Here is a 72089-nt window from a genome sequence, read left to right on the forward strand (position 1 = left end):
CAACCATTGCCCTCTGACCCCGCCTTAAGGGTTCATGCAATGTGTTTTTTTAATGCAATCCTTCAAAATCCACCTTTGTATCCCATTTAATGTGATTTTCAATTTTCCGTTTTGCCGTATTTACAAGGTTCATGTATTTTGGTGCCTTTTTGGATCTTATGCTAATGTGGGGAACCACTGAGTCCCAGAGGACGCCCCTATTATTCATACATTGCATGCATTGCGCGCACAGCAATCTTGAGCTGGAAGCAGGATGTTGCTCGGATATTCAAAAACAGTGACCACTGCACTATTATTATTATTATTATTATTATTATTTATTCGGCCAACAAATGAACAAAAGTACAATGACAAAGCAAATATGAATTAAAAAGTAAACAAACATTGGAAATTGAAAAGTATGACCAGACAAGACTGAAGAATGCGAGTAGGAATGGGTCGGGGAGAGGGGGGGGGGGGAGGGGAGGGAGGATGGACAGTTTGACAGGGGAGAGGAGATAGAGGGACAGAAAACAAAAACAATAAAACATTCCAAACCGGCCAGGGTAAACAAAAGTGTACTAAAACACTGTAGCCCTAAGGCCTGCCAACCCATGCTCGAAATGTCTACACAAAAATTAAATAGAAGCAGAGGAGCTGTTCTTAATACCTGGCATTGGGGGCTTGTTATTTCCTTCATATTTATGGGAGTATGGAGACTCCCATTAATTAAACCAAGTGCTGAAGTAGAAGGAATTCTAAGTGGAGAGAGTGTCATTTATACTGGTCAGTCTCAAGAAGAAGAAATTCTCCACACATGGTGACGAGCAACTATAATCACCAACCCAAGGCTCGCACATCGCAGTACAGTTCCTTACACTAATGTAATTCATGAGCAAACTGTGATGTCATTTCAGGCAGAAATCTCAGTCTTACATGTTTTCAGTAGTACAAAACCGTTGACGGAATTTTGGATATTTTCGCAGTCCTAGGTTTTAAATTCAATACAATTGATAGACGTTGATTTCAGTCAAGCATTTTTTTATCCGTGGTGACAAAAATGCTTTGTGGTGGTGACCACTATTTGTGTGGCGCGCCCTCTGTTGAAAGAAAATTAAAGCTGAACGAAAATTAAAGTGACCGTTGTGCAGGTTTGTCGGCCATGTGCAAGACCACGTTTTTGTTTCTCGCGCCCTTTTTTTGACAGTTAACAAAAGTGTACGGGTGATATTTCCCTTGCAAACTATAGTGAGACGAACTGAAATTTCAATTGAATGAATCAGGTACTTCTTTCTCTGCACAACGAATGTGTTGCTTTTGGTTCCATGAAAGTTGGCTTTCTTTCGGATTGTATTTTTCGCGTTTAAAACACTAGGCCTATATTGCTTGTTTTGTTTGACGATTTTATGGTCATAGGTCAACTGTAATAACAGGATATACACGTCACTTTCAAGTTATATAGGTATTTAGACAAGTGATTTGAATTTGGGGTGTGAGGTTTGTGTTTGTATGTACCTCCGGTACCCGCAATTTGATAGGGTACGCGGTTACACGTAATTCCAAATTTTAAACGGGGCCACCCTGGGACGCCGACTTGGGGGGGGGGGGGGGGGGCATGTGCCCCCATCGATCCCCACCCCTCGTTACGTCAATCATTCTTTAAATCATTTTAGCAAACCAGTGAAATGAAAGTCTTTGTAACGTTCGAAAAGAACAAAATATATACCTCCATTTAGGCCAAAAAACAAAAAAATACTCGGTCTCTGGTCAGCGCACGCGTCGATTTTAATCATGCGCGTCAACCTTTTTTCTTCTTCTTCAAATTAACACGGAAGCTACAACAGCGCCCTCTATTGCCGCGCCTCCTCAAATTTGTGTACCAAGGAGCACCAAGGAATGGGGAAATTGCACCAAGGCAAATGATAAAGGGCACCAAGGCAAATTATGAAGGACATCAATGTATAATGAGGACACAAAAAAAACAAAATAGTACCCACCTTGTCTGTACAATACAAGCTTGAAAAAAAAACCCAGCCACCCCCCCCCCCCAAAAAAAAACACCGCATCGCCGCATCAATTCCGGAACTTCGGTCTGACCAGAGACCGACTATTTTTTTTGGCCTTATATACACGGAAGAATTTTTTTTCCAGTTTCGTTTAAATGGTAATATTTTTCGAACGTGTAGGGGGTGATGTGCTATTTTGTGTTTCTTCGTGTAGATGGTGATATGAGGCGATTACGATCAGGTGGCTACGACCCAATTGTTGACAAGATCATGACCAACTGGTCCAAAGCCCCATAGCTCTATATTAGAAGGGGTGACACGTGAAACTCTTTTATGAAGGGTTCCTACTTCGCATAAATCGTAAATACCTACCGTGTAATTGTTCTTAAAATAATGTGGGTATATATATATTTTTTGAAAAGTATATTTTGGTGATTCTACTTACACATCGTTACTTCAATAACATTTTCTAAAGCAAGTGACTGGATAATTATTTAAGGACATAGTAACGATTGAAAACGGTTACTGTTATACCCTAAAGTTGCGCACATGTCTCCGATATCATCAAGTAGTCTTGCCAAACCTTAGTATTTCGGAGAGCTTAAAATTCGCTAAGTTGCTTACTGGCAAATTTATCCTATTAAAAATCTATGGAAACTCATGTGAACATGATAACATCGTGCTATTTAGCCCAGAAAACAGGGATGGTGGGGGGGGGGGGGACGAGGGTCCGTAAATTGGGCTCAAAATAGGTGAAGGGTTGCCTAACGGGGAGACTTGAACAAGTTCAAGGAAATTCCCGAAAAAATATGGGGAAAAAACGTTTTGACTTAGACACAATTATTTTAAACAACAATAATCTCTTGAACTTGATCAAGTCCCCCAGGCAACCCTCAGCTTAAGTTTTATCTCAATTTATGGACACCTCATTTTCCCCTCTCTTTTTCTGGGCTTAATATCAAAATGTAATAATTTTCCAATGATTTCCCATTTATTTTTGTTAGGGTTACTTTGCCAGGAAGCAACTTTGTGAATTCGAAGCTGAACAATGCTGAGGTTTTGGCAAGAGTAGACCATACTTCAAGATATCTGAGGAAATGCGCGCAACTTTAGGGTCAGGCCTAATGGTAACCATTTAAAAAAATCTTTATTATGTCCTCATATTCATCAAGTCTCTGATATGCTTCAGAAAATGCTATTTAATCAGGATATTTAAGTAGAATCCCCAAAATATACATGTACTTATAAAAAAATATTTAAATAAAAATATATACCTAAATATGGGAAATATATTATTAACTTACACAGCAGGTATTAACGATTTATGCAAATTAAGGCACCCTTCCCAAAAGAATTCAGATTTCACCCCTTCTATAATATCTTTTTTAGGACTATCAGAATCTATCTGCCAAGTTTGGTGTGGTCACGATTCCGACCATATTCCACCTGACTTTATTAGCAGGTTGTTAATTAATTGCACAGTCATAACAAGTTGGTTCAGCCATAGGGCTAGGACCCATTTTCAGCCATGGTGCAGCGCAGTGTCACAGTGAAAAAAAGTCTTGTGACCTATTATTTACGTCATCATACAACGTTGGCGTAATACATAATACGTACGAAATACACAATGTGCACATTGGATTTGAGACGATGAGGCAGGAGCCAGACTTGTCGTTGATCGATTCATTTTAGTATCGATTCTTTTGGACCATGAAACCTACTTGTTTGTACGTGCTTGTACATGTTATGTACCACGCACTTTATTCGATTCCTAAAAAATACTGAAAAGAAAAGCTGTTTCGATGTATTTGTAGTATCGACATAAGCTGCTATGACTGTACAAATTACGAAGTTTGTGTTGACTGCTGACGGATGACGGAACTCGGCTTCGAAGGAAAGAAATGTTCACTTTGTGTCAAGATAAACGACCAATCTGCAGGTAATAAAAGAGGCGCCTTTGGTAAAGATGAAGGTAATTGTTCACGGCCATTTAGTGTGAATTGATCATTAACAGGGAAATATTTTTTTTCTCACAACCAAAATGCCCTGCAACATAAAGTGCAAGTGCTACTGCATAGACATAGTGCATGCTTAGCTGGAGTTAACCAGCCCTGAGTTTTATCATTGGGTTGTCATCTAGGGCTGGAGCAAGTTTTTCTCGTAACTTGTAGTAAAGGCAAATATTTTTGGAAAATGTTCAATTTTGTCCCCGTTACACACTAATTGTAACTGCAACTCACCCCAAACTTGCCTGGAATAACCATTACATTTACACAGGTCCTTGAACATGTTGAAGTAAAAAACGATCCACGATGAAGATTCAGCCTACAATTGCAGTGAAAACAGGAGGAATAAACCGCTAACCTGACAACCTTTCAGGCATGGCCAGGACCGCAATTGGTTTGTGCACAAAAAAAAATTGTGTACAATGAATGGCGGTCGATTAACAGGCACAGAGAGCGATCGCTGTCAACTACTCGTTTTTGCCGGCTGCGCTGGCTGTTGGCGCATGACGTCACGCGAAAGCGTAACACCCGATGACTGTTTCATGCACTAATATAAGGTTTACCACTCGCATCACAGCTTTGGTACTGGAACCGCAACCAATAGTGCATGAAACAGTCATCGGGTGTTACGCTTCCGCGTGACGTCATGCGCCTACAGCCAGCGCAGCCGGCAAAACGAGTAGTTGACAGCGATCGCTCTCTGTGCCTGTTAATCGACCGCCATTCATTGTACACAATTTTTTGTGTGCACAAACCAATTGCCGTCCTGGCCATGCCTGAAAGGTTGTCAGGTTAGCGGTTAGGCCTATTCCTCCTGTTTTCACTGCAATTGTAGGCTGAATCTTCATCGTGGATCGTTTTTTACTTCAAGGACCTGTGTAATGGTTATTCCAGGCAAGTTTGGGGTGAGTTGCAGTTGCAATTAATGTGTAACGGGGACAAAATTGAACATTTTCCAAAATTTTTTGCCTATACTACAAGTTACGAGAAAAACTCGCTCCAGCCCTAGATGACAACCCAATGATAAAACTCAGGGCTGGGTAACTCCAGCTAGTGCATGCTACAGTCATGACAGTCGTTTTCCTAGTTCCGGATTTTTCCTAGTTCCGGATCGCTTCAAATAAACACCTACCTCTTTTTGATTAGTCTCCAATAAAAAAAATTCTGCCGGAGTGCATTTTGAAAAGGAAAATGTAAGCTTCTTGATACCCACAGATCTTTTCGATAAAATCTTTAGAAAAAGAATTTTGGCCAGATTTCCGACTCGCACTCCGACATGTTTGGACGGTTTAAAGAAAATCAGGGGAGCTGCGAATCGATGATAAATTTTCTCCTCGGTATATCTCTTGTACCGTGTAGTTTCGAATATTTTTTTCAATCACTACAATCGTATAAACTCTTCCATCGAATGTTTGTTCAATCAAATAAGTTGTAACGTCTCTAATATTTGAAAATTCGCCAACGAATGACCGTATGCTTTTGCCTAGTTCCGGATCGCGCGTGCACATACGACCCAACTACATGCGCGTTAATCAATTTTGTGTGACGTACTTCTGTGCCGCAAGGTTCTCGGTCTGTGCGGAGTTCATGCCGTTGCGCTGCAGACAAAAGTTTCAAAATTATTTACGTTAGGCCTAATTCTCTTTTGAAAATTTGCTGGAATTCTCTTGAATGAACTTTTTGGAAAATTAAATAATACTTTATCAGAAAATGTGTTTGTTTCTGGGTGGTTCTGGCCGAAAAATAGATTTTCTCGCGTGATTTTTTTTTTTCGCGCGAATCAGTTTTTGATCGATCCGGAACTGATTGAACCGATCCGGAACTAGGAAAAGCGTTGTATACACGATACAACGCCACGCTCTTGTATCATTTCGAACCTAGCGAAATTGATCTGCGGTACATCGTTTCGTATGCAGGTTGAGTACTTACTTAGAAGTCTATATATTTGCCTTCACGTGCGTTCAGGATGTGTCATTTGGAAGAAATTTGCCAAAAATGAAGACCCATACGAACCTGTAGAAATCAGATTTTAACGTTAATTGGACAAGTACCCAGGGTCACTTGCGTGCCAAATTGTTGGAACCCTCCGAGCTACCCGTCTGCTTCATGTGACGCATGAGCTCTACTGAGTGGAGGGTTGAACTACGGTACCCTCCGTACTAAACGCTCCACCGATTTGGCATACTTTGGTGACATGTACACGCCCGGTATGCATTTTGTGGGTAATCCTTACCTTTAGGACCCCGTTCCTATATAAGGTTAAAAGACTCACCAAAACAGCTGACTAAATGACACTCGAGAGTGACATTCTGATATTTCTTGACACATTTGATTTTGAACAGTTGGCAATGACACCTTCTTGAATATCAGCAGGTTTAATTTTGTAGAAAGAGGGCAGGGATTTGATTTATGAGGGGTTAAAGACGATGATGACAAACAGAAAATATATTAAAAAAGCAAGATGGCAAACTGCAAAATAAGGTAGAAAAGTCACATTTTCTTTGAAAGTGCTTTCAAAATTATAACTAACATGAGTTTATCTGAGAAAAAAAGACTGCTTTAGCCTGCAAAAGTCACTTTGGTACTGGACAGTCATCTGCAAAAGTCAGTTTTGAACAGAACTCATAAAAATAGAGGTGTCCTAAAGATAAGTATTACCATTTTGTGCATTCCCTCGCGAGGACAAAAGGCCAAAAAAAACTGGTAAATTAGAGAATACAAATGAGAAAGACAGTAACCCTGGATAGATCCACCACATTCATGACATTCCATAAGACCCCTTAAATTGTTCCAAACAACCGGTAATTTTGAAAAAAGAACAAAATATTCTGAACTTACCGCTCACAATTAAATGTGTCTGCCGAGTTGTGCAGTCCATTTCACTGACATGACTGAAATCGATCATCGAGCGCGTGTGTGACGTCACTATTGAAGAAAAACAAGTCGCGCTTAATCAACGGCTGTTTCATGTAGTCGTAGTGTCCCACGCCATCTGACAGTATGGGCTTTTGGCGCCGAGCTCATATCAGTATACAAAACAGTCGTTGATTAAGTGAGACTTTGGATTTTCTTCAATAGTGACGTCACACATGCGCTAGATGATCGATTTCAGTCATGTCAGTGAAGTGGACTGCACAATTCGGCAGACACATTTAATTGTGAGCAGTAAGTTCAGAATATTTTTTTTTTTTTTAAATTACCGGTTGTTTGGAACAATTTAAGGGGTCTTATGGAATGTCATGAATGTGTGGATCTATCTTTCTCATTTGTATGCTCTTTACCAGTATTTTTTGGGGCCTTTTGTCCTCGCGAGGGTATGCACAAAATGCATACTGTGTACCTGTCACCAAAGAATGCCAAATCGGTGGAGCCTTAGTACGGAGGGTACCGTAGTTCAACGCTCCACTCAGTAGAGCTAGTGACGCACATGATTATGGTTGTTGCTTGGACAGATTGACGGCTGTTTCATTTCGCATCCTAGATCCTGTGGGGAGGACGGCTTCTACATCCTTTTTGTCCATAAGAAGACCTCTGGATTGGGCCAAAAAAAAATACTTCTGCTTCTGGTTACCCGACCGACCTTATTTTTAGGCTGCAACCCTAAAAAAAATTTAGGCTGCGACACTTAAAAATTTTAGCGGCAATTCCAAAAAAAAAAAAATTAATAATGATTAAATAAATACAAATAAAAGCTTCTTGTCTTTTTTGTCTTCACAAAATACCTCTCAACAACCCTTTTCCAACAAAAAATGCTTGTATTTATTTGTTTTCTTATTTACATTAGCTATTTAAAAAAAAAAGAAACCTCCCTTATTTTTATAACTTCGCTTTGCGATGTAACTACTTCACGGTGACTATAATCACGTTCGTAAACCTAGCTCAATGCAGCCACGACTGGTTCCCGCCGCGCCGTGCAGGGGCCAATCTAGAAGACGTGATGAAAATGCGGCTGTACATGTACAAGTTTCGGACAGTGTCCTGCATGTATACATTGTACATGATGTACTTGCAGGGTGGATCTATTTGTGTGGAAAAGCCACCCAAAATGAAAAGCTTTTTTTAAAGGGTTGGAGATGCCCAAAATAAGTTTGCGGTGTTTGCGGTTGCACCATGTGATTAAAGGAAATTTCTTTAGTTTGGTTCTTAACCAGTTCTCGCCGGACGACGTGTATACACGCAATGGTTTGCAGTATTTGGAACAGATGACGGATAAACACGCAGGGAGTGAGGCCGGAAATACATACATCAGCACCCCGCTCGCACTCGCAGCGATCGAGGCCAGAAATATCATGAGTGTGCTTCCTGAGGGTGATGGCTTCAACCCGCCTGGCATGAGGTCTAGTGAAAGTAATCCCGCGCCTCGTTCCGTTCTTGTCAAAATAGTCCCTGCGTGAACTGGTTAAAAGATATGTAAGCTATATATGATGTATATTAATTTGTTAATCATGTATGTACTTTTTGTTTGTTCTTTCCCTTGCAGACAAGAATGAAGGAAACGCAGCACGGATGTACTTGCGGCATAGACCGAAATTTTACATGTTGGAGAATATTTTCAGGTAAAATCTGTTTTAAATACTTTTAAAGTGTTTGGATATTAACCAGTTCATGTCGGATGACGTGTATACATACAGGCAAAGGTTTGGCGGTATTCAGAACGGATGACGGATCAACACACAATGAGTGAGGCTGGAAATATCTGTCAGCGACCGGCTCGCAGCGAGCGAGGCCGGAAATATCTGGGTGTGCTACCCACAGATGACGGCCTGAACCCGTCTGACATCGAGGTTCGTGAAAAACTTTCATGTGCCTGGGTCCAGTCGATGTCAAAATAATCCCGGCGCGAACTAGTTAATGTTTGTTTTTTTCTGGTTATTTTTAGGCCTGCAAATATATGTTATTTGTCATACATGTACCGGTACATTAATCCTAACTCCCTAGCGTCTTTTACTAGGAACTGGACCAAGTCTATCAAAATCCATCAATCACTGTGCATCCAATACAAAACTGTATATGACATAATGGAATCCACCACTGACACACTGGTTGACATTCATGGACTTGCTACACATGGCTTTTATGCCAATAGCACAGGAAGCTAGGCAAAATCAATCGGATACCCCTAGCACTGCTTCAGGCCATTAGGCCCAAGTCCATCATACTCCATCAATATTTAGTCACGCCAGGCCTTCTGGACCAAGTCCCCCAAAATCCACCAAAATGGGGGGGGGGGGGGGGGGGGGATTTTGATGTAGTTTGGGTGGTTAGGGTTAAGCAGTGATTCTCTTTTGATAACAATTTCAGTCACTCTAAAAGCTTGTGTACACATGTACCTGTACCAGTACATACATGTACATGTGTATTTAAAAATACTACTAGTAGTAAACTGTAGTATGCAGTACTTTAGCATATAAGTGAGCACAGCACTCATAGTACTTTCTAGTATTTGGGTACCTGCATACATAATTTTTGTAGTACTTTGTAGTATGTGGTACTGTACTCCAAATGAACTCTTAGGGGGTTAGGGTTAAAGGGAATATACAACATTTGCAAACATTGGAAAACAAAACTACCAAATTTTTACGAAATAGCTTACTAGGATGTTGGTAAATGACAGTCTAAAGCATCCTGTAAAATTATGGCACCTGGTGTGAAGTCATTTTCAAGAAAAGTGGTATTTTGTATAAATTTCCAATGGTGGTCGTCCGACCACCGTTGGGAAAACCTAACTATTTTTCAACTACTGCTCCAAATTTACCATTTTTTTTCAATCCAAATTTTGTTTGCTATTGATTACATGTTCATGAACAGGTGCAGGCCAGCTAGACTGGTTTCCTTACCTTACAAGTTTCCGGCGTCTGTAAATGATTCATTTCATCTTAAGTGGAGTCAGAGAACCAGACTACTTGAACATTTTCTTGGTTTTTCCAGCATTTTCGAACACAAAACTTCAAACTTGTCAGTGTAACAATATTTGATATATTATACTAACCCCTCAAATAGTTCATTTCTGAAAATTACAGCAAAAGCCAATGATGTACATTCCCTTTAATAATCTGTGACATTTAGGTAATTGATGCCAAATTACTGACAACAGATGTTTCAAGTTCCCAATAATTTGCTCTCCTTTCAGAACATTGGTCTTGACTTTTTTAACTGAGTACATGTAGCTTTTGTCTGGTCTTCATCCCATTTCTTTTTGAGTTTTGAGAGTTTCATGCATGGAATTTCTGAGGTTTATGGCTCAAGAATTTTTTGTCACTTCTTGTGTCTTCAAAAAGGAAGGCTTCATTGTCACCATTATAGTTCCTCCTACTGTTGTCTTCAAAATTTCCAATTTTTCAATACCCCATGGAGCTAAAAAAAAAAACTGTGTTGCATCGACTAGAAGGCAGGGTGAGATTTGTCAAGCTTTTTTTCCTGATATTTCCTGATTTGTGGCTCTGAATTTTGTCACGATTTGTCCTAATTTCAGGATTTTTAACAATCCCCAGATAAATTCCTCAGGTACAAAGGACAGATACTCATAGCCCTCGGTGACCCTCAAACTTTCTGCCAATTATTTTGTGGATTTTTTTCATGTTTCCTCCCCCCCATGTATCTAAACCAATTACAACAAGAGGGTTAATTGAACTGGAATTTTGGTAACCAAATTAAAAATTTAAACGGAATAGCTGACACACAATGATCAGTTCACCCTTCAAATGTTTGATCGGTCACAGACAGCCAAAAAATGCTTCCAGGATACTAAAAAACAGTCAGATCACATTTGTGTAAACACTGTGAGTGACTGGTCAAATTCTATCAACAGACAAAACAGGTAACTGGTACAAAAAGGTGCTGCAGGCATCAATCACCTCCAAGCATGGCATACATACATGTATGTACATGTACATGTACATGTACATGGCGAAGCAAGTGGATCATGCTATAATTGGTTCTTTTCCACAGGCGCTACAAATTGACAGTACTGCATACATACACAGAGCTCCATTACACAGCATTAGATGTCACACGACTACTGAATTCGTGGAACTGTCTAACAGTCTAACTTTGTGTCTGTTTTACTTAGCCTAGCAATAAGCATGCTTACTGTGCAACAAATACATGTTTTGTAAGTTTGTTAAAAATATCAGTTATCACTGTGCAATACATACATGTACATGTACGTGTGCATGTAAATTTATAGATTTACTGCCACCCGGAAAATAGCCAACATAGTCAAAACGTATGTGAAATAGGCCGTTTCCCAAAACTTGAACTTCAACCAGTTTAACATAACAAAGCCACAGAAACTGCCTACCACTGCATGTCACAGCATTGTAGGGGGTGGTGCTATTGTCAATAGGAGGTGTGTCTAGCACAAATACAGTACAAGCATAGTATGAGTGTGAATAAAGTCAGGGTGCTTTGCCGTACCAAGTACATTGTATGACACACATTGTCCTTTGCACAACTTACCATAGCAAAGCTGATGAAGCTAAGGAAAAGAAAGTTTTGTTTCCTATTACGTACATGTACGTGTACAATAAGAATCTGTGTTTTTTTTTACTCTAAATTTGTTATAGCCAGAAAAAGTGTGTGGGATGATGGTCGATTAAATTGTACTTTATTGAACAAAGATATTGACGAATCGGGAACTGCCATTATATACGGCTTGATAGTTCATATGGTAGACCACCGGAACGGCAATTCAGAGGTCACAGGTTCAAACCCCGCTCCAGTCAATTTCTTTGTTTCACTTTGAAAAGATTATGAAAATGTGGTTAGGAACTAATATTTTTTGTACTGAGAATCAAAATATTTTCCGAGATAAATTTACTTCCTGTTGTATTGTTGGTACATTTCACCCACATCGACATGTACAATGCTCCAATATACAAGGCCATTGTTGGTCTATTCTGTTCATGACCTTTTGCTTGGAATGATTCAGATTTTCCGAAAAATTGAACTCGTTAAGATCGTACAAATTTCCTTAAAAATTCCAAAAGTGCATTTTCAGGGGGAAATTCAGGCAGCATACATTTCTGTACCCATCATGGATACATTTTCTGTTGCCTTGCATAAAAAAAATGAAATTACCTTTTTTTTTCTGTAATAGGGATGGGAGGGATTTTTAAAAATTATGTTCATGTTCATACATGCTGTACATTGTAGTGGTACATGTACGTACAGTACAACCATGTACATGTACATGTACACTATTCCAGTACACGGTGAGTAAAAAAAAGCGGAACCCAAACACCAAAAAATGTATTTCATATTTAAAAAATATGAAGCACCAAAAATAATAATGAATGGAAAGCCAATTTCAAAAGCTACTTTTAGATGAAAAAATTACTGAAATTGTTCAATCCGTTCAAAGAATACGACCATTTAAACGCAATGACCCTAAAACCTGTCTCGTCCAAAAAATCAATTTATTGTGTGTTTTGACTGTTTGGAACAACAAAGAAAATGACACAGAATACTTGTTTCAACAACTGTCACCAACTGTAGCACACAATTTTTTGATTAACAACCCTGGTTAGGCAAACAATATGATTTATAAAATCTACTTTTTTAAAAGACAGGCCTTTAAAAGGACTTACATGTAGTTGCATATTGTTAACGTTTAAACTAAGATTTCATCGCTGGTGATGTTTGAAGACAATTGTGTCGACGATTGTTGAAATCGCATTTTTGGGACGAGACAGGTTTTAGGGTCATTGTGTTTGAATGGTGATATTTTTTTAACCCTAACCGCCCTGAATCCTCCAAAATCCTTTTTGCAAATTGGAGGAATTTGCAGGATTGAGGTTACATGGCAAAAGTGCGTTGCTGATTTCGGAGTACGCACTGTGTCAAGGTCTTGGGCCGGACCTTGTGTTGTTTATGCTCAGTCGTGCATAAATCTAGTCCTTGATTATACTTAACATCCTCCGCACTGCTCCAGGATGTCACTGCCTCTGCCTCAGCCTATTGACAGACATAGCTGGAGGATTTTGCAGGATTCAGGCAGTGGTCATCCCCCCATGGACCATATTCAAGAAATAACGGAGGAATTTGCAGGATTGAGGTTATATGCTATTTTTCCATGAGGCCAATTGGAGGATTTTGCAGGATTGAGGCTACATCCTAGCAAAAAGGCCTAGGGAGTTAGGGTTAATTAACGGATTGACCAATTAATTATTTTTTCATCCAAAAGTTGCTTATGAAATTGGCTTTCCAGTCATTATTTTTTTGGTGCTACATATTTTTATGCCCCGCGGCGAAGCCGAAGGGGCATACTGTTTCCGCCTTGTCCTTCCGTGGGTGGGTGGGTGGGTGGGTGGGTGGGTGGGTGTGTGGTGTGTGTGTGTGTGGGTGGGTGTGTGGGTGTGTGTGTCCGGACAAATCTTGTCAGCGCGATAACTTGAGAAATACTTAACATATGAACTTCAAATTTGGTTTGTGGATTGTTCTTGGTAATCCTAAGAAGCCTTTCGCATTTGGGGCCAAAAGGCCAAAGGTCAAGTTCACAGTGGCTAAAACAATAGAAATCTTGTCAGCGCGATAACTTGAGAAATACTTTACATGTGAACTTCAAATTTGGTTTGTGGATTGTTTTTGACAATCCTAAGAAGCCTTTCGCATTTGGGGCCAAAAGGCCAAAGGTCAAGTTCACAGTGGCTAAAACAATAGAAATCTTGTCAGCGCGATAACTTGAGAAAAACTTTACATGTGAACTTCAATTTGGTTTGTGGATTGTTTTTGGCAATCCTAAGAAGCCTTTTGCATTTGGGGCCAAAAGGCCAAAGGTCAAGTTCACAGTGGCTAAAACAATAGAAATCTTGTCATCGCAATAACTTGAGAAATACTTAACATGTGAACTTCAAATTTGGTTTGTGGATTGTTCTTGGCAATCCTAAGAAGCCTATTGCATTTGGGGTCAAAAGGTCAAGTGTCAAGTTCACAGTGGCTAAAACAATAGAAAGCTTGTCAGCGCGATAACTTGAGAAATACTTAACATATGAACTTCAAATTTGGTTTGTGGATTGTTCTTGGTAATCCTAAGAAGCCTATTGAATTTGGGGCCAAAAGGTCAAGGGTCAAGTTCACAGTGGCTAAAACAATAGAAATCTTTTTTTTATTCTGAGATTATAGGGATTAGGGATTAATTCATATAAAACCTACAGAAGACACTAATGCTGTCAATGAATGTTCCATGTGACCAAGGTACATGTAAGTTGATGTTAAAAGAGTGGTGTTATGTCATGGGAACAGTCACGGTTGCGGGGCATTTGTGTTTGTAAACACACCTGACTTGTTTTAAATATGAAATAAAAAATTTTGGGTTTGGGTTCCACTTTTTTTGACTCACCCTGTATGTTCATTTGGTTTTTGTTCGGGATACATACTTACCGGTATGTACATATGTACATACATGTACCATGTGTGCCCAGCCCCTTCAACTTCACTTACAATATTAACCCTAACCGCCCTGAATCCTTCAAAATCCTCTTTGCCGAAGTGGAGGAATTTGGAGGATTGAGTTTATCTGGCAAAAGTGCGCTACTGATTTCGTAGTCATGCACTTTGTCAAGGTTTTGGGCCAGACCTTGTGTTGTTTTTGCTCAGCCGTACATAAATATAGGGCTGGATCATGCTTGAAATCCTCCGTACTGCTCCAGGATGTCACTGGCCAAGCCCCAACATATTGACAGTCACTGCCGCAGGATTTTGAAGGATTCAGGCAGTGGTCACCTCTCCACGGACCTCTGGGAGCTACATGTAGGCCTCTAGAAGGCCTACATGTAGGCCTCTAGAGGCCTACATGTAGGCCTCTAGAAGTTAGGGTTTTAAACCCTCCAAGTTTGAATTTTGTAAAAATCCAGCTTTTAAACACCAATTTGCAAAATTTTCTTGGTGGTTTTGCTAGACATTTTCATATTGAGGACTACAAATCAGCGCCATATATTTTACATGGGGATTGTGTCCGAAAATGTGTTAAAGATACATGTATAGTCCATCATTTGTAATTTGTGCATTTTGTTCGTTTGAAGCAACAAAAGTGTTCAAAAATCTAATGAAGGATACTGAACAACTAACCTGATGAAGTTTCAGCTCAGCTTCAGCTGTATATTCCGGAGAAAAACAGCATTCTAGGATCTCAATTTCAAATCAAATGTTGCTGAATCATGTTTTGAATTGGGCCTGAATTCAGCGTCCGAGACGCGTTCTCACTGAGCCGATTGCAGCTATACGCGATGTCGCGCACTGATCCAACGAATTATAGCAACCGCGCGCACATGTGTGTCGTGCCAATGCTTGCGCGCGCTTCGCCGAATAACAAAACGAACTACTAATTTAAATTTTCCTACGGTGCGTCTTAAGACGCACCGTTGGAAAGGCCTTCTTTCGTTGATTACTTCAAAATGACAGCTTGCCAGAAAGAATAATTTCACAGGGAGTTTAGTCCCCTTACTATCTTTCAACCAAGTATGTTTTTCAACAATAATTACGCCAGTTACTTTTCGGATGGCTGCAAATGATGGACTATAGCTTTAATTCATGTATGTATGTACAATACATTTTGCATTTTGTAGTGCTTAGTGTGCAGCATGCCGGTATGTACATGTACATGTATGGTTACTGCTAAAATAGTTCCTTGCCCAATAATTCCTTGGTACCGGTACATTGTACATGTACTGGTACATGTATGGAGGACTAAGCATCTTATTTGGCATGTTTGGTACATGTAACAAAACCGCAGCGGGGTTTGTGATGAAAATTGCCACGTTGTGCTCTATTATTTGCCATAATTTTTTTATGCCCCTGACTCATTGTCAACTATCGTATGAGAATTTGTCACACAGGATTGTGGAAAGAAATCTCAGATGTGAATATTGATTGTGTACACTTCAAAGAAGTCTAACCTGATGTCAACATACACAATGTACCTGGATTGTCATGATTGTATTCAGGGTATGTAGGAATGCATGAAACTTTCATGCAAGTAGAAGAAACTTCTTTCCAGAATAAATTGATTGCACTTCAAAAATGATGTACCAGTGCAATGTAAAGTACATGTACTGGGTACCATTTCTAAAAAAAAAAACTTTTCTGGAATGCCCAGAGTTGGTTTAAATGTACATTGTAAGCAGAACATCCCAAGTTGGAGCCCTGAGTATATGCATACATGTACGACATTCGAACATGTACCGGGTATACTAAATAGGCCAAGAAAAAAATGACATGTACACGTACATGTATGTACATGGGTATGTTTCAAAAGTCCCTAAATCATGTCGGACGGAATTTGATAGAACAAAATGTAACAATTTTTGTTTTAGAATACCGTAATTTTTGGAATATAAGCCGCGCGGCGTATAAGCCGCAGCACGCAAAAATCTGCAAATTAAGATTTGAAGTCGGCGTATAAGCCGCACCGGCGTATAAGCCGCACCAACCGCTGCGGTTTCAATTTTGTAAGGCCTCAAAATTCTAGTCAAAATGCTCTGAACCAGTTCCATTTACACTACAGATGCTATTAAAAGGGCCACAAAAGTTATATCAAATCATTTACAATCGATACTTTTACAAACAAATATGGGAATTGTTGAGAAATAAACACCGGGAACTGCTGCCGGCTGCCCGTCATAGCCCGGCAGCCTGCGCCACGCACGCCGGTGAATGACAACATTTTCCCACAGCACGTGAGAGATTATGAAACCCACCGTGTGTTGTCGGACTGGAGCGCTACAAATCTTGCTTTGTGGCAACAGATGCTGATTTGTTTTGTCTTAAGAATAAACAGGTCCGTTTTTACCTCAAAACTTATCAAATTGTTGCGATTACTAACGAGTAGTTGCGATAACAATTCAAGTTTCGATCGTAACTTTCTTCGGAAATAGTCGAAACGAAGCGGACATTTTAATAGACGAATCCATTAATTTTGTAAGGGGTGATTTAGTCCCTCTTTTGAGTTTTACATCGTTTCTTGAATACATTTAAAAAAAACAAAATATATTGTGACGTTGAACAACTGATTATGTAATAAAAAATGTTTCGAACGCCATAAACATTTTAGTCGTCTTTTTTTCTTTTTTTTTAAACAGCGGAAATATTGGTAATTATTGTTCCCAAGAAAGAACACCCCTTTATTACTACAAATGGTGTGGTCCGCTGGGGGAAAGCATGCTGCATATCGATCGCTGCTGCACTGTACCAGTATCACGTACGGCCGGCTGGTCGCAAGTATTGAAGACAGCTTTCATCACCGTACTTTTTACCGCTCGGTACCTTTACGTGAGACGTGGTTTCGATTTGTTAATGACTTTCTTAATGTATAATTCATTTCAGCAACACATCTCTTCTTGTACCAGTACATTAAATACACGTGAATCTTATTTTTTATTCTTCAAGGCTCGGCGTATAAGCCGCCCTGTGTATAAGCCGCAGTAAACATTTTCATGGGCAAATTCAACGTATAAGCCGCGGCTTATATTCCGAAAATTACGGTACATTAACCCTAACCCACCTCACTCCTCCAAAATCCTCCTGGCGGTTTTGGAGGATTCTAAAGGATTGAGGATGAATGGTGATTGAATCAAATGAGGATTCTGGAGGATTGAGGATGAATGGTGATTGAAGCACATGAGGATTTTGGAGGATTGAGGATGAATGGTGATTGAAGCACAAGAGGATTTTGGAGGATTGAGGATGAATGCATTTTGAGGCAGGACTGTCTGATGATTTTGAAGGATTTGGCGTTGGTTATCCTTCATTTAAACACGAGTGCAAAATTTTGGGATGAGGAGGATTTTGGAGGATTGAGGATGAATGCATTTTGAGGCAGGAGTGTCTGACAATTTTGAAAAATTTAGGCGGAGTTGCAAAATTTTGGAGGATTTTGGAGGATTGAGGATGGTTGTAAGCAACAAGGGCCTAGGGGGTTAGGGTTAAAATGTTATTCTGATTTCAAACAACACCAAAGACTTTAACCCTAACCGCCCTGAATCCTTCAAAATCCTCTTTGCCAAAGTGGAGGAATTTGAAGGATTGAGGTTACATGGCAAAAGTGTGTTACTGATTTCGTGGGATGCACTTTGTCAAGGTCTTGGGCCGGACCTATTGTTGTGTTTACTCAGCCATGCATAACTATAGGCCTGGATTATGCTTGAAATCCTCCGTACTGCTCCAGGATGTCACTGGCCAAGCCTCAATATATTGACAGTCACTGCCGCAGGATTTTGTAGGATTCAGGCAGTGGTGACCCCTCCACAGACCATATTCAAGAAATAATGGAGGAATTTGCAGGATTGAGGCTATATGCTATTTTTCCATGAGGCCAATTGGAGGATTTTGCAGGATTGAGGCTACATCCCAGCAAAAAGGCCTAGGGAGTTAGGGTTAAGTAATGACACATAACATTATTTCCAAATTCCACACTTTTCTTTGTCTGTTATTATGAAAAATGTGTACATGTTGGACGGAATCGATAGAAATGAGCCTCCTCAGAATTTCAGAAACAAAATCAAATTTTATCCAAACTTCAGGAAGAATTTTTTTTCTATGTTTTATCTCAAGAGAAGGGTAACAATCACTTCTAATGCTGAGATAAAATTTTTCTCCACAACACTTTGTCATATTCAGTGAAGCTCAGTTGAAGTCACACCATGTCAGACGGAACAAATCATGTCACCAACCACTCACCCTATTTTTCTTTCAGTTTACAGTATGTGTAAATTGAAAACACAACTTTTTTTCTTGGCATTAGGCCCAACTTATAGTGGAATACGGGGACCAGAATTAGAAGCTTTTACTGCGGTGGTGTCACACTCACGCACATATGCTGCACGCGCAAAGACAAGGGTCGCGTGCATTATGGTATTCTATTGGTCGAAGGAGCCCGAAGCGTGTGCGTATTAGCTGAGCGCGACTCACCTGGTGCCACTGCAGAAAATGGCTGCCGCCAGAATTGTCTATACATTCATTGACATTCCGGAAGAATATAGACTACGGTAGATTTGCAACCATTTGTAACCTTTTTTTATGTTATTGATTTCTTGCAGTTCTCCTGATGTTCCTGTACACAGTAACTGAATGTGCAGAGACAGGTACGTGCATGCTCAGAAACATTAACGTGATTGAAAATTACAAAGAAAGGAGACATAACCTTTATGTTGGCAAGCATACATTTTTTCCGCCTTAGAAGCAACATTTGTCATTGTATATTTTGACAGACTGGCTACATGTACATTGTAAATGCAGTGACTTCCTTCTTGTGAACCATACAAGTGAGATTGAAAAAAAAACCCCAAACATTGAAACACTCAAGATTCCTTCTCAGAAGAGAGGGTAAAAAAAAAGCAAATGAATTTAGTGAGCTAGAATAGACAACACAATCAAGAAAGAAAGTTTTGTCCTTGTAATGTACTGTTCAAAACTCAATGCTTTCGAAGGTCCAAAAAGCTTGTCACTCAATGTTCCATTTTGTTCCCGAAGACGTGGTTTTAAATCCATAGATCTACAGTCATGTTCCCTTTGTTCTTTACATGCCAAAGTCTGTGCGATTAAAAAAAAAACCCATCTGTACTTAAAATTTATAGGTTTGTTCTGACATAAATAACAGAGAAAATGAAATTGTGTGTACATTTTATGATGCCAGTTAAGAGATTGCATTTCTCCGGATGACTCCAAATAAAAAACAGCTTCAGTCAATTTCCCTCAAATTTTCTTTTAGCTCCAAAAATCCCAGTCACTTTTTCGTAAAAGTCAAATTTTGAATTTGGCCTGAATTCAGCGTCCGAGACGCGTTCTCACTGAGCCGACAAATTATAGCAACCGCGCGTGTGTGCGTCTTGCCAATGCCTGCGCGCTTGGCCGAATAACAAAACGTAACGCCAGTTACTTTTCGGATGGCTGCAAATGATTACAGCTTTAAATTGTACTGGAGGACACAGGTTCAAATAAACAAGTCAGGTTTCCTATCTTTTTTTTATACCGAAATTCATGCCTTCACCAAGTCTCCATCAAGATTTTGTCCGAAAACCTCCTTTTATTTGAAGCAGTAATATGTTTTTTTGTGCTGACCGTGTCCAAATAGTTGACAGTTTTGTCCTCATTGTATTTTTCTGACAGACTGCGGACAGACGTACCTACAAAGATCAAGCGGTAATATTACGAGCCCCAACTACCCCCGCAACTACCCTGACGATGCTGCCTGCAAGTGGCACATCTCGCTGGCCAGTACGGAGATCATCACCGTCAGGTGAGAGCAAGAGGGTACATGAAGAGAGACGACATTGGGCGTGGGAACAATTCCATGGAGCTGTTAAACACAGACAAAAAATGTGCTTCTAGGTTACCAGCCAAAACGTCGTGCAGTGTGTATGGACTCCGAACAAGAGGGGGCAGTTTTTGTGTCGCCTGAACAAAGTTCTAAATTCTGTGTGACCCTAAACACCAGAGCTACATGTGGGGTACTGCACACAAAGGGAACAAAAGTGCCGACTTGTACCCCACAATTTTTCCTTTGAAAAATGGTACCCCAGAAGTGAATTATAAAGAAAATGGATAAAAGGACAACAATGCAAGTACCCCAGAACTCCCATCTGCTGGAATGTCAGGACATGTTAGACCGTATCCCGGTATGTAGATTTGTACATGTACCGGTATGTTAAAGTTTAGGTTAAGTTTTTGAGAAAAAAAAGGTATAACTGCTATGTACATGCTTTCATGGATTTTAATGAAACTTGGATGCAGTGACCCTCGGGTGGGAAGACACAATTCTTTATCGGATCACTGAGGTCAAAGGTCATGTAGGGGTCATTAGAGGTCATTGTTCAAATTCGCTTCAAATGTTTCTTTGTCTACAAAACTTGGTGGATTTTGATGAATCTTGGCGGGAGTGATCCTTGGGTGGGGGTCTTCACAAATCTGCCGGAAATGGAGGTCAAAGGTCATCTAGGAGTCATAGGATTTTCAACTTCATACAGTGCCCGGTTCTGGAGATAATTGACGTACAGACAGACAGACAGAGATTCCAGGAATTATAGTATAGATAGAAAGTTTATACTGATATCGTGTATTTGGTTTTTGTTCCAAACAGATTCATCTCTTTTAACACCATTGCGACTAAGAACTGCAATATTGGGGGCAAGTTGACAATTGATGTAGGTGACATCGAAGTGCCTTACTGCGGTTCAACGTTACCCGATCCTTACATCTCAGTGCCAGGGCCCACGCAGGCCATCATCAAGTTCACGAGCACCACCATGGTCTCCTCAAGCGGCTTCATGATCGAATATTTTAAAGGTATGTAAACATAGGGATTCACAGTGGACTGTGTGCACAAGAACCCCCTCAACAGCGATAAAGAGAAAGTTGGGGGAGACCGCTGGAACAGACATTGGAACGCATTACCATTGGCGCTTGACGCTCACGTAAAGACGCTGCAGGTTCGAGAATGCTCAGGATAAAATGAGTCGTGTGTACTTTGCCAACCAGCAGGCGCATGCTGTTTGTGCACCCACTTGGGCTCTCCAAAATGGTCAAAAAGCACCATTTACTGTTGTTGCATGGAGCCCAAACAGTACATAAACCAGCAGTTATCTGTGGAGAATACCGTGTTTTTCGCAGTGTTTTTCACAAGGCTGATTTTTTTTCTTTTCTTCTTCTTTTACCTCTTCCTTGTTCTTCTAAATAAATCCCATTGACTTTGTACAAAAAAGAAATGAATTCGATCGTAAAAAAAATCCTCCAAAGCCTGAGATTAGAAAAAAAAAAAGTCTGGGTACGAAACGGAGATACAAACTCGTACCGCGAGAACCCCTGGTGATACAAAATCACGACTCTACCGACTGAGCTGTCGCACTGCTCGATAAATCGTGGAAAAAATTTGCGGCCAGTCTACCTTGCGAGAAATGAATTTGTAAAGTAATTACCCATACACTAAACATGGGCTGATATTTCTTTGGTTAGTTTTGTGTGTCATTCAGAAGTGAATAACTATCGTTTTGCTTGAAAAACTCAAAATCTCTTCAGATCTCAAAAAAATCATGAAGCATGACCGTGTTTCCTTTAACACGAATCTTAGATTTGAACTTTCTTCCATTCTTCGTGCCTACAGGAGAGAGTTCGACCAGCTCTTGCCCCCGCAACCAGTTTCGCTGTGGAGTCGGCAATTGCATACCGCAATGGTGGGTCTGTGATGACATGTATGAATGCAGCGACAACTCGGATGAGGCCAACTGCATAAACGGTAATAACCAAAGGAGAGAAGTCCAGAGTTCAATGGCTTGTCAGGATAGTAGGATGCATTGGGAGACGTGAGCTGAAGCCACAGTATCTAATGTGGATGGCTCGTGGGCACGTGTGGTCTTGCGGTGGGGCACAGGATTCATGATCGAGAGGTTGTGAGTTCAAGCCCCATTATGGCCATGCGTGTTGTACCCTTGAGTAAGGTGCTTTACCTCAATTACTCCTCTCAACCCAGGTGTTAAATGCGTACCGGCATTATTTAATGCTGGGAAGGTAACAGACTCGCTGTGGAGGAGGTGTGGCGATCCCCCCACAGCAGCATATGAGTCTGGCCCAATCGCTAAACGAAAGAGAGATGGGCACTTGTCAGAATATGACAATTTCCTTGTGAAACCTTAGCAAAAATGTCATGAGATTCCGGGGTTTGCATATTTCACAGCACAGCCAGAAATAACAGGTTTCTCAATTGGAAATAAAACTGACAAAATAACTTTGTTTGTTTTATGGTCAACCCAGTGCATACGACACCATCGCTGCAGTGTCCTTCCCACACGTTTCTCTGCCATCAACTATCAGACAACATGCAAGCTTGCCTGCCAGAGTCGCTCAAGTGTGATGGCCACCAAGACTGCGTGAATAACGATGACGAAACGGCCTGCCAGTCGGTCTGCAATCATGTCCTGAAAGGTGAGAGGTCAAGTTTGGGTTAAGGGTTAACAAGACGGGTTTCGTGAGAGCAGTTACAGGTAGAGGTAGTGCTGTGCAACTAGTAAAATTCACCAGCTGGGTAGAGGTGTGAAAACACGTGACATTTTCTGTACATGCAATAAAAAAAAAAGATGTACTGCTTGCCCAAATTTTCGAAATTTTGTATTGCAGAGCAAGAACTTTGTTGAATTTTGGTGGCACCTTCCATAAAGATTTGTAAACCCTTTTACTTTCCATCTTTGGTTTGGTTGTTAGTAATTGTACCTTTTTTATTTATTTTATTTTTTTTAACTATAGGAACCAATGGTAATTTTGAATCGCCCAATTTCCCCGACGGGTATGACCCAAATCTGGACTGTCTCTGGCTCCTGACGGTTGATGAGGGCGCAATTATCCAACTTCGCTTTTACGAGTTTGATCTGGAGACAAAGGTCAACACAGATTATGTCAAGGTGTACGACGGTTTGGAGGCAACGGTACGTCCATGTTTTGAACATGAATTTGGTGTCAATGCCTGCAAATGAATAGCTGAACCGCTGCAAATAAACAGCCCTTTCATTTGGCAAGTCCAAGCCCTAAGAAAGAGTGCATGTACATGAACAGTAACAAAGGAATGCCTAAATTGTTGTGGTTCAAATGAATAGCTTGTGGAGTGCTGTGGCCTTGTGGTTAAGGGCATCGGATTTGTGGTCTGTGGGTAATTCTGCAGGTGGTGGGTTTGAGTCCAGCTGGGGTCACGGTGCGTGTGCCCTTGAGCAAGGCACTTTGTCACTCATTGCTTACCCAGGAGTAAATGGGGTACCTGTGAGGGCAGAGATGGTTGTTGTGATTGAATTAGCTTCTTTGCGCCTAACAGGTCCAGTGGTTAACAGGTCCAGAACACCATGGCCAAGTGGTCACGGTGTTTGACTCGTGTACGAAGGTGCATGGGTTCGAACCCGGCCAGGAACATGGTGTTTGTGTCCTTGGGCAAGACATTTAACTACAATACCTACAATTGCCTCTCTCCACCTGGGAGTATAAATTGATCGCTGATATCAGCTGCAGCGTGGTCCCATGGCCTGATGAATGGGGTTATAATTGTAAAGCGCTTTGAGATTGTTGATACGAATTATTATTATTATTATTAGGCTGCGTCAAGCTATATACTCCCCAGGGAACTGAGATAGTATTTGGAATGTTTCATGGGCCCAATGAGCAGGGGTAATAATGATGTAGCATCTTGAGCACCAGTCCTGATGGAGACGTGCACTTTATGAATATCCACTATTATTATTGTTATTATCATAGCTTGTGACGTGACTTTGGACTATCCCGTCCTAAAAGATTGTTGATACTATGGAAAGCGCTATATAAGCACAATTATTAATATTATTATTAGGCTGTATCGAGCTTGTAATGGATTTGTGACGGACTCGACTCGAGAATTTAATTTTTTTGTCTGGTTTCTATTTCTTGTGATGTTAACAGCAGGATAATTATATAGACACCTATTACGGCGCCAAAGGTGTAAAAGACAACAAGGATACCCACATTCCACCTACGGTGATAGAGGGCACAGGGAACACGCTAAGAGTTAGCCTGGTAACCGATGCCAAGGTGTCTGCGAGCGGATTTAATGCCACCTACCAGATTAAAGGTATATTATTGACCTTGCAACAACTTTGGTTCACACATGTACACTTATGATGTATGCACAGGGTCACTTGCATTAAACCCAAAAGTACCCTGCCAAATTGAAAAAACAAGGGCCCTTGTTGCTTACAACCATCCTCAATCCTCCAAAATCCTCCAAAATTTTCCAAAATTTTGCAACTCCGCCTAAATTTTTCAAATTTGTCAGACAGTCCTGCCTCAAAATGCATTCATCCTCAATCCTCCAAAATCCTCCTCATCCCAAAACTTTGCACTCGTGTTTAAATGAAGGATAACCAACGCCAAATCCTTCAAAATCATCAGACAGTCCTGCCTCAAAATGCATTCATCCTCAATCCTCCAAAATCCTCTTGTGCTTCAATCACCATTCATCCTCAATCCTCCAAAATCCTCATGTGCTTCAATCACCATTAATCCTCAATCCTCCAGAATCCTCATTTGATTCAATCACCATTCATCCTCAATCCTCTAGAATCCTCCAAAACCGCCAGGAGGATTTTGGAGGAGTGAGGTGGGTTAGGGTTAAAGATCCTACTGGTACTATACACCCTGTAAAATGTGTGTCTGGCTTGCTTTCATGTAAAAGAAATCAAGAAATGTACATGTAGGTGATTTTCACTGATCAGTCAGTTGACTGAGTTTTGGAATAAAGAGTGCTATTGAGGAAATTAGGTTTCATGATCAAAAGCTTGTGCATGGGTTTTCACTGTTTTTGTGAAAAGTGTAATATCCATTGAGCTGAATCGTATTAGGTTTTGAACATTCTTCTTCAGATTTGAGTGGTGTTATTATTGGAGACAAACAAAATTCATGAAATGCACATGATCCCACAAGTGCCTTTAAGGTTTTGTGGGGACGTAAAACACTGTTGGAACACTCCATCTTTTCTGTCCGAATTTTCCTAAAAATCAAGAATCATCTCTCAATGCTTCATCTCAGGACACTTGGCGTGTGTACATACAATGTACTGACAAGTTGTATTTATGTTGTGCGATATGCCATTTCAATGTGAAAAGGTATTTGTTGTGTGGTGGAAATGGTTAGAATATTCCACCTCAATTCAGATTCATATTGTGCAAACTACATTTTCTTTTCCCCCACCAACTAGTAGTTTTTAGGCATGTAACTCATTCTCCTCGGACCAGCTGATATCCATGATTTTTTTGGTACTTCCCATATGTGCCATTAAAATTGAAAAAAAGAAAAAGTGTACAATGTCTTCTGTAGTGTTGAAATGTCCACTTTTTAGTGTGTGTGAGATCTGAGTCAGTTCTGACGTCTCTGGAATATGAGCACAGGTTTTATTTGATTCATTTTGTGTTGCATGGTCCTTCAGGTCGATGCTTAGAAGGCCAAACGTCGTGCGGGCCTGGTGACAATAACTGCTACGATGACAAGCTGGAGCGTTGCGATAACCACCTTACCTGCATGAGAGGCCAAGACGAGCTTAACTGCCATGGTAAGTTAACATGTCAGTGACCACACCTCTCTCAATGAGTGACAGTGCATATCCAGACCAGTGCCTCGTTGAGACGCCATTCTGTGATCTATATATATAAGAGAGAAGTTTACTCGCCCCTGAGACGATGTTTGCTCCTGAAAGGATCCGAGACCGCGGGCTCCCGCAGCGCCAAAATCGCTCCACGTCCGTGGAAAAATGCGGAGGGTGTCTTCCGCCGGGTCGGACGCTTCGGGTCGTCCTGATTTTCCTGTACGGACCGGCGATCCGTTTCGTCGATTTTTCGTGACTGCATTTTGCACAGGAATTTGCCGTCGTGTGTGCTTTCACGTTGACTGCCTGGCCGCCCCCCGTGCTGGCTTTTCTGCGTGTCTAGACTGTGCGAGGTCAACGAGGTCAACGTAGGGGTTTCGTTTACGTGTTCTACTCGGCCGTTCTGCAAAAGTGTTCACCAAACGTTAGTATGGGGTGACCTTGGTAAAATATTTTTTGTCCATGGTGCGTGGCCACCAAGTGTCCCAATTCTTTCATATGTTTCGCTTGCCGCCCCTGTGCCGAGTGCAACGAATACTCAGAAGGACTACACATTAGTATGCCTAGCGCGGTCTGACCAATCGAAAGTCTACACTGCGTGGTACTTCCCGGCGATGCGTAAAACCGTCACTGGCAACGCGTACTGCAGCCTGCTCCACACCCTGGAAATGAGGTTGAGTCTACAGTGCTCGCTATTTGAAGCACAAGCATGTGACGTCGCGTGATAGAGTGCTGTTGCTTCCATAATGTGTTTACAGCTCCATGCTTCCATGCGATGTCGCGCAGAACGCACCTGGTGCGTTGCGTTTTGAATTTAGAACTACAAAATTCTGACTCCCTGGTAGTGTTGCGCATGCCTACGTGAGGATTGTGAACGTTCAACCAATGAAACGATAAGAGGCACTGGGTTTTTAGGAGTCCACATTTTATGTGACACTGGAAAGTGTTTAAGACCAGCTAGCCATGTCTTTATCATCCATTTAAGACTGGCCACGTGACGGGCTCTCGACCAATAGGAATGCGTAAACTGTCTTAGGTATTTATGAATGGGACATATTGAGTGCGGTTTAAAGGTAATGTACAACATTTGCAAAGATCAAAAAACGACCTACCAAATTATTGTGAAAAACCAATACTTGACTTAAGTGGAGAATTGTCTCAAGCATCCTGTGAAGTCATGGCACCTGGTGTGCTGTTATTTTAAGAAAAGTTGAGTTTTGGTATCAAACGACCGAGTTATGGGGACATTCTGCTGTACCCACAGCCTTTTCGGTCCGCACAAATGCCTCTTAGAGACAAGTGTGTGTTCCCACAACTACAAAACAAGAATGTGTGCATGTTCATTGATGAATTGAGGACAGGTTCCAAGTCGAGGACAACCTTGATTAGAAAATGTGTACAAACCCAATGAGAGTATAACAAAGGAAAAGGGAGGAGGAACAATAGAAAATCCTTGATTTACACCATAAGGCCAAAAAAAAAGTCTCCGGTTTCTGGTATGCGCGCGCGTCGCCGTAGCCATGCGCGTCGGCAAAATGAAAAAGTTTTTTTTTCAATGAAAGATGATGTCTCAAAACCGCCAAACTCACTGGTTTGACTGGAATCCTGCTGCTGCACAATTTTAACGTGTTTTTAGATTGGGTTATGGTCGAGAATAAGCTTTATGTGGCCTCTCTGGACTCCCATATATTTGCACTAAGTTTAGTCGGGCACCATTTGCAGTCATCAGCCGACATTCGAAGCCAAAAAATCTGGTTAAAAAAAAAAAAGCCGCGTCGCCGCACCACTTTTTGGGCAAGCTCCATACCAGAAACCGGAGACTTTTTTTTTGGGGGCCTAAACAAACCTGTATGTATGTGTTCATCTTTGGAAAAATGATGTAAGCTGTTCATGAAGCAGGCGTTCACCTGTGAAATGTGCGACATGCCCTCGAAGCCGTCCTCCCAGTGAAGCCTCCTCCCGGTGAAGTAGGCAGGAAAATCCTCATGTTGCAAGGAGTGCGTTCGATTACTTCCCCCAGCTTACTCGCGCCTGCTCCTCGCGTGATGACAGACATGCCCAGTGGAGCTAAATAAACGAAACGGTTTCGGGTAAAGTCTCGTGCAAGAGCTGGAAAGTTGAACTTTGGCATGACACGGAGGCCGCATCCGAATCAACTGTCTAGAGCTAGATCTAGGTCCGCGCCCATTGAAAATACGCGGGGACGGTCTGACAATAGACGTAGCTGTAGCTCTAGAAGCACACGGCCGAAGGCGCCCGCCGGACTTTACTTTGGCAGCCATGTTTATTCCATGGTCTTATGGGATACTTACCCAACTAACCCGGCTCGGCGAGTCGGTCACTTGGGCCAGGCTCAAGTAAGCGCGTCATGCTTGCACAAGTAAGCTTGGGGGAAGTAATTTAACGCACTCTATACTTGTTATGTATATTTTTTTTACAATGTCCAATTTTTGGTTGCAATTAATGTTTTAAAACTCAACAACCAAGGAATTTGCATGACCAGTTTCACAGGAGTTGTTCTCATCTCTCTCTTTTACAACCCTTCCATTTCTCCCCCAGCTTCCTGTGGCAAGGACCGCATCTTCTGCTTCGAAACTCTTAAGGGTTGCTTCACCCAAGAGCAGCGCTGTAACGGCAAGCAGGACTGCATTAAAGGAGAGGACGAGAAGGATTGCGACTCCTCGCTGTGCAACTCTCGGGCTGGCCTCTTCCGCTGCGGGGACGGCATCTGTATAGAGGAGAGGTTCACCTGTAATTCGGCTAGTGATTGCAAAAATGGGGACGATGAAGAAAACTGCTGTAAGCCCAACGTCAAAGTCTCAGTTATTTGGGTATTTTTTGGGAGGAGGGGATAAGAGGCTGATTTGTGTTGTACCGGTAGTCAAGTCCATCACAAATCCATCACAAGTCTAGTCATTAGTAAATCACGCTCCCAAAAATGAGACTCCATCAAGATGAAACCAAGTCCCATATTAGGCCCATTAAAATAAATCATAATAGTAATCGTACTTAAAGTTAGTGTACCTCTTTTACTCTTTAACTTGTCTTAAAAGCATTGTATTGACATCAACTTTCAGTACACTAAACTTGAAGTGCCTCTCCCCAAATATCAGAATGAGTCAATGTGCAACTCATTTTCTCTTAATCAGGAAACAATTATGATTTTGTTTGCATCTTTGTCATTTGTTTCAAATTTTTGGTGTATTCCAGATCCGTCCACAAATGTCGTCACAGCTGCTGCTGTCGGCTCCATCGTGTGCGGCCTGCTGCTGGTGGCAGCCTTGAGCTGCACCTGTAAGCTTTACCAGCTTCATGTCCGGGAGCGTCTCCCTCCCTCCCACATGTCACCCCTTCGTGAGATTGAGGAGGAGCTGTTGCGTCGTGAGGCCCCTCCATCATACACAGCCACCATGGCATCACCGCATTTTGACGAGGCGCAGAGAGCCTTCATTGAAGGCATCCAGGCTGCTGTGATTGCCCGAAATGAGTCTAGAGGTCCTAGCAGGAGTAGCGGTAGTGGAAGGAGACAGCGCAGCACGTTTGTGCGCATGCTGTCCAGAGATCGCCCCAGAAGTGGCAGCGGCAGTGGTGACCAGCAGCAAATTGAACAGGAAGACAGCACTACTCCCAGCCAGAGCGAAACACTTCCTCCCAGTCCGGATGGTGAGCCTACAACTCCTCCTGAAGAGATTACTGTTGGTGACAACACCCCACCACCTCTACGTCGCATCTCAGGGGAACTTAGTTGCCCCACAGTAAGTCCCAGTCCAGCCGAAGCCATCCCGCAGTCTAGTGGAGCGCAAGAGCGGGAGTCGGCCTCGAGCTCCGTTTCGGACACGGACTCGGAGACGAATCAAGACGCCTTGCACTTGGCGACACGAGACCAGCAGATCCTGCGGGCAGCTGCCAACATCCGACGAATGCGCCTGGCCGGTGGCCTACAGAATGTCTTGCAAGCACAGGACCACCGAGCAGCCAGGGCTCGCAGCAGGACTGGGAGTCTAGTGGATACAGCCTCCACTAATTCAGAACCAGAGAACGACCCTGGCACGCCAACCTCCGAAAGAGGTCCTGAGTTGGTGGCAGAAGCGGGATCACCCAACGAGAACACCAACAACAGGACTGACACTACAGATGAGGGCTTGACTACAGAAGAGGGCTTGACTTCAGAAACCCCACAGGATACCACAGATGAGAGTCCCGAATCTTCAGCAGCTCAAGCAAAAGACAGATCAACTCCTACATCCGATAGAGCCCAGTCACCTTCAGGAGATGCAACCCCTGATGATAAAATCGACACCGAGGAGGAAGAGGCAGTAGACAAGGACTCAAATGAAGAGAGACTTAGCCAGGCGTCATCCATTCTCTCCTTACAGTCCTGCAGCTCCGAGCATACAGCTGATGATGTGCCTCTGTTAAACCCTGAATAATATATGCAACGTCTATGCAAATCAAATAGGTTGTTTTTCTAGGGAAACTGTCTTTGGCAGGGAATCTGATAGAGAAGACTCCCCTTTTTCAGTGCACAATCCTGATTGAATCACAAGCAATTGGACAATGTATCACCTACACGTACTGAAAAGATGGCTAATGCTTTCAGTGTCGACAATTTCTTACATTGACTTCCGTTGTATAATTACTTACCTGCATATTGTATAAATGATTACTCAGTTGAACAGAATCTGTGGGCATACGTCATTGTATTCAGCCAAGTTTGTATATTGTATACTTATGCATATTCAAATGTTATCAATGAACAGTACTTAATGAGCTGGTTTGTGATTGGCCCAATGTACCAACCAATGGCTGCCAATTTTAGTACACGATTGAAGTGTAGCAATGCTGGCGACTATATGTATTACACACTTTTATAATTGCAAAGGGGGAAATATCACCCTCTTAAGTAATGCGGATAAAAAGGTACTGGTACTCAGATTAAAAAAAATAGTAATCTTTTCTTATTTTCCCTTAAATTTATCTCGGATTTTTGTTAAAAACTGTGATATTGGTATTATTAATAACATGAGTAAACAGTGCATCTGATTTCTAACACGTACACAAAATAAAATCAACGATTTGTAACATTTCAAAGGCATTTATACCATTCATATGTACATACACCGGTGCCGTTATATATCACACAAAAGTAACTATTATTTTACTTCTTTTTTTTCATTTTGACACTTAAAAATTACAAATGTATTATACATGTAGTACAAATTATCAATGAAAATAGCTGTATTCATTTTTTCCCCCTAGAGAATTGGTTCCACATGCCGAGGCTATTAAATAAAAAAATTAACACACGTACTGCAACTTTCCAGATGTTACAAACCAATGCACATGTTTATGTGTGCAGTGGAACTTCGCTATAACGAACATCAACGGGATCCACAGAAATTGTAGGTAATAGCCAGCGTTCAGTATAGCGATTTTAAGCTGCCGGTGCTCTGGTACTCAACTTTTCAATAAAAAGCACCCTTCAGAACATCACCCTGCACGCCCTGGTAGTTACTGAAAGATGACTTTGAACATGTGCCGACTATTGATGTTACCCAGTTTCTGAGCTTACTACCTAGAGCATTCTCTCCCCTTCTATTCCTTGGGGAAATAATAGCCACTTGTCGCTCATCTGTTGAAATTTGTCAACAACAATGTTCAGTACATTTTGTACACGAAAATCGGGAGCCAAGGATGATGTTCAGTATAGTCGAATGTTCGGTATAGCGGTGTTCGGTATAGTGACATTCCACTGTATTACAGGGGTTTGAAATCTCAGCTTTCAAGTTGATTTGAGCTTTTTTTGTTGTTTTGGATTTCAGCTTTTTCCCCTCACTTGCTGTGTACAGAAGTATAGGAGATTTCCAAAGTTCAGCTTTTTTACACCTGAAATTTTTCAGCTGTTTTCAGCTATTTTTTATCAGTGGTCACTCACACCCCTTGTAATAAAAATTGACATCGCGGGGAAAATGAAAAAGTACATGTAATTATGAGTTCATCCCTTTTTGGTCTTTCCATTTTCCTGTAGATTCAAAGTCTAAAAAAATGTGAAAAAAAACTGAATGCCCATACATTACATGCATTGTTTTCAGCTTGAAAGGTTTTAGATGTTTTATATCCATCTGAATTTGACTTCAGGTGCAATTAGAATTTTTTTTAATGGTTATTGGGTACATGTAAAAGTGCATTGTAATGTGTAAAAGATGAATATCAGCTGTAAAATCAGAACTTAAAACATTCTGTTGGGCAGACAGTGGTGTAAATATATATAATTTTTTACTTGAAAATGTGTTAGGCATTGTACACAGAAAAGAAACTATTCTATAGATATCATACTGTATGTTTTTATTAATTACGTTCTATACAATGTATAAGTTCCAACACTTGCAAGTATTACCCTTTGTAAAATAATGCACTTATTATCACCGGAGACAAGATCTAGGACAAATCATATTATCATAAGAATGCTGCAAGATAAATTTAGAGTGGATTTAAAAAAAACCTATTCCTACAGTGCACTTTACACAGGACAAATACATGTACACGTACCAGTTGGCTGTGTCAATGTGCATTTTTGTGTCGCCCAAACAAAGTTTTGGGAGACACCATAGTCCCGTATGGCCATAGCCCCGTATACTAGCCATAATATGTTCAAGTTTACGTTCTGTTTTGGAAAAAATAATTTATAACTTCTACATGCTTTCATGGATTTTGACGAAACATGGATGCAGTGACCCTTGGGTGGAAAGACACAATTCTTCATCGGATTACTGAGGTCAAAGGTCATGTCGGGGTCATTAGAGGTCATTGTTCAAATATCCTTCAAATGTTTCTTTGTCTACAGAATTTGATGGATTTTAATGTAACTTGGATGGAGTGATCCTTGGGTGGGGGTTCATCCAATTCCGAAAGTGGAGGTCAAAGGTCATCTGGGGTCATTTGAAGTCGTTGAAAAATGTACAAAACTTGACTTTTTTTAAGAACACAAAACATTGGAATCGACCGCGGAAAAAGGCGACACATGCGGTCCGCGGACCACTTGTTTTGCACGCACTCGTATTTCAGTCAAGGTTTTGTCTAATTACAAAACACTATGGTTGCACACGTTCCATCCACTGCATGTATTTGGTTAACATTAAAAAAAAGGTTGCTGTAGTATTTGAAGAAAAAAAAGAAGACATGAAATCCTGCCTGAATTTGAAACCGTAAAAGATTTTAAAATGACGTAAAACTACTTTTTTTTTCAAATGTAAAACTAAAATTAATATTTTTAAAAATTTAATACACAAACGATTTTACAAGATAAGTTAAAGTAGCTATTTACAGGAAAAAAACATGGTTGAAACGAACTACGCAGAGTTAGTGGATGTATTAAAATGTCAAGTTATGTTGTAACATCCAACATTACATCACATTATTGAGGCCACTCGCCACTGTACACAAGCTTGCTTTAGTAGCCCACAACAGCCAGCAACCCCCACTCCTAGAAACAAAGTGTGTCGACCATCATAATTTCAAGTTTACTGAAGATGCCCCCAAAAAAGCTTTAAATGTCGGGAACCGACAAAATTCGTTTATTTCAGATTTGCTGCCATGATATTAAACAGCACTAGTGGTGTCACGAGGAAAAAGATTTATATTATGTGAAAATATATATAATGCTTGTACATTTACTTTTGAAGCGTACTTTTGTATTAAATATATATTTGGTACAAACCAAAATGGTGTATAGAATTCTGTGTGAAGAGATTGGAATAAATGAAAGATATAGATGCAAAATAATGAAGCAGTGTAGTGCAGTGTAAGTGTCAATCGTTTGTGTTCAAGAAAGGCCGGTGGTGTCATTGTTGAGAATGGCAATGACACAGCACAGCACATGATTGAGCTGATGTATAAAAGAACAATGAGGATTTTGGCAAGAACGAAAGGATAACGCTTCGAGGACAATGATGACAACACTTAATATGTGGGCACGCTGAGTGACTGGCGCTTTTCATTGTACATGTACATGTACATGTACCACGGATCCTACATCCAAGGATAAACGACTTCGCCAAACTCCTGGTTAGACGCGTGATAACGGCTCATTATACAGGTGGCAATTACCATGAATACTTGTCAAAAAAGACCCAGACAGCTTAACTGCTTCAAGTACAGCGTGAGCAAAAAAAAACGAACCCAAATGTCGGGACTATTGTTTTATTGAAGTTCTGCATGTAGCACTTTCAAAATCTAGGATATGAAAGCCCAATTCATAGGCTTTGTTTTAGTACACGAATCCTTCAAATCACTCATGTATACTTTTCAAGTTACGGAATTTTAAACACAACCACCTTTTTAAGGTTCTGTCCACGGATCACAATAAAGTTCAGTGTTCTTTCAGCAAAACGAAAACACATCACATAGGGATGTGATAGTTTTCGTTTTGGTGAAAGAACTCACACCTTTTTTGTGATCCGTGGACATAACCTTAAAACGGTGGCTGTGTTTGAAATGCCGTAACTTGAAAAGTACATGAGTGATTTGAATGATTCTTGTACTAAAGAAAGCTAATGAATTGGACTTTCATATCCTAGATTTACAAAGTGCTACATGCAGAACTTCTCTAAAACAATGGTCCCAACATTCGGGTTTCGTTTTTTTTTACTCACCCTGTACTGCTCGCGGTGGTTATCAAATTTGCAGGGCTCTGTGCCTGATCTGGTGTCCAAGTCTGTCAAGCCAGCTAATTATATTTTTGAATATTGATCATCCTACGTTTCTGGCCTTTTCTATTGAATTCTGATAAGTGATAACTACATATCCATGTGAACGCCGAGCACATATATTTTGCATTAAAATTAATTATGAAATGTCGCTTTTGTTTTATCAGTACGGGACCACATCTCTTTAAAACTTTTTAATGCAAGCCTAATTAATAACGAGATTTGGGTAAATGGTGCTCTCTTCGAAAAAGGTGTCACATTGACGTTTATTTCCCGGGTAAATACATCATCTATGACGACAAAAACTGCACAAAAAAGTGACCATAATTATGCTGAAGTATTTATTTTCAAACAATTTTGGAACAAGTATATCTTACATAAGGAGTGGTTTTGCTTAAAGGTTTATGAATATTTCCGTTTTAGGTGTCATGCAAAAAATCACGACAAAATGGCACACCTGGAAAATTCGCGATTAACATGCCCACGGGTAAAGCCCCCTTAAAGGACCGTTAATCACGCGTCCAACCTAAGGCAAGTCCGTTCAGTGCATTTTGTACTAAGAGCTCACTGCAGAACATTAACAGTCGTTCATCCGTGTGTGTAAGATGCGTGATTGTACAACATTTGCAATTTTCAGAAATTGATGGATTTGGGGGATAAGCATGGTAGCAAATAATTATGCTTACACTGACTTGTTTGAAATTTTGTGTTCGTAGATGTTGGACAAACCAAGAAAAACATTCATGTTCTTCTTCTTATTATTATTATTTATTCGACCAACAAATGAACAAAAGTACAATGACAAAGCAAAGATATATCAAAAAGTAAACAAAATTGGAAATTGAAAAAGTATGACCAGACAAGACTGAAGGATGCGAGAAGGAATGGGTCGAGGGGGAGGGAAGGGAGGGTGGACAGTTTGACAGGGAAGAGGAGATAGAGGGACAGAAAACAAGGACAATATAACACTCCAAACCGGCCAGGGTAAACAAAAGTGTACTTAAACACTGTAGCCCTAAGGCCTGCCTACCCATGCTCGAAATGTCTACACAAAAATTAAATAGATCTTAATTACACAAAATGTATACAATATAAATAAAAATTTATAAATGAAAAGAAAATGAACAAAAATAAAAACAAAACAAAACTTTAGTTAGAACAAAATGGCAAGCAAATGTAATATACATGTAATCCTATATATCAACAACAGATTCCCTGACCCTGACCCCACTTAAATTGAAGCAATTTATAGCCGTCGGGGAACTGTAAGGTCAGAAGGCTTGTACCCGTTCATAGATATGTTATCGATTGCCAAAAAGAAATCAGACGAACTAAATGTGGTAAATTGGAGGCAGGATTTGAAAAAAGCCAGTTTTTTTCCTAATGCTGGTCGGCCGACCTATAGATTTTGACTTTGTGTAATTAATGTATGACCCATTTTAATTATAAAACGATCCTTATTATAATTCATGAAGTACTCACCTTAAACGTTGTGAATACGTAATATCGGTTAGCCTTGACTTGCAAGGCCGGGCTGCAGGTAAGAGCAGGCGAAACTCGAAAACACGACATGGAGGAGCCAATTTCTTTCTGATTGTACCTTTCAAGGGCATATTGAAAATGGGATTATTATACCTCATACATATTCATGGTCGAGAGCCGAACACTCACTGGTCAATTCGCCATCACATGCCAGATGTTATTTGTGCTGTTTACCAAACGCGCGCGCGAGGATTCACGCACAGGGTAAATACGCATGCGTAGTAGACTGTCGCACGGGTTACCCGTGCGACAGTCTACTACGCATGGCATGCGCTTTACAAAGCAATCTTGGAACTGTCGCACGGGTGTAGTACGCACGCGCGAACATCGCCCAAACGAGTTACACACGATGAGATGGTTGCACGGCGCGTTATTTTCCCGAGCGAGCTCAATGATGCCGAACTAGAAACTATTTATGGACAATAAAGATATCTCCTGTACAAAAGAATGTTGCACACAAACTATTTACAGCTGCACTGCATTGTAAACGAACTGAACTAGTGAAGTTGAGCAATACGATTCTTTTGTTGAACTGGTGAAGTTTAAAAATAAAATGAGGTGCATACTGCAACGAAAACAAACCCCAAATCGGCGCTAAATATGTATGAGGTAAAGTAAAACAAATATAACATGGTTTATTTCGGGTGGACAGCCGATATTCGCTCCCCTCGGTATTGGAAGTTGACAAACTAGTTCCCTCGGCTTCGCCTCGGGAACAAGTTTGTCAACTTCCAATACCTCGGGGAGCAAATATCGACTGTCCACCCTCAAACCATGTTATATTTGTATAATGTTTCGCAGAATTGCCCATTGCCAACCACTCTATAGAGACCGTGGGTTATAATGGCACAGACCCTGAGCTCGATCAGCCATTGACGCATAGTGCCCCTATGGAGCGGCGGAGCCTCGTTCAATTTGAGCAAGGACGCGTTTTTGGCGGTGGTAAACACGAAATTGTCCACTTAATTTAGCGATTTCGGTTGATGGTAGTCAAACATGATACTTTACTTGTTTTTTTTTTTTTGGGGGGGGGTTTGCCGTGCTCAATCATTGGCATTGCAATTTCGCTTAACGGCGGCGAGCGATCGATTCGCGACGTACCTGATACCAACCTGAAAATTGAAGCATCGATCTATAGAAAATATAGATCGAGGGTGTCAAGTTATACAGCCCGTTTGCGAAGGCAAAGCGTCGGTCGTTGTCCGGGAAAGCTAATCCGATTACGTACTACGACGACGGTAACTGAACCGAGCATTGAAATTCGTGAGCCCCCCCCCCAAAACATTGCCTTTTGAACGTTGTGTTTTTCAGAAAATATGCTAGGTATGATTGAAATGTTACATTCTACTTGAAGAAGAAATTCTAAACTTCATGTCAGTGAAAAAGTCGCCGTCATCGATGCCGAAACCTCCATACTGGTCAAAGCTGACCTTCAAGTCTGGAAGAAATCGTTCGAAAACTTCCCCAAATGTATGTATTTATCCCAATTTCAAGGAATTTATCCAAGTTGTTATTTTACGAGTAGTTGAACACTTATATCATCTAAGCATATTCCGAATTTCAGCTTAATCTGTTGTTGTGGACGCTAATTTTACAGCTTGAATCATCTCCAAAGAAAATTTCGAAGAGGATCAAAAAAATTATTTGTCGACCCATGTGCATTATTCAGCAAAGCGCCGTAGGCGCTACGGCTGACCGATTTCGGCCAAGCAACTATAGTAACGTATGGTAGATTAGCATATTCATTAGCGTCACTCAGCGTGATATAGCGCGGGTCTCGGTATCGACCAACGGAAGCCGGCAAAAAGGGTGATATTTGTTAATTAACAACTCGTGAAGGAGGCTTTTATGCAATTGTTTACTGCACACCATAATGGATAGGAACCTCATTAATGTGTGTGTCTGTCTGTCTGTCTGTCTGTACGTCGATTATCTCCAGAACCGAGCACCGTATGAAGTTGAAAATCGGCGGGTGTTTTGCTCCGGATCACAGAATGTGCAGTGTCGATGTCAAGTTTAAAGTTGTTTGGACGAGCAGTTCTCGAAAAAAGCTGCACATTGGACCCATGCATGATTTGTCTCATGATAGATTTGGCCTGCATGTGTACGCATGCGTATATGGCGCCACTGAAGTTGCGTGACGTCACAATTAACACTACGTGCGTAAAGTTTGGTAGACAAAAGAGACGCGTAGCTGGCTCCATTTATATGTCTCATAAACCTCTGTGTGTCTGTGCCATAGCATAGAGAAAGCTGACCTGCACTACCACGTTTCCGTATGTACACGTACGTGAGTGGCTGCACGGGCACATTATTTTTACAGTCGACTGAGCGACCATTGTAGGCGGTCGACTGAGCAACCATACTGCAGGGCGATACCATTGTCCAGTATAGGGGTGAATATCTGCGCTATTTTTTGCAGCTTTTTCGAGAACCACTCGCCCAAACAACTCCAAACTTGGCACAAACTTTGACGTGAGTGTGCGTTCAACCTGTGAAAACAACACCATTGAATCGCGTGCGTTGTTTGCACGAGCAGTTCTCAAAAACTCTGCAAGCATGCAACCAATATCAGCGGCAAAGCAATTTGCGCTTCCCAAACATGCACATTTTAGACGGGCACTGCACTAGTTTTTCCAATTTCAATGAAAAGTAATGAACATATCACAACGACTTTTAGCACATACTTGGATCATTATAGGGGAAATAAATCCTGAAAGTTGCATGAATATACGGTCTTCCAAACGGAACATGTCTGTGTACTGTAGTTTTATTCAAAATAAAGTGTTACGTAACCTTTAGAAATCGCCCTTCGCAACCATATGGCAGTATAGGCCTACAGGGTGAGTTAAAAAAAAAATATATAGCACCAAAAATAATAGTGACTTTTAGATGATACAATTTACTGAAATTGCTCAATCCGTAAAAGGAAAAGCACCATCAAACGCAATGACCATAAACCTGTCTCGTCCACAAAAAAAGCAATTTATTGTGTGTTCAGACTGTTTGGAACAACAAAGAAAATGACACAGAATACTTGTTTCAACAACTGTCAACAACTGAAGTACACAATATCTTTATTAACAAGCCTGGTTATGTAAACAATATGATCTATAAGGCCAAAAAAAAAAGTCTCCGGTTTCTGGTATGGAGCTTGCCCCAAAAGTGGTGCGGCGACGCGGCTTTTTTTTTTTTTTTTTACCTGTTTTTTTTTTTTTTTTGGGGGGGGCCTTCAAATGTCGGCTGACGACTGCAAATGGTGCCCGACTAAACTTAGTGCAAATATATGGGAGTCCAGAGAGGCCACATAAAGCTTATTCTCGATCATAACCCCATCTAAAACACGTTAAAATTGTGCAGCAGCAGGATTCCAGTCAAACCAGTGAGTTTGGCGGTTTTGAGACATCATCTTGTATTGAAAAAAAAAACTTTTTCATTTTGCCGACGCGCATGGCTACGGCGACGCGCGCGCATACCAGAAACCGGAGACTTTTTTTTTTGGCCTAAAATCCCCTTTTTTTTAGAAGACGGGCCTTCGAAAGGACATGATGTTGAATTTTTTTTTACTTTAATGTTTTAACGCTGGTGCTGTGTAAAGACAATTATTGTGACGCCGATTGTTGAAAGCAAATTCAGTATTTTTTTGAAATTGGCTTTCCAGTCAGGATTATTTTTGGTGTAACGTTATTTTTTTCAAATATAAAATGTATTTTTGGGGGGTTTGGGTTCCGCTTTTTTTTTTACAAGCCCTTGTATAACTTTACACTCTCGAGCTATTCTAGATCGATACTTCAATATCAGATACGTCACGAATAGATTGCTGTCCGCGTTAATATTGCGATGTCAATGATTGAGCACATTTGGCAAAAAAGACTGTACACCAACAACTGTATCGATCAAATTGCATTGGCCGACCGCGCGACAAAAGCAATGCAGCTTTCCAAGGGCCACTTCATGCGAATGTCGGTGCGAGGTGACTTCATAATAACTGAGGGGTAACAATACAGACCGCCTACGGCCCCCCCCCCATCAGCCAATGGGTTTGATTGTATGATCTTCAATTTTCAAGGATCTGATCTCCAGAAAAAAGAGATAACATTCAATCAAATTTCTGTGGAAATTTGGGATTGTGTGTGTTTACAGGACTATGAGGTTTGTTTTTTTTACTTGATAGGAGATCCCCCCACCCCCGTATATCGAAATGGCGTCCGCTACAAAACATGGCATATTTCCGGGTTGGAGGGGAGTTTAAGGATTTTAAGGGATTTTTATGATATTTCCTCGGCCCCCTTGGAATCATTGTGCCCCTTGCTTTTACTGAACAGAATCCAAGTGTGTATAGTGTTCGAAATCGCGCTGACAGAAGGAAACCTCTCCCGCAAGGTCTATGCGCGCATCCGCACATAATCTGTGGGCGGGTTACCCGTGCAGTTGAAGAAAACCAATACTTTGACAGTCTCGAGAGTGTGAACCAAAGCTCACACACCGCATGTAATTGGCCTCATTATTTTTCTCGTCTACTATTCGCTCAAAATTCAACCACTTGCTAACGCACGTAAAAGCAAACAATGTGTACTTGGGCACACTTTCTGCATGACTGAACCACGTATTCTTTTGCTTCCGAATGATGCCATTTCATTCGGAATAATTTCACAGGGTATTTGGTACCAGTCCTATCTTCACTTTGAGAGTAAATTGTTACGGTATAAGCACGTTTCCTGGTAATTATACGAACCCGGGCCGTCGATCGCACCACGAACCGGCTTATCTCGATTTTTTGCCAAATTGAGTTTTTGTCATTACCGTTATTATTTCATCAAATTTAAAGTGCTCATTCTCAGAAAGTTTGATTCCGATCGGAGTTTTAATTAACTAAAAACGCTAATTAGACTGTGTGGCGTATCTCTAAAAAATGAAAAATGCTGCACCACGAAGTGGCGTATCCCGATACGCCACTTTACACGCCAATTCCCGTGGTGCTATGACGTCACAAAGAAGCGTCGACATGAAAAATTGGAATTTAGCGTTTCGTGAACCGACGTATCTCCGCATCTGGCGCACGGCCAATATTACGCGCGTTGTATGACATACGATAAACATGATAAAAATATGTTTCACGAAGTGACGAATAACTTTGGAACTGAATTTCTCAAAAAATAAGCAACTCAGATGCACACGGATTGCATACAATAAAGCTAATCTATAATTCAATAGCAAAAACGAAACAGTTTGAATTCTTACACAGGGAATATATGGAATGAGCCTACAAAATAATGACCAACTTTAAATCGGTTTTTCTCGAAACACAAAAAAATGCGATACGTCGGTTCGTGGTGCAACCGACGCTATAGGCCTATACGTGCCTTTAATTTCAGCATCTTCAGTCGAATTCATTTATTTTCGAAAACTGGTTTCTATGGTGGCATTATGCAAGGGCGAATTTATGGTGGTTTGGCCACCAACTTCCGTCTCATAATTATCATTTTCACCTGGTCAAAAAATTCAAAATAAGGGAGCATCTCATAAGTTGGAACGCTCGGAACGTTCTCATTGGAACGGCGTGTTCCCGAACTGGAACGCTCCGGCGTTCCATAGACCGCTTGCAGACGCGTTCGATAATTGACGCGCTAAGGTGAGCGACGCCATGTTATGGGACAAAATGTGCGTGGATAGATATACGCCTGTCCCACAACATGGCGTCGCGCGCCTTCGCGCGTCGCTTATCGAACGCGTCTGCAAGCGGTCTATTGGGAACACGGGACCGTTCCGTTGGAACGGCAAAATCCCTTTGCGAGAACGGTCCAGCGGAACGGTCGGGCACACGCGTTCTATTGTGCGTTCCAGCGGAGCGTTCCCAGCATATCGCGTATACGATGGCCCAGTTTCGAATATTTGCCCATATTTCGTCAGGAAAAATGGCGTCGCGATCTCCAGCAAACCGTGCGTCACTAAACGGTAGGTTTTGCCTGTTTTTGAGGACTTAATATAATATTTGGCCGTGATTGTGAAATTTCTGAGATGGTTTTGGGTAAATAGTTCAACACAAGGTACAAGTGAGCGTTAATGCGGATGGAATCTTGGTGAATCTAACGATGTAAATATCGTTTCTGTGGTGAAATGTCGGTAGCCCCGAACCTCGCATCACATGCAATCGCTACGCTATGGTGAGTGTGTATTCACGTCAAAGTATGCTTGCGCAAGAACAATATTTCTTTTAATAATACTTTGATAATGCGTTCTAGATTAAGGGAAATCTCCCCAAAAAGTCGTAGATAGAGAAGGGGTGAAGGATTTTGAAATATGTTAAGTGAAGTTCTGTTAAATATTATAATCGACTTACGAAACGCAGTGGCTATTGTTACGGCAGATGTGAAGTTCTTCGGTGAAATTTCGCCCTGAACTTTTACATCGCTACGGTGATTGTGTGTTCTCGTTTACAATTGATACAGGGCGCATGTTTGTAGAATGCATGCAAGAACAAAAATTGTCTTTGACACTACGTGATAGGTTTACTGAAATTACCCGACAAAAATAGCGTAGAAGGAGTGAGGAATTTTGAATTAAAAACAAATCATTTCCAAACAATATAGCCTTCATCTCGAAAACAGCCCCGCTGAGCATAAACTCTGACTCCGGGTCCTGGTGCACGGACGTACTCACGTACGTATACCCGAGCGCGAATACCCATCCGTGGAGCGTTCCGCCGGGAACACGGTGTTCCTTCCCCGTTCCAGCTGGACCGCAGTTCGGTGCGTTCCATTCATTGCGTGGAACGCACCCGCGTTCCATCGGGAACACGGAGCGTTCCCATTGGAACGCCTGGCGTTCCTACGGAACGTTCCATTAGACCGCGAACGTTCCCGACTTATGAGACGCTCCCTAAGCTACTTCAGGCCTTTGTTATGTTTATTGTCTCTGTGTTTACCTCTCTGTTATTATCCCCCTGTAAAAATACAGGATCCACACAATCATTGCGTTATTTCGAACTAAAAACAAAATCCACTTTTTAAACCCGGCACGATCGGGCTCCCGTTGGATTTCAAGCGATCAAGCTATGATTCTTTTTTTTTCTCGAAAGTACAAAATGATTTCGAGCACACAAAATAATGAACATAATTAATTTTGTTCAAATGTGAAATTATTTTTTTTCGAATCGCACCGAGCTGGTATAGTTTAGTTAATCAGACTGTTTCCACGCTGTGATTTTTTTTTGAGAGCACAAAATGATTTCGAGTGAACGAAAATGATTTCGAACGCACGAAATAATGTATTTCCAACGTACGAAATAATGTATTTGTAGAGTGCAACAGATGATTTCGAGCTAAGCTTTACGAATAATGAACTGAACTAATTTCTTTTTAGTTATGGGAAATTCTTTTCGAATGTCATGTAGGCGCTCGATCCGTATGGAGCCGGTGTAGTTTTTCTCAACCTCTGCGTTGCTCGGTCTAGTAAAGGTTTGGGCAGCAGTACATGTTCGAAGAATCATATGGCCTGGGTGTGTTTGCCACAACGCCTTCGTAGCACTCGGGAGCAATGTAGACATCACACCCATCACCGTACAGCTGGGCGTCGCGGTCAGGTACCGCGCTGAAGAACCAACCCCAATATGGCTGACGGTAACCTCTGAGGAAGGCTGCCTTCAGCTCGGGTAGCATGCAGGGGTGAGAGTCCAACTCAGCACAGGCGCGTGCTTGTCCGGCAAAGTCACCTTTGGCGTATGTTAACGGAGTGATGATGGGGTCTCGAGGGCTGAGCTGTGACCCGGGGCAGCAGATACCAGGGGAAGGGGCAGTCATCGGCAGACCGTGTTGGCTGACCCCGTTCTCGTTCACCACCACCGCCTGGCTGTCCGGCACAGCGTACCAGGTATCGGTGTCTACCGGTAGTATTCCGGCGTATCCGGCCGCGTAGACCTGGTCCACTTCCCACAACTCGCAGAGATGTTGGTCGGCCATTTTGCAGTCGCTAGAGGCCGATGCTTGTGTGTCATAGGTACGGTCAGTCAGACCAGGTAGCCCTTAATTAAGAAAAAAAATCGAATAATTTTAATTTGTGGGTGATGCTTCAGCCACTAAACAAACACGATAAAGAGTACGTAGTGTTATATCGTCTTGCGCATGCGCTGATTTCACGGTTTATTGAGGCTAAGGATCACAGATTTGCATTTATCCCCCAAAACTTACCGAATTATTATCAAAAGACTTAGACCTACTTGAGTTAAAGATCAAACTCGTATACTTAACACCCCGTGAAATTATTTAGGCTGGTTTGCTGTCATTTAGAAGAAATCAAGAAATGAAAGTGATTTCTAACGATCATGTACTGATTCTTGGAAATAAAAACACGCGCGCACGCACCACTGATGTATTGCGCCTGATTGCGCCCATTGGCTAAATTTGCCACTTTGTACTACTTCTGGTTATGATTTTTTTGTCGTTTGTGTGCAAGGATAGGCCGGATACATTTTAAATTTAAGTGCAAAGTTGCTCCGTTTACCGGCAATTGACTAGTGTGAGGATCAGACCTTCACGTGTGCAGAGCCACACTAGCAACGTCTGATAGTGCATGTATTATGCGACCCCGCGCGCCAGCCAATCGGAGCCGCCTTTAGAAAATCGGCCAAAGCTGTTGCTTGGTCAATAGCTGCCATGTTTTTGTCATGCAACATCGGGTGACCGTCACGATAGAAGGCGCCGCCGGGCCCGCCCCGAATGGTCAGATTCTGGGGGTCAAGACGCATTGTTGTTTTGCATAAATATGCGCGCATAGCCTATATCGCAGAAGCTTGCTGTGCACGCTATCTATGGTGCACGCGTCTGTTCCGTTATAAATTATTCATAATGAAGTGAAGCGACGCGTGTGCGTCGGTTCGGTTGTACGCAGCTCAGGCACTCGTCGTGTGTTGAGGTATTATTCCTCGGTAAGGAAGACTGTCCAAGACATGGTTGATGTTCACTGAGCTTTATTCCAAGACAAAATTTCCAGGGGAAGGAACTTTCTTGCCTAAGACAAATTCTTCAGAGACAAATTTTTTCAAGGCAAAATCTCCAAGTCGAAATCTCCATGGCAAAAAAAATCCCAGCACCTTACAAGTACCCCATCAACGACCAGAAAAGGAGAGTTGGGGTGCCGGTGACCTAGACTGGTTCCCGATCCATCAACTGTGTACTTCGAATGTATGGTCCGTCCTATGTTTAAGCTGCCATGTCTGACTCTGGATCCTCATAAAAAATAAGGGTTTTGGTAAAAAGATTTTTCAAGGCTCACGGGTGTTAAAACTCTTGTCAAAACGAGAAAAAAATAGGCGGAGCGTCGGTCGACGCTCATTAATATTCATGATCCCTACAGTAATTAACATGCAAATGAAAGCAGAAAATTGTCTCTGTAGGCCTATCTATACTTCGTTCATTAAGACCGTGGCATAGAGAACGGTCTTCCCAAACCCTTAATTTTTTTACAATCGGCATATGGAGCTTCCGTTGCAAAACTAACTGCCAAATAGGATTATAATTTCCACAAAAATCTTCCAGGCACCGATGCATTTTCCACGTCAACGTGCAGTTTTGTAAGTGAAAATCGCCTCCTGGTGTCAAATGATTGTTTATTTATTATTATTATTATTAATTTATTCAGAAATCAATCAACTCACAAACAAATATGCATACAAAAGACAAAGAACAGTTGATTCTTTCTGGGATAACCCAAGAAAGCCAATTACACAGGCTTATTTCCATTGGGGTCCCACAAGTATAGACAAATTTACAAAATTCAAATACACAATTACTCTGAATTACAATCACAGTCGAAATTCCACGAATATAATTTTAAAAATTTGGAACAATCAAAGTCATTAAAAGAATATTACTGGTGTTTATCCCCTTCCAATTAAAATCAGCCACACTAATTTAAAACACTATATTTCCCTATGGTTGGCTTTTTGTGATAGATGTGACTTTACTTGTTTCTTAAATACTGGAAGACTGGAGATGCTTTTGATATTGGACGGCAATGCATTCCAGTCTTTAATAGCTGTAACACAAAATGTGTTTCTACTGGGGTGAGTTGGAACAATGAAGTTAAAAAGATTTTGCCTCGTATTATAATTGTATCTGTCGGAAACACGGGTGAAATTATCAGACATGTAACATTTAGGGGTTACGTTATGAAACACTTTAAATACATGATGAGTTTCAATTGAGTCACCCTATCCTGGACGTTAAGTAATCCAAGTCTGTCGAGTTCTCTCTGTCCAATATGAGCCCTTGGATTCTTGTCCAGTATAAACCTAACCATTTTATTTTGCACAATTTGTAGTTTGTTTTTTAGTCTTATGGTTAATGCAGAATACCATGACGAACATGAGTATAGTCAAAATAACACTGAATCAGGGTAGAGCACAAAATTTTACGTGATTTTTCATTAAGAAAATTGGCCTGTCTGTAAAAGAAACTTGAGTCTATCCCCGGCTTTCTTAATGATTGATGTAGCAGTGCCTTCTCCAGATAATACAGAATCTAGAATAACTCCCAGATACTTCACAGATGAAGATGATTTAACCACTTCTCCACTTGTGCACTTTACTGAAAATGAATTTTGGCAATTTGAAACACTATTAAATGTAATTCAAGATCATTTTTTACTCAATGATCATTTTTTTTACTAAATGAGTTTGGCATTAAAAAGTCTATCTTTTCTGCTTTGACTTTCCCAAGCAACAGGTTAATTAGACACAACTTCGGGTGAATTTGAACAAGGACAGCGTTGCGGGGTTATTTATTTTAACTGAGCTGTAATATGCACACAAAAAAGAAGACAATGACTCAGTGTGACATGTGATCTGATTTAATCACAGATCTTACACAAAAGGATGAACGACTGTTCTGAGCTCTGGTACAAAAGCACTGAACGGATTTAGGTTGCATGTTAATCGCCAACGTCTGGCGCTCCACATGAAATCTCGTTAAAACCCGTCAGATCTCGCGACGGTCCTCGAGCTCGTTGGGATAGAAAGATCTTTAGAAAAGTCACAATTTTGAGTTGGATGCTGCACGTAAGTTCAAGCTGCAAGAAGGCGAACATAAGTGATTTTCAAGGTATAGGAACATTACATTTCATCGTTTTGGAAGAATTTATTTCGACACTTGGACATCGCAGATGTTTTACGTGTGTCATTTTGCTTGGTTTTCGCATATGCATCTGAAATGGAAATATTCATAAAATTTTAAGGAAAAAACCCTTTGGGAAAGATATATAGGCCTACTTGCTACAAAATTGTTAAAAAAAATACTCTAGGATAACAGGTGGTATTGTGCAACTTTTATCGTCATATAGATGAAGTATTTAGCCAGGGGAAAAAAATCGTCAAAAATTGACACCTTTTTACATGGGTTTTTAGTTTTTTTATATAACATTTCTCCTTATTGATCCAAAATGCCGCTTTCTCCCAGTTGATGGAATTGTTTTTTAATTTGACAGAATTCGACACCGATCGAGCGCACGCAGAGCCCTGCAAATTTGATAGCCACCGCGCGCAGTGAAAGTGCCACGCGTCTAACAGTGATACTTATAATGGAGGGAAAAGATCCATAATAATTAGGCCCTAGTGGTTCTTCTGAAAAGGAAGCAGATTGTATTTGAATCTTTATTGAAACGATCTAGGGTCTGCCTTGGTTTGTATTTGTTTCATTATCCGTTAATACAGCGGCACTGAATATTCCTTTACTGTGCTCTCTGATTTCCAAAAGAGTGATACTAGCATGCGTGGGCGTCGCGGGGGGGGGGGGGGGGGGGGGCAAGGAATAGAGAAAGAAAGAAAAACGAAGTGCGAAGTCATATTGCCGTTATTTATTGCACATTTAACAACATCGGGGCGTCCGCAGGTGTGTCAGTGGGGGTGGGGTGAGCAAATGTCACCCCGTCCACCCTCGAAAAAAAATGATAAATTGAGAGTATGCTAGAGAAGAACAAGGATTTTCAGAGCTTTGCCCGTTATAGAAAAAAAGTTGCGACGCCCATACTGTAAGGACTAATCCTCGAATTTTAGATTGACATACTCTGAAAAAAATCAGTCCAGTGCAAAAGTAAAGTGAGAATTTGGCAAATTTGATTGAATGCATTTTATGACTCACGTCTGGTCACTAGCTTCCGAGTCGGCGGCAGTGAATATTTTCACTCGAATTGAGTGACGTTTTACCCTTTGGTAATAGCTGGGAGTGCACATTGAATTTTCTAAAGAGCAATTACATAAAAAAAGTCTTACCTCTTTCCCATGGTACAAGTGACTGAATCATCTCAAGCAGTTGAGGCTGAAAAATAAAATTACAAAAAAGAACATATAATAATTGAACTCAGTAATAGTAGTCAATGTGACAATCGGTCCATCTAATGCTGGGTAGTTACCAAACCACAATTGGTTCGAAGTGGGCCATTAATTGTTTAATAATGTTTCTTGTTATCTGTTCTACCTAATGACATTTCTTTATCCAGGCCAAGATAACATAAATGTACGGCCGGAGGATCAGACTCACATGGAAGACAATAATTATTTATATATTTTTCCTCTTTCATTTCATTTTATCAGATAAGTTTCATTATTTTACCTTTTCTGGCCCGTAGTAGTACGCGCCGGGGCTGGGAGCCATAAGCGCCAGCGGGAAACGCCTGGCCGAGGCCCCGTTCAGCTCACACAGGCTCGCCCCGGGCCAATAGTTGATGGAGAAGCAGCGATCGTCTGACACGCACTCTTTAGTGCACCGCAGTCTCGAAGTCCCCGTTAGGTTGCGGTAGCCGTGGCCCAGAACGATCCGGTCGATCGCGCCGAACAAATACTGCTGCCTGCACCGGGGAGAGACCGCTGTGGTAATGCCGCTGCATCCTCCGTGCTTGCACGCTGTCAGACCCCTGGCCTTAAAGGCGGCAAAACCCAACACCATCAGAAGAAACACGGACATCATCATCCAATGCTTCTTGAAATGTAATGAAAATCTAATAGTTGTGTTGTGTGTAGGCTGTCTGATGGTTACCGTAAACGTTTTGTAAATTCTGCTTTAACTTCACTGATGAAAAGTCAGTACTGCCTAAAAGTCGCTCCATGCTTGGGGATGATTTGACTGCATTTCAGGGGAGGCAATTAAAGAGAGAGGAAGAGGACAACGCGACGCGCGGCATGCTCATACTTAAATGGGGAGCAGTTCTTGAAAATGATTCACTCAAACAGACTGTACAAGTAGAGAGGGCGCTGTATGTGTTAACCATGAGCGCGGCGTTTCACTTGTTGCCCCGCCCTGCGCCTCCTGTTTGCAGGGCTGGGGGTACGAGCCAAGGGCGGCGTTCCCTCGTAACCACCCCCCCCCCGCCCTGCAAACCTGTTTGCAGGGCGGGGGGTCAGCGAAGGGCACGGCGTCGCTAGACCGTTTTTGAATGGGGGGTGCCATCAAACCTATGAACATAACAAACATGTTATGACAAAGACACAAAAAAACAGTGCACAGAAAACACAACGGTGTGCAAATCACGGTAGCCAAAGCAATTTTGCGGCAACCCCCTTACGCTGATTGGCTGCCTTAGGCCAAAAAAAAAAAAAGTCGGTCTCTGGTCAGCGCGCGCGTCGATTTTAATCATGCGCGTCAAACATTTTTTTTCTCCAAATTTTCCGCGGTAGCTACAACAGTGATCTCAACCTCGTCCCCAGTGTTTACTTTATTTCCAACCTAGTTTCCAATAGTAAACCCTGGATAGGAAACTTACTTCCTGCATCCTGATTCGACAGCGCAATTGGCTAGTAATGGATTTTTGTCGTGTACTTGGTGTTGTTATTCACAACGTGCAGTACGTGTTTTCGCGATTATTCGTCCACGCCTTCTCGAAAATACTCATTTCCTTCCCAATTTGTTCATATTAATATGAAATGTGATACTACATGTGGTGTCGGTAAGATTGTAACAATTTAATTAAATAAATCGTGTTTTTCGTAACTCACGCCATGCTCGCGCTGCGACGAATTGACTCTGCTTTTACCCCAGACACCGCATACAAAAACAAACGCAAATGTAACGCACAAGCAGGCACCAGACTATTCCTCATTTGCATACGTGCTCAAAAATCTTGCACATGCAAATGATCCAATACCAGGGTGAGAGAGCAGGTAGTGATGGGAGCGTACTGCTCGACACCCTGGGGTCGAGGTTGCAGTGATCTCTATTGCCGCACCACCTCAAGTGTGTGTACCAAGGAGCACCAAGGAATGGTGAAATTACAAAAAGGCAAATGATGGAGGGCACCAATGCATATGAGGACACAACAAAAGCAAAATAGTACTCACCTTGTCTGTACAATCTAAGCTTGAAAAAAAGCCGACCAAAAAAAACCAACCGCGTCGCCGCATCAATTCCGGAACTTTGGTCTGACCAGAGACCGACTATTTTTTTTGGGCCTTATGATCGTAAATAACTATGTTGTTTACAATTACAAATGGAATTAAATCCCCCAAAACGAAAATTTCAACGACCTCTCAAATGAGGCATCGCACGAAAAAAATCAGCCCATACCAAGCAATCAAGGGACGCTCCTAATTCGTTTTGAATATTGTGCGCAATTTCAGAACTGGAGCGCGTCAGTTAAAGCCAACTTTCAAATCTGAGTATAAAGGCCTGCAAACTCAAACAAGCAAATTTATTTGTTACAGGACATAATAGTTCCTTCCTATTTCGTTCGGAAAAGAACATTCAAATTTTTTTAAAGGCACGTGGGCTCTATATACCAACTTTTAAAAATGTCATACTTTATAAAAATGTGTGCGTGACGCGTCGATGCAGTATTTCGAAGATCTCTAAAAATGGATGCCGCTGCTTGATATTTGTTGTTCTAAGTTTTACCGACATTCTTAGCGCCGATAATACCCACCTCAGGGCAGTGTCATAGCGGGGGTGGGGGTGTTGCACAGTTGCAAATTGCAAGAGCGAGCCGGGAAGGGGGGGGGGGGGGAGCGCGAAGGGGCCGGCGACATCATCGTCAGTCGGCAGCGATGGAGAGCGCCACCTACTGTCCGAGAGCGTCCATATAAGGGCCCGCTTTTAACAGTGTCCCCATATGGGTGCAATAAAGACCCCAATGATAAATGGCCCCACTTCAGAAAGTCAGGAAATATACTCACAATTTACCTCAAGCTTAAAAGCTTATTTCATGGTCTTTCTTTAACTTGATGAATTTTGGGAGAAATTTCCACCCGAATATAATCATCCCTTAAAATATAGTCCTGAAGCCCATCGCCATTTTGAAAAACGGTGCCCACACTCCATTGCAAAAGAGAACGCTTTTATGGCCCCAATTCATCCAAATTGTACGGAAATACAAGCTCACGTTCCAGTGCACGGCTCCCATCCTTATTTTGTACGAATCCTCAAGTTCATGGCCCACAGTGTGCTCACTGAATAATTATGAGGGCATGTAAATCGTGATTTGGCCGGCGTAGGCAATTTCGGACCGATTTACTGGCCTGTATACCTACAATCCTGGCCAGATCTCGCTGGACCCCCACCCTCGCGATCCTCCGGCTCAAGTTCAATTTTGTCTCTCATTGCGCGGTGTGTGCTCCATCAGCTGGGGAGAACAACATTGACCGGAGGAGCGGGGGAGTGGGTGACCGTGGCAGGCTCAAGAAGTGTCCCAACCATTTTGGCCGGGATTGTAGGGCGCTGGCCCGGGAAGGGCTAGGCTGATGAGCTTCACAGAATCTTGTGAAGGAAGTAGGGATGGCATTGGTAACGTATCATGCCCTATATATAAAGACATAATTAAAGCTGCTGTTACATTAGCTTTTAAAAGGGTGCAGGCTAGTCTGGTTCTCTGACCCCATTGTCCTTTGGACTTGAAAAATATATTTAGGTGGGGCCGGGAAACGGTCTACAATCCCGGCCAAAATGATTGGGACACTTCCCGAGCCTAGCAACAGTCACCCACTCCCCCGCTCCCGTGGCCAGTGTTGTTCGATCTCTCCAGCACACACCGCGCAATGAGAGACAACATTGAACAGGGGCCAGGGGAGGGTGGGGGCCCAGCGAGATTCGGCCAGGATTGTAGGCCCTGTTTGCAGGGCGGGGGTGCGTACGAAGCGCTATCATAAAGGAGGCACATCAGTAGCGTGAACAGCTCCCCTGTTGTAATGTGGTGTTCTTGTGTAATGTTGTTTTCGTGTATATTAAGGTTTTTTTAATATTTTTTTTAAATTTATTTTTAGAATTAATGATGAGAACGTACTGTTTACTTTATTTTTCAGGAAAATAATGTTTGATTACAGCCTGGTTGGGAACAGCGAACGGAATAGGCATAGAGGCCTGATTAATAGTGTTAACAAACAAATCTGTAAAAACAAATTCTCGTTTCCTTTTTTTCTTCTTCAAAACGTCCGTATTTTCTTGAAATAGTAGTAAATGGAGTTGAGAATCTGTATCTCTCCAAATACAAACAGTAGAAGTCAGGCGCGGATCCACAGGGGGTTCGAACCCCAAACCCTCCCCCACCCAACCGGAACCCCCCCCCCCCCCCGCTCTGACACACACAAAATAGGCTAAATATTACAAACATGATCAGATCGGATATAGAAATCTAACGGGCCTGAACCCCCCCTCCCTCCAAAATTCAAAATAGCCTACATAGTAATATGTGTTCATTGTTGCGTAACGAAAAGTAGCGCACGTATAGGCCTACTACTACCGAGGCTGCCTGCCGTATACAATTGTCCAAACAAATGAAAACAGTTGACTCATTACTTCCCGAAACATCGACTTCAATTGACTTCAAAATCTTGTTCTTCAAATCTGTTCGTCCATGAAGCCAAAACAGATGCACACAGCAATGTTCCAGGTTTCTCCGCCTATTATTAAGACAAATTGTTTTTGAGGAGAATTCTAAGGAAGCCTGATGGCCGAGTGGTTAGATTCGTCGTCCACGAATCGCGGAGTCCGGGATCGAATCCCGTCGGTGTCTTTTTGCTTTTCAACACACGCGTTCTATTCAGTCATTATAAGATGTTTAATTTCCCGTCGTAAAACACCAACAGTACCTTAGCTTAATCGGTAAGCACTGCGGCTGGTACTGTCCGCGAGTTCCAGGTTGGCACCTTCGTACAGGTTCAGGGCATGTGGTCCACTCGGAGGATCAGGGCTTAGGGTGCCGCCCTGTTCCTCCCTTAGCTCTTTGCTTTTACATGGTGACTGGCCCTCCGGGGTTACATGGATGGACAGGGAAGGAAGTGTGTATTGGCCGGGACACCCGAGAGCCCAGAAGAGTCCTAAGGGGTTGGCTGGGGCATTGTTATGGCTCAGACCGATCCCTGAATGCTTGGCTAGCACATAACTTTTTGATTTTTTTTTTTAGCCTCTATTTTTTAAAACTTTGGTTTAATTAGTTTTATGATTACATCTGCTCGGCAGGCGTATGGTAGTATTAAAAACAAAACAAAGGTCTACGTAATAAATCAATACATTTTTAATAATTGACTATAATCAAAACGAAGTTTTGTTCCATCAATATGACTATGCCATTATTAATGTCGCAATATTCAATTGAAGTAAGAAACGCAGTATGCAATATTGTACCGGGCAAAAATGAAAATGTACATTGTAATGTGTTTATTACATGTTTCAAAACAATAACGTTTCTTTAATTGTGAACATTCCCCAAATATACAGATATTCGCAAAATAGGAAAACGCAAGAAAACAAAGCCCCTCACCCTTAAAACTAGAAATACAAAATAGAAAAACAAAGTTAAAGGGAATATACATCATTTGCTTTTGCTGTAATTTTCAGAAATGGGTGGAATTGGGGGATCGGAAATATAAAGCAAATATAGTTACACTAACTTTTTGGAGGTTTTGGGTTCGAAAATGCTATAAAAACCAAGAAAAACGATCATTTTCCTGTAGTCTGGTTCCCTGACTCCATATAAGAAGAAACAGAGCAGTTTACATACATTGGGGGAATTGTAAGGTCAGGGAACCAGTCTAGCTGGCTCGTACCCGTTTATAGGTTTGTAATCGATTGCAAACAAGTGCAATGGTCAATTGGGGCCAGTATTTGATAAAAAGCCAGTTGTTTCCAACGCTGATCGGCCGATCAGCGTTGGAAATTGATACAAAAATACCACTTTTCTTGAAAATGACAGTATACCAGGTGCCATAATTTTACAGGATGCTTTAGACTGTCATTTACCAACATCCTGTTAAGGTATTTCGCAAAAACTTGATAGTTTTATTTTTCGTTGTTTGCAAATGTTGTATATTCCCTTTAAGTGGAAAACCCCAATGTACCTTAAAATTTGAATAGGAAAATTCCATAACATGGGGCTTTTACAGACATGGGGCCTTTGACTGTCAGTGACATGCAGTCACGGATCCAGAGGGGCTGGGGCGGGGGTCGAACCCTTCTCCTGCTCTGACACAATAAAGTATGTACATGTGTATCTGAATCTGACGGGCCTGAACCACTCCCCCTCCTCCCAACCCATCCCTAGCAAAAGTTACTAGATCCACCTCTGACGTAAATTGGTACATTGATGTAAAATGTGATATGGACTTATCACTATTTTGACCCAAATGAAGTTGCTGTGGCTCATGTAGGATGAGAAAATGAAATGGGGTACAGGCGCAGATCCGGGGGGGGGGGGGGGGGGGGGGGGGTCAAACCCCCCAGCTCAGATCTCGAGATCGTCCTCAACTGATTTGCATAAAAAAATAGTGGCCGCATGAGGTCGCTGTTCGCGCTGTAATTTTACATGCATGTGCATAGCGCATGAGGATATATGCCGACGATTGACCGGACACTTGGCCTCCGTAAAATAAAAAAAGCTGGGGGGGGGGGGGCCTGGTACCATATTTCAATAGGGGGCGCTATTCAAATTCGATGATTATTAACATTAGATTACAGAATGGTGTACCGTTTTTTTGGTGTCACAGCGGGGGGGGGGGGGGGGGGGGGTTCGACTTATTCTTTTGGAATTTGTATGGAAAAAAAATTTGGACAGAGCTGGGGGGTTTGACCGCGCTATAGTGATTGCCTTTCCATGCAGTACGCCAAAGTTAACAATGAAATTTGAGCGACCAAAATCCCCACCCTGGGGCATGAAAAACGTGACCAAATCCTGTCATCGGACCTGGGGCAGCGCAAGCTGGAATGGGGGGGGGGGGGGGCGCTCTTCAAGATATATATCAATAATGTTTACTTGAGCTTAAGTTATATTAAAACGGCGCCGAAAGCTTTTGTATACTTTGTTTCTCCATTTTCCATTGCTATCGAATACATTTTGGCTGTTGGGTTGTTCGACAAATACCTCGAAATCCGATTTTTTTCTCATTATGGAAAAGTGGGGGATGATTCAATAGCCCCCCCGGTCAAAAAGAGGGGCATATAGAACTCCTCCCCCAATCCTCCGGGATTTACGCCCCTGTATTTTTGACGAATGTTGGCCTGTAATCATCTGTATAGCGGGCAAAGCCAAAATGGAGACCACACCGAGTTTTGGAAAATCCCGGTAACGGTCGTCAAATTCAAAATAGTACATGACGCAGCAAAGCTCGCATACTTAATGCACAAAATCGTCTCAGAATTTCAAGTTTTCTATAAAGTGCAAGCAATGAATATTAATTACCAACTCATTTTTAAAATTTTAATAAGCAAGGCAGTTAAATAAAACCTATTTATACTTGGAAATACCCTATCCAAACTTCGGATATTTTCGGAAAAAGGAGGCATTCCTCCCGTTTTAGTCACGTGACTTTTTTGTATTATAATGTTACCTAATCTAAGGTTCGTAAGAAGTGGTCAGAATCTTTTGGTCTGGGAACCCGACTTGGTGAATAGACGCCACATCTGTTTGAATTGCAAAATGAAATCACACACAGACTCTTTCTGGTACTGATCTTTGACTTTTATTAAAAACTACCGAATTTGTGATATTCATATTCTTAATAACATGGGTAAACAGTGCATCTGACACAAACAAAAACATAAAATCAACACATTTTGAAACAACTTGTAAAAATGTAACAGTTACCAATAATGTTGGCTGCTGTGACGTAGGATATGACGTTTTGAATACCCGAGGGGCGCATAGCCTCGGGTGCTATGCGCCCACCGGGGGTGCCGCTGCTCCTGGAGTACGATTTTCCGCGGCGCCGTGTTTTGTCTTTGGAGTAAAAATGGATGCTACGTTCGTCGCACAAAATAATACGCAACGTTATGTTTTTTCTTTTGATAAAAATATGTGACTCGAGTCGAGTCACAAAGCTCGAGTCCGAGTCATCATGGTCGAGTCCGAGTCCGAGTCCGAGTCATTTTCCAATGTGACTCGAGTCGAGTCCAAGTCACGAAAAATGTGACTCGCGTCCTGGACTCTAACACTGCCAACGATACACACCATTCGTACCGTACGTAAAGTCATAGCACACACTCCCTGTGGGTACATGATATCCCACAGGGAGTGTGCCATGACATTTATAAACTTAACACGTGATCGTTATAGGCCAATTAAAATACAGCATTCAAGACAGGTATGACAATTAAGTAAGCATACCATCCTATGCAAATCACACAAACGTAATTATTGTTAAGTAAGTAGCCTACATACAGCTTTTCAATGCGACATGTCAAAATTGAAAATATGAGGATATAGTAGCCTACAACACAACGATGAAACTATTTATTTCTATTTTTTCCGCCAAGATAATTTGTTCCACATGACACATGCTGATGTTTAAAAAAAACAATTCACATAATTACTGCAACTGTACAGATGTAACGAACTAATGCACATGTTTTTGTGTGTATTGCAAAGTTATATCACAGTGAATAATTAGGAAGTAATTATGAATACATCTCTTTGTTGTCATATTAATTGGATATGCATTATTTTTCGATTGATAGTCATCAGAGCTTTTATATTCATCTACATTTTGAAGGTGCGATTACAATTGATTATGGTATAGGGGGACATCTAAAAGTGCATTTTAAAATTAGACGTGAAAATATTTTTTTGGGGTAGACATTGGTGTCAATGTAATAATTGTTTTACTTGCAAATGTGATTAGGCATTGTACACAGAAAAGAAACTTGTATTCTATAGATATCATGCTTATAGGTTATATGTTGTGTACAATGTCGAACCCTTACTCCCTGGGCATTTTTGCTAGCATGCAACCTCAATCCTGCAAAATCCTCCAATTGCCTCCATGTTATAATAACATACAGCCTCAATCCTGCACGAACATTCTTGTTTCAGTCTACCAGGTTTTGCAAATTGTAAACACGCAGTGTCTACATCCATGACAAAATGTTCTAGTTGGCCTTGTGTCTATTAATGTGCATTTTTGCACGCACATTCATGTTTCAGTCGACGAGGTTTTTGCAAATTGTAAACACGCAGTGCATTTGCAAAACCATCCTTGTGACAAGCACACGTTCCACATGCATGCATTTTATTAACATTAAAGAGGTTTGGCTTGAAGAAAAGACATGAAATCCTTACCCCGAGATTAAAACCGTAAAATATTTTGAAATGATTTAAACCATTTTATATATATTTAATACACACAAACGATTTTACAACATAATTTGAATTACCTATTTATAAAAAAAAAAAATTGATAATGGTCGACACGAACTATGTCGACTTTTGTTTGGAGGATATAGATTAAATTTACTCACTGGTATTTCTTTACCTCACGACTTTTAAATTTGTAGGCTTTATTCTATTCGTATGGAACCCTCTAAAAAAACGTAAAAATATCCACCTCAGTTGTGTATCTACGGGGTAGATCCAGCTAGTGGGTCTAAGCCCCCCCCTTCCCCCTTAGGCTACACAAAATAGGAAAGTAATGCGGTAAAAGTACCACGTGCCTGCTAACCCTCCCCCTCCCTCTCCCCCCGTCCCCGTCCCTCTCCCCTCCCCTCCCCTCCCCTCCCCAAGCCTCGTCGTGCCGCAAAATTAAAAGTCGATTTATTTACAGCCATTGTTCCACACATAAATGTGGGTGGAGGTTTTTTGTGCAGTGTCTCATCATTTTCAAAAGTGAATAAATTTTGTATCGCTAGAAATAAAGTCCATGTAAATAACAAAATTTAATTGATTTTTCTCGGGGTTGAAAACAGAATGGGAGAGGACTTTCACGAGTGGTTTTATGGCCGGCTATAATTCAGAACATAACGAGCATCAATTATATGATATAATATAATACACTATTTCGCAGTATTGCACATTGCCAACCCGTCCGTAAAGCGGGTTAATTAATGGCATAAAGCAGTAACTCGCCCCCGCCGCCATGAGCATAATTCAAGGCTTTTTTATTATTTTTTTTTTTTATTTCGGGCCGTGTTTTGACGGTCGTAAACAAACAAAAATTGGTTAGAAAAATTAAGGATGAAAATTGCCAACTCGTCTATTAAAGCTGGTTAATTAGTGTAAAACAGTAACTCGCCCCGCCATGGACACAATTCACTTGTTCTTTAATTTCGGGCCGCGGTTTGGTGGTCGTAAGCAAGCAAAAATTGGTTAGGACCATTCATAGGATTGACATTGCGCCGGCGAGATGTCAATCCATTGTTGGGTTTTGACCTTCACAGGCGTGCATGAAAAAAATTGCAAAAGCTGAACCCCACGACCTGTTGCTAACGGCTACTAAGCTTGCCGCCGAGCCATTTGGCTGGCTGGTTCGTATTTTGATATAGCATGTGGGTACCGCAACCAAACTATGGAATTTGCGTTAGTGTAACCGGTGTAACCGAGTATTAATCATGTTTGGTTAAAGATGTTTCCCCGTTTGTTCATTGGGTTTCATTCTTTGCATTGCTTTACCTATTGATCTGCTTTATTTGGTATTGACTGTCTAACTCATCCATTGAATTTGCCCCCTATATATATTTTTATTATTTCCTTCAGTCTTTCAAGATTCGTGTGATTTTTTGCCCCCCTCATTATCCGATATGCATTGTAATCATTAATAGTAAACCTTTTTATACAGTTCATGATTTTTATTTCCATTTATTCCCATTTATTCATTGGGTTCACTCTTTGCGTTGCCTTGCATTATTCACACTGACTGTCTAAGAATTCCACTGAATTTTTAATTTAATTATTTTCTGAAATTTTTCGAGATCCAAGATGTGAATTCATTCCATAGCATGTATTGTAAATATCAATATACATAGTTAGTTTAAGAATTTTATTTCAATTTATTAGTTGGGTTCCTTCATGTATTGCTCTTATGAAATGTTTCTGATTATGTGGAATTTCTAGTTAATCTATTTTGCATAATTCATTTTGTTTGAATAATTTCCTTTCTTATAACTTTGGGCCTGCTAGGCCTACTTGTATGGTTACAGATTTGATACTTTGCAGAATCATATACCACCTCGGACGAAAATAGGACATGCTTCTGCCTAAAGCCGGATATTAGTAAGTGGTAGATTCCGTTAGTTGAGATATTGAGGGGCAAAACACCATATTGGGAACCTGGTTTGGCAAATCAAAATGCTGAGCGTTTTGGCGACTTCAGTTTGATAGTGGTCAACCATTGATAAACAACCGAACCGGCGTTACATTTTGGTTGTGCGAGTCGCACTGAACAAGTGCAACCGCCAAACGCGGCCGCGCCGGTGTGATATGAATATCGGACTCCTATGAAAACCGGACTCTTGTTTCGTTTTATTGGTTAAACCCTCTCACCTGGCCGGTCCCCTTCGTAATTATCTATGCATGGGCATGCGCAATAATACCAAGGAGTCCGTATTTCACAAAATCCCTAAATTCATGTTACACCGGCCTTGAATCCGGCGACTAGAATAAGCAATATTTTCGTTGCTTGAATAATTAAACAAGAAGAGGAATGTAGATGACTACTTTTCACTTGATTCCCTTAAACAGGCGCGGATATCCGGGGAGTCAACCCCCCCCTCCAGCTCAGTCCAAAAAATGTTTGTTTCTGTCTAATTCATTTTAAAAAAAAATGCGAGCCCCTCCCTGCTCCAACACAAAAAAGTAATAATGTGCGCATGTGCACAAAATACGGACAGAGCCAGCTTGGTTAGGGTATTTGTACACTATTCTGTAATATAGTGTTAATAATCTTCAAATTTTAACGAGCACACCGACCCCCACCCCCATCCCCCACAAGTGTCCCGCCAAAAAAACCCTGTCTACATTTCCGCAATGATTTGCTGATAACCCCGCCCCCCCCCCGCGAAAATTTATAACATTTTCATCAATGGAAAATGAAAAAGAACGCGTAACGCGCTTTAACGCCCCCAACGCTTTCAGAAATTGCAGCACCAGGCCGGCCAGTTGGCGCCCTTAAAATGTGTGGACGCATATTGTGTGGGTCGGCCCTTGGTGGCCTCCCACGAGATGCTGGTGACCGTGCAACCTCCCCCCCCCCCTACCGAACCGCGCCCGATTTTCAAAAGTCACGCACGGCAAGCTGGTATTCAGAGTCATGCACGCGCGAAATGGTAGGAGCCCTCCGGTACGAGTAACCGCGTATAAAAACCCCGTGCGGATATTTTTTTCCGGAGTGTTTTTACGTGACCGTAGAGCGTGGCGTTGTTGTTGACGCTATGTTTACGGTTCTATTCTCGCATAAATGGTGAAGAATCCTTTCAAAATATCATGAATCTAGACCCAGATCCTGATCACCCTCCAAATCTAATCGATTTGTACTTGCACTAAAGGACCACCCCTAAACAAAATTTCACGAAAATCCGTCCATAACTTTTTGAGTTATCTTGTTAAAAGACTAACCAAAAACTGACAATCCAACAAATTTTTACACAAAAACAAACCAACCGACCAACGTCAGTGAAAACATAAGCTCCTTGGCGGAGCTAATTATTTCTCAAACATGTGAGTTATCAGAGCCTTCTTAAATGCAATGACGATCGAGTGATGTACATGTACATGTATATTCTTTGTACATAGCAACATAGGTTCTTTGCTCGATCTAATAAAGGTTTGGGCAACAGCACACCTTCATATGATCATGTGGCCTAGGTGTGTTTACCACAACCCCTTCATAGCACTCAGATGTACGGTAGTATACACCGCACCCATCGTTGAACAACTTGGCATCTCGGTGAGGTACCGCGATTAAGCACCAATCGGAGGGGATTGGTTGACGGTAACCTCTGAGGAAGGCTGCCTTCAGCTCAGGTAGCATGCAGGGGTGAGAGTCCAACTCAGCACAGGCGCGTGCTTGTCCAGCAAAGTCACCTTTAGCGTATGTTAACGGAGTGATGATGGGGTCTCGAGGGCTGAGCTGTGACCCGGGGCAGCAGATACCAGGGGAAGGGGCAGTCATCGGCAGACCGTGTTGGCTGACCCCGTTCTCGTTCACCACCACCGCCTGGCTGTCCGGCACAGCGTACCAGATATCGGTGTCTACCGGTAGTATTCCGGCGTACCCGGCCGCGTAGGCCTGGTCCACTTCCCACAACTCGCAGAGATGTTGGTCGGCCGTTTTGCAGTCGCTAGAGGCCGATGCTTGTGTGTCATAGGTACGGTCAGTCAGACCAGGCAGCCCTTAATTAAGAAAAAAATCGAATAATTTAAATTTGTGGGTGATGCTTCAGCAAATAAACAAACACGATAAATAGTACGTAGTGTTATCGTCTTGCGCATGCGCTGATTTCACGGTTTATTGAGGCATAGGATCATTTGCATTTATCCCCCAAAACTTACCGAATTATTAATAATAATAATAACGAAGTTTTATAAAGCGCACATATCCACCAAGGTGCTCAGGGCGCTATTACAATGAAAACGAAACAAAACAAAATCAGTTTAATTACGAAAAAACGAATCTTTCGACATGAGGTGTGTTTTGAGAGATGTTTTGAATGAGTGAATAGAAGTGGAGGTTTTGATATGAAGAGGTAGTTGATTCCAGAGATGTGGTGCTGCAACAGAGAAAGATCTGTCCCCCCAGGTACGATGAGATTTGACTTCTTGAAGAAGATATTTATTTCCAGATCGAAGGTTGCGAGATGGTTTGTATATATTGAGCATGTCCAGGATGTACGCAGGTGCTTGCCCATTAAGTGCTTTGAAGACAATGAGCATCAGTTTGTAGATGATTCTAGACGATATTGGGAGCCAGTGAAGATCCAAAAGGACAGGTTTTATATGGGAGTGTTTTGTCGTTAAAGTGACCACACTTGCAGCAGTGTTTTGTAGGCGTTGAAGGCGGGATAGCTGGACATCTGGAAGCCCAAATAAAAGTGAGTTTCCCATATCAAGACGAGATGTAACAAAGGAGTGGACAATCTGTTCTGTGGAAGCGCGATCAAGATATTTTCGGATATTTCCTATGTTGCGGATGTGAAATGAAGCAGAGCGAACTGTGTTAGAAATGTGATTCATGAACGACATCGACGAGTCAAAAATTACACCAAGATTGCGAACATGGCTGACTGGTTTGATGTGAGAGTCCCCAACAGTAATAAAAGGAATAGAGATTTTGGAAAGTTGCTGTGGAGAACCTATCAACATGAACTCAGTTTTATTGTCATTAATTTTCAGGAAGTTGTCGTTCATCCAATGACGAATTTCACCAACACAAGCCTCCATGCGAGTGATGCAGGACTGAGCATGTTGTTGTGAGGGATTAAAAGAGACATATATTTGTGTGTCGTCTGCATACGTGTGATATTGAAGGTTGTGTCTCTGAATGATTTCTTGAAGAGGGAATGTGTATAATGAAAACAACTGCGGGCCGAGAACCGAACCCTGAGGAACGGAAAAATCAAGTTGGACAGGTTCTGAGGCAGCATTCCCGACACGGACGTGCTGTGGTCTATATTCCAGGTAGGACTGGCACCATTGCAGAGCACGATCTCGCAGACCGATGACGTTACGCAGACGAGCCAGAAGTATGGAGTGGTCCACGGTGTCGAATGCTGCACTCAAATCAAGGAAAATAAGTGCAGTAATTTTTTGTTGATCAAGACCAGTAAGAATGTCATTGTGAACACGTAATAAGGCAGTTTCAGTACTATGATTCGGTCTGTAGGCAGATTGAAATGAATCAGTGAGATTGTTGACCCGCATAAATACCTGTAACCTGGAGGACACTATACGTTCAATAGTTTTACCTAAAAAACTCAAATTGGAAATGGGTCTGTAATTGCTGAACACTTCCTTATCCAAGCCACTTTTCTTTAAGAGAGGGCGAATGTAAGAGGTTTTAAGGCAAGTGGGGAAAACACCGGTATTAAGAGATTTGTTAACAATATGAGTAATTAAAGGAACAAGAACATCACAACAATCCTTTATAAGAAAGGTGGGAACTGGGTCAAGCTCACAGGATTTGGATGGAGAGTTGGCGAGCAATTTCTTGATTTCTGTCTCACTGGCTGGCTGAAATTCCGTAAGATAAGCATGATTAAGTTCATTTTGTGAGGGAATATTATCTTTGCTACATGCTTGAGAGAAATCATTACGTAAAGTGACAATTTTGTTGACAAAAAATTCAGAAAATTGGGTAGCTAGGGCTATGTCAGAAACTGAAAAAGGCATAACAGGAACTTTACTCTTATTGAGTAATCGATTTACAATACCAAATAATTTTTTCTGATTACCAGAACAACCAATAACTTTAGAAGAATAATACGCTTTCTTAGCTCTAACAATACAGTCAGTTACAATACGTCGGTGGACGCAGTAATCTTGTCTGTGAACAGCCAGTTTTGTAGAGCGCCATTTCTTCTCAAGTTGTCGTCTTTTTTTCCGAGCTGAACGAATTTCCTCGTTGAACCATGGACTATTTGGTGGTATTTTTACAGTCCGCGTTCGCATAGGGGCATGCTTGTCAAGCAGACCACTGAGAGTTGATTGATATTTTTCAACACAGCAAGGAGGTCGCATATAATATTATCAAAAGACTTAGACCTACTTGAGTTAAAGATCAAACTCGTATACTTAGCACCCCGTGAAATTATTTAGGTTGGTTTGCTGTCATTTAGAAGAAATTAAGAAATGGAAGTGATTTCCAACGATATCAGTCAGTACTGATTCTTGGAAATAAAACACGCGCGCACGCACCACTGATGTATTGCGCCTGATTGCGCCCATTGGCTAAATGTGCCAATTTGCACTATTTCCGGTTACAATTTTTTTTTTGTCGTTTGTTTGCAAGGATAGGCCCGATACATTTTAAATTTAAGGGCAAAGTTGCTCCGTTACCGGCAATTGACTAGTGTGAGGATCAGACCTTCACGACGTGCAGACAGCAGCGTATGATATATCCGTGCATGTAAATTATATGCGACCTCGTGCGCCAGCCAATCGGAGCCGCCTTTAAAAACTCGGCCAAAGCTGATGCTTGGTCAATAGCTGCCATGTCATACAACATCGGGGTGACCGTCGTAATAGAAGGCGCTGGCCCGCTCAATGGTCAGATTGCAGGGCGGGTTATTTGTGCATAAATCAAAGCCCACTTTTCAGAGGGTTGCAGACGCCCAAAAGCGGAATAAAGTAGGTTTTTTTTGTTAAAACAAAACGTACAAAATGAAAATATATTAGGAGAAAACCTTTTTTTAAGAGCACGGGACACATCTTTAACTTGCCAATCGGGACACATCTTCAACTTGTCTAATCGACAAAGTGACCGAATTAGGAAAAAAAACAAATTGGAAAATATGTAGCTCGCTCCATTTCATAAAAATAACATAGGGATAATTGACTTAGTAACGGTGAGAATTTCACGTAATTTGCATAGTATTGCCAAGTTGTGTCTATTTTAATGAAAAGATCACAAAATTCAGATCTCCACCCATGATCCGATACCGTTCTACGAACTGATGAGGCCACTCCGAGGCCACTCCATGATTGAGCGAAAACTTGCAAAGGAAAACAGTCATAAATCGTCATCAACATTTCTAAAAAATAAAGAGTTGACTTTTCCTCATTATTCAAACACAAACAAATTATGTTTCAGTCTTGACTCAAATAATACAAATTTCAATTTGTATTTGAATGCATGTGTGTAAAAGCTGTAATTCTCACTCGGCTCAAAAGCTTTCAATGGCATTCCATAAAAATAGGTTGTTTTCGTAACACATGCATAACCTCTTGTAGCATGGATCACTTCATTATATATATTTTTTCAGATGAGTGGAAGAACATGTTCTTTTAAAGACACTTCATTGATGTATCAAATCACCCATCGTCGGGCGGACGCCCATGTCGTCGCTGGGCTGGTATCTACAGGACCTCGTGGGCCTCGGCACAGCAGCCATTGACTCGACTGGATGCTGCGACCGGTGAGCTGGCGTTCGTTCTGATGCTGGGTTCACCACTTTGAACTTTTGGCGAGTCCGATGCTCGTCTCGTGAATGAGACTTTTTATCAATATGCGAACTTTTCCGTTTCGTGTGGGCAGGCCGACAAGCGTGCACATCAATCGCAAGATGCTATCAACTGGATCGCTGCTGCTTCATGGTCATTGCGCAAGATTATTAATTATGATTGTATAAAGTTAGATTTTGATGTTGTAAATGTGAATCATGTGATGTGTTAATATAGAGCTTGATTCATTTGATGTATTGAATTGTGGAAATTGTGGATCAGTATAAATTGAGTAGATTTGCAAATTTAAATGTTGTCTTCTGATTTTGATTCATTTTGCTTGATAGTCAATATACAACAGTACACCAATGAAGCATGTTTTTAACGAAAATGTTCTTCCACTCATGTGAGAAAAGAACTAGCCTACTTAAATTGATCCATGATATCAGAAGTAATGCATGTTTACTAAAAGAACCCATTTTTACAGCTGTCCATGGAATGCTAAATGCTTTGAAGCTATTCAGCTGATTGAGAACCAGAGATTACACACAGGCATTCAGATACAAATGCGATCAAGACTGAAACATTGTTTTGAGTGTCAGATTTTGAGTTTTGTATATGAGGAACAAATCAAGTTTTTTTTTTCTGAAATGATGATGGTGATTTTTGTCCGTTTTCCTTTACAAATTTTCGTGCATTTTATGGAGGTAGGAAAACCCAATGGTATTTTAAAGGTATTCATCGGTAAATGATCAGTGGACGACGGCCTTTTGTGGTAGGCCCATTTTTTAAAATTAAAATAGAGATAACTTGTGATTACAGACTGTACAGTATATGCAAATTGTGTGAAATTTCCACAGTTAATGATATGTACTTTATTTCTAAAGTTTTTTTTTTTTTTTTTTAACTCGGACACTTTCTGTTTGACTCACCCAGTATTCGCCTCGAGGGATTTTTTTTTTTAAATCACCAATTTTGTTTGGTTATTTCATGAGGCACACAGCATTGGTGGAGTAAAAAGATAAGCATTAATGGTTGGAATTAAAGGAAGAAGATTGTGAATCCTATATTGAAACGTGCATGGGTCTACAACGAATCTTCCAAATAACGTATAGAAAGTCTTACCTCTTTCTCCTGGTCCACGTAATTCAAGCAGCTCAAGAACTTTAGGCTGAAGACAAATTAAGAAAAAGGAACATAAATAAGTTTAAAAACATTTCCCGTGCCATTTGCTATTTTCCTAACAACATAAAGTTATTCACTTTTGTATGAGACATTGAACAAAAAATCCACCGACGTTTAGTTATTGAGTGGTCGGGCACAACCCGACCACTGATTGGAGTTGTTGCGATTAATCTTCTTTCTTTAAGTGGTCGGGCACAACCCGACCACTCTTTGGATTTGTTGCGATTAATCTTTCTTTCTTTCTTTCTTTTTTTTTTCTTTTCCGGACACTACTTCTCCGCGGGTTTTCTCTTAAACGGTATATGGTATGAACTTGTAACTTTCAATATATATCGACCCTCATCCGAAGTGGTGCATATTACTCTGAGGCCATGATTACGTCATCAGGTGTCAAATTACAAGTGATTTTATCTGAAAAAAAGTGACCGATTACTTTCACCTATAACTCTTGAACTAAACATTCAATGATGTTTGTATTCTGTAATCAGATATACCATCAATCGCTTGACAGTTTTTGTCGTGTACGTGAACTCGCTTGACCTTTACTTCCGGGTCTACCGAAAGGTCAAAGTTAGGTGAATTCAAAATGAAGACGTTAGCCTGACATCAAAACAAAGCAAAATTTCTTCCAAACGGTTCATGATCACAAAACCTTGTGTGAACTTTTGTTATTATTAAAAGCGGCATCTTTGCGACGCGTGTCTGTTGCTAGCCGTGCAGGCCGTGCAAGTTCGTGTAACTTATCCCCGTTTTCTTCTGTTATGGTGCCATCTCCTTGGAGACTGTAAGATCAGATACATAAATTGACGGGAAAAGTGCCGATGTCAGCGCAGCCTGACTGTAATTTTATTCCCTGACAGACTGCAGATCACAATTTGTCTGTTTTAATCGCGTTGGCGCAGAAGTTCTTCCTGGCCTTTCACCTCCATGGCCCGAGTTCAATTCCTGGCCAGGTCCACATGTGGATTGGGTTTTCAGTCTTCCTATGGGGCTGCCGTTCAAATCGGACTATCATGGACAGTATCGGACAAAATGTGGTGCTCTTCAATCCGGCAAATTTGCCGACGGGGCTGATGTTGCCGACAAGACAACGATTTTGCCGACAAAAACGATTAAGGGGGGGGGGGGGGGGGTCATATCCTCCACGCCCCCCCCTCTAGGGATGCTCGTGACCAGAATTCTTTTTTTTTTCCTGTGGCGTCGTCATGATCTCAAAACAGAATTTATGTCTATGGGCTCTTAACATGGACTATTATATTGGAGAAAAAACCTGAAAACTAAGGAAGCTCCTTCGTCTTTGTTTAAAACATTTCACTGCCCACTGCCTGCTAATTATGCTCTCTACAAAGTAAAGGCACACAACAGCGTGAAGTCATGCCTGAGAGCCTTCACAGATGTCACATAAAAGGAATACATGTAATTGGACATTGTCACCACTACATGTATGACGCCCATTACCACAATGCGTGACAATGCCAAATTATGCCACCGGTAAATTTCAATTAACTTGGAGCAATAACCGACCCCCGCACAAACTAGCCTGGAACATTAAATTCCGGTGTCTCAAAGAACACAACAAACCTCCCAATTACTGCAGTATACCCATTCATGATTGTTTTTGCAAATTTAGCCCCCCGATCGCCTCATTCCTGGGCTGGTGCTGCACTTTTTATAGCGGCAATGAATAATAATTGCCTTATATTGACCTTGTACATCATGTTGCAAAATCTAGGGATCAGTACTGAAATTGTTTTAATGGTGTCCCGAGGCCCCTGAAAATAGAAGCTATTATGAGGAATTCCATATAACGCCGGAACATATGGGGCCAGAAGTTCAATTTCAGAGAGTGACCTATTTAAAAAATATTCCTTGCAATCAACCCTAGTGTCACAAGAGTTTTATAGCATAACTTCTGAAACAAGTTCCTCCCAACACTTAAGCAAAACTGTCCGCAAATCCAGATCTTTCTTGAAAAAAAGGGCAGTTTCTCATGATATAGATTTTGTCCAGATTGGACCCAAGACATCAAAGGCACTGCACGTGAAATTACTTAAATTATTTACTGAAGAAATAAAGGTTGGTTTGGGACATCGCCGTGGCTATTTGCAGTTTGACCCAATTTTTAAAACCAGGTTCACTGAATTAATCTGAGGAGATGAATGTAGGTGCAATGCCAACTTCGATAAGAACCAACAAACTTCAAAGAAAAAAACCCAAGCGCTTCAGTTTCGGACCAAAAATCACCCACAGGGGATCAGCGGGAAGATTAGCTTCCTTCTGTGTGTCAGCAGGATTTGACAAACTACCGGACTGATTTTTCCTTCAAAAAGCATCCTCGATTACTCTGTGTCGGCACCGAACAGTTTGCCAATTTGGTCTGGCGGTACTGACGGCAGTGTAAATGGCTGCCTGGAGAGATTTTTTGACATTACCATGTTACGAAGATGTTATAAATTTTGTTACGTCATCATGACGTCATCAGGTATCAAATTACAAGCGATTTAAGGGCAAATTTTGACAAAATAGTTTGCGTTATATCTTATGAACTAAATAGAGTATCGTGTTCGTTTTTTCGTGAGGTTGTAGACTATGCCGTGAGAAACATTTTGTGTTCCCAGACACAAAACCGCTTGACCTTTACTTCCGGTGTTACCGAAAGTGCAATAAAAACTGAATATAACTCAAAAGCGAAAGCATTTTACTACAGACTCATATATTATGAAAGTGTTTAGTGAGGAATGCCATACACAAAAAAACAGTGTGATGACGTCATCATCCGAAAGGGCGCCCCTAGCGGCACATAAATTATTGTTTCTTTTCTTAACTTGTAAAACCATGGGTTCAAATTTTACCAAATCGACCCTTGATTTTCTTTGATTAACTACAGATAACTTAGCAAGGTTTCAAACTCATGACGTCATCAGACTGGAAGTTACTTTTATGAGAATTTGCCAACGATCGTATTTTAAATTTAATTCCATCATTTGATCCATGTCGTATATCTTAGCCCAAATAAGGGCCATTACAATGTTCACCTTTTGCTTCCAAACACTGTGACGTCATCAAACCGGAAGTTCGGTGTTATGAATACATACACTTATAGTTTCCAAATTTTCATACGTTCTTTAACTTCACAATGAAATCCACTCTGAACTAAATCAGTATTCACTTCCTGTTATGACTAATGACGTTATCAAGCCAGAAATAACTTGTATGTGTACATGTTTACTGAAATTTAATTGATTGTCCTGGAAAGGATTTAATTTCCTGATACTTTGTTCTTACATAAAAATATTCATAACTTAACTGGACAGTGTTTCATAAAAAAGTTGTCTACCCGACCACTCTGCGTTTGTAACAACAAACGCGAATCTCTAGTTCTTTCTTTCTTTCTTTCTTTTTTTCCGGACAATAAGTTTCCGCGACTTTTCTCCTAAACGGTATATGGTATGAACTTGTAACTTTCAACATATATCGACCCTCGTCCCAAGTGGTGCATATTACTCTGACGTCATGATGACGTCATTGGGTGTCAAATTACAAGCGATTTTAGAGGAAAAAGTGGCCAAATACTTTCACCTATAACTCTTAAACAAAGTGATCAATTACGTTTCAACTTTGCAATCAGATAGACCATTAGTTGATAAACATTTGTTGTCGTGTACGTGAACAAAGCAAAATTTCTTCCGAACGGTTTACGGGATGATCATAAAACCTAGTGTGAATTTGTACCATGTTACGAAGATGTTATGAATTTGGTTACGTCATCATGACGTTATGTATTGGCAAAGTGATGGAAGGGCAAATTTTGACAAAATAGTTTGAGCTATAATTATCTTTTGAACTCAATAGAGTATCGTGTTCGTTTTTTTCTTGTTCTCGGACACGAAACCGCTTGACCTTTACTTCCGGTGTTACCGGAAGTGCAATAAAATCTGAATATAACTAGGAAGCGAAAGCATTTTACTACGTTTTACTATATTTGTTGGAACAAATAAGAAAGCGACTGCTTACAATAATAGTACTGCTACCACATAATTTCATCATATTTGTTCACCACAGACTGCAAAATCACAGCTCTTATAAGAATAAACCCAGGGGAGGATCCAAGAATTTGTACAAAATCACACAAAGCATTCAAAACTAATATTCTAGTCTTTTTTTCTGATTTCTCTCGGCGTAACTCGCATATCAACACTGATTCTTTAATTCGTACCTTTATGCAGAAATTTAATATTTCGACAGTGTAGCCACAAACTTTTTCGTTATCTCAGTGCAGAATTTTAGGAAGCCCATGCATGCAAAAGACATAAGCCATTTTATTTTTGATATTGAGATAATCAAATGTTGCATATATTAAGCTCCAAACACGTCATAGAGGCTCCCTCAAGTCTACCGATTCCGATTCTGACCATGAATTCAATTCTAATATTCTCGTCCATTTTCTGATATTTTTCGCCATAACCAATTGAAATCGCACCTCGCCAGTTTTCCCTCTCATATCTGAATGCTGAAAATTAATATTTCTACAGCGTGTAGCCACAAATTTTTCTGTCGTAAACTCAGTGCAGAATGTTACTATGCCCATGCAAAAGAAAAAAAGCCCATAAAAGCCATTTTATGATGAAATTAGCATATGTTGCATAAACTCCAACGACGTTAGAGGCTCCGTCAAGTCTACCGTTGTCATAAATTCAGTGCAGAATTTTATTATACCCATGCAAAAGACCAACAAAAAAACAAACAAAATAAACGCCATTTTATCTTAATGTCATAACCTTAGTGCAGAATTTTATTATACTCATGCAAAAGACCACCAACCCCCCCCATAAAGGCCATTTTATCTTAAAATTAGCATAATTATGTTTCATAAACTTTAACGACGTGAGACGCTCTGTCTATTCTACCAATGTCGTAACCTTAGTGCAGAATTGTATTATGCCCATGCAAAAGACAAAAAACAAAAAAAACAAAACAGCCATTTTATTTTAAGATTAGCATAATTCTGTTGCATAAACTCCAACGACGTTAGAGGCTTCGTTAACTCTACCAATAGTCCCAACTGGTTGTATGCTTGAGTAGCCATCCATGCAGCACCAGATGTGCGCTTCCTGATAGGCCTACAACCTATAGGCCTAGGTAGCAACAAGTTCAACTGCAGGTTGTGTGATTTTCTTTGTGAAAAACACAGGGTAATGGATGCAGGGTAATGGGAGTGGTAATGTGCAGTTCAATTATGATTAAGTCATTGTAAACA

General features: G+C 41.2%; 1 protein-coding gene across 4 annotated transcripts; it reads left to right on the top strand.

Annotated features, from left to right (window-relative positions):
• Window positions 1-3842: 3842 nt before the first annotated feature.
• Window positions 3843-33851, top strand: LOC119744878 (low-density lipoprotein receptor-related protein 12-like). 4 transcript variants are annotated; one of them, XR_005273599.1, is made up of 13 exons: window positions 3855-3957; window positions 8472-8547; window positions 19024-19068; window positions 20093-20222; window positions 21063-21268; window positions 22083-22214; window positions 22730-22900; window positions 23219-23397; window positions 24395-24560; window positions 25914-26036; window positions 28629-28868; window positions 29280-32844; window positions 32987-33851. XR_005273599.1 is itself a non-coding variant. In XM_038221079.1 (12 exons), exons 2-12 carry the CDS (start codon window positions 8478-8480, stop codon window positions 30497-30499), a joined length of 2685 nt encoding a protein of 894 aa, XP_038077007.1. In that variant the 5' UTR covers window positions 3843-3924; window positions 8472-8477; the 3' UTR covers window positions 30500-32622. The 4 variants fall into 4 exon arrangements, 2 of the variants coding, with proteins under 2 accessions (XP_038077007.1, XP_038076994.1); XR_005273601.1 differs by having other exon boundaries at window positions 3919-3957; window positions 24392-24560; XM_038221079.1 differs by lacking the exon at window positions 32987-33851 and having other exon boundaries at window positions 3843-3924; window positions 24392-24560; window positions 29280-32622.
• The last annotated feature ends 38238 nt before the right edge of the window (window positions 33852-72089 follow it).

The sequence above is a fragment of the Patiria miniata genome, unplaced genomic scaffold (genome assembly GCF_015706575.1).
Source record: "Patiria miniata isolate m_02_andy unplaced genomic scaffold, ASM1570657v1 HiC_scaffold_12, whole genome shotgun sequence".
Lineage (NCBI taxonomy): Eukaryota > Metazoa > Echinodermata > Asteroidea > Valvatida > Asterinidae > Patiria > Patiria miniata.

Coding starts and splice junctions, on each gene's coding strand:
- LOC119744878 (XM_038221066.1), top strand. Junction 19,069..20,092: donor AACTGAATGTGCAGAGACAG/GTACGTGCATGC, acceptor TTTTTCTGACAG/ACTGCGGACAGACGTACCTA. Junction 22,901..23,218: donor CTGCAATCATGTCCTGAAAG/GTGAGAGGTCAA, acceptor TTTTAACTATAG/GAACCAATGGTAATTTTGAA.